General features: G+C 41.9%; 1 long non-coding RNA gene across 1 annotated transcript; it reads left to right on the top strand.

Moving 5' to 3' along the window:
• Positions 1 to 45217: 45217 nt before the first annotated feature.
• Positions 45218 to 49608, top strand: LOC124276365. Its single transcript, XR_006898529.1, has 3 exons — positions 45218 to 45347; positions 46681 to 46885; positions 47941 to 49608. It is a non-coding gene; the product is annotated as an uncharacterized LOC124276365 (long non-coding RNA).
• The last annotated feature ends 17824 nt before the right edge of the window (positions 49609 to 67432 follow it).

Genomic DNA, 67432 nt, shown 5'->3' with positions numbered 1-67432 from the left:
TGTCTGTTCATCAGAACAAGAGGGTTTAACTCTGTCTATTCATCGCAAAAAGAGGGTTTAAAACTGTCTGTTCATCCGCAACAAGAGGGTTAAAGCTGTCTATTCATCACAACAAGAGGGTTTAAAACTGTCTATTCATCACAACAAGAGGGTTTAAAACTGTCTATTCATCACAACAAGAGGGTTTAAAACAACAAGAGGGTTTAAAACTGTCTATTCATCACAACAAGAGGGTTTAAAACTGTCTGTTCATCGCAAAAAGAGGGTTAAAACTGTCTGTTCATCGCAAAAAGAGGGTTAAAACTGTCTGTTCATCACAACAAGAGGGTTTAACTGTCTATTCATCGCAAAAAGAGGCTTTAAAACTGTCTGTTCATCCGCAACAAGAGGGTTTAAAACTGTCTGTTCATCGCAAAAAGAGGGTTAAAACTGTCTGTTCATCGCAAAAAGAGGGTTTAAAACTGTTCATCGCAACGAGAGGGTTTAACACTATTCACTAGCTCACCGTTACAAGGATATATAATAATTTAATGGTCTATTCATCACAACAAGAGGGTTAAAACTGTCTGTTCATCGCAAAAAGAGGGTTAAAACTGTCTATTCATCGCAAAAAGAGGGTTAAAACTGTCTATTCATCGCAAAAAGAGGGTTAAAACTGTCTGTTCATCACAACAAGATGGTTTAAAACTGTTCATCGCAACGAGAGGGTTTAACACTATTCACTAGCTCACCGTTACAAGGATATATAATAATTTAATGGTCTTTTCATCGCAAGAAGAGGCTTTAAACTGTCTGTTTATCGCAAAAAAGAGGGTTAAAACTGTCTATTCATCGCAAAAGAGGGTTAAAACTGTCTGTTCATCACAACAAGATGGTTTAAAACTGTTCATCGCAACGAGAGGGTTTAACACTATTCACTAGCTCACCGTTACAAGGATATATAATAATTTAATGGTCTTTTCATCGCAAGAAGAGGCTTTAAAACTGTCTATTCATCGCAAAAAGAGGGTTAAACTGTCTATTCATCGCAAAAGAGGGTTAAACTGTCTGTTCATCACAACAAGAGGGTTTAAAACTGTTCATCGCAACGAGAGGGTTTAACACAATTCACTAGCTCACCGTTACAAGGATATATAATAATTTAATGGTCTATTCATCACAACAAGAGGGTTAAAACTGTCTGTTCATCGCAAAAGAGGGTTAAACTGTCTATTCATCGCAAAAAGAGGGTTAAAACTGTCTGTTCATCACAACAAGATGGTTTAAAACTGTTCATCGCAACGAGAAGGTTTTAACACTATTCACTAGCTCACCGTTACAAGGATATATAATAATTTAATGGTCTTTTTCATCGCAAGAAGAGGCTTTTAAACTGTCTGTTTATCGCAAGAAGAGGGTTTAAAACCGTTCGTCGCAACAAGAGGGTTTAAGACTATTTACTCACTAGCTCATCGTTACAAGGATATATCATAATTTTGGGTTCGACTGTTAAAATAAGAAGTGTGATGTTATTAAGAAGCAGTCAGGTCGACAACATATAGGAGCCCATCCAGCGTGTTGTTTAGTGTGTCGTGTGCAGATGGTTTGTGGAGATTTAGTGCCTGTGCACCTGCCTCAGTTACATCCTGTGAGGTATTTCTCTGAAGAATGGTCTGTGCCAGCAAGACTCTATTAGGAACTGCCACAGAACATCCTCAATGCTTAACGCTGTTTGTACAATCCATTACATCATTAGCAGGAACACATTTCGCACTGGGTACTTCGAGTCCGTATCCACGCGTTAAATTGGATCATAAACCTTCACCAAGTATCGAGTAGGATGACAAAAAATAACTGGTTTTGAGAAAACGATTGTTGGAGGTAATATTTCAAACAATAAATATCGCTTACAGAAGGACATTTATAACTTTCGCGCTATCTCCGCAATCAGAGGGCTCATTCATCATATCACGGCCTTCAACCGAGCTAAAGACGTCATGGAAAAAGAGGACCACGTTTCCAAAGTTATCCATTAAACTGGGGATAAACAACATGCAGCACTTAGCCGGCGTTTGATTTCAGATACAGAGCAGAGAGCATCCCCATAAATCAAAGAAATTACTACCAGACAAAGATTTGGGTTGAATGCGGTTCTCTCAGAGCACGCGTAAAAGCTAAACATTGGAGATGTGGCTGACGGAGAGATTTATCTGTTGCTAGGATACCCTATTTCCCTGGCAACCGTCCGATAGTGATGATAGTATACGGATGTGTGTTATATTTGATATCTGTATGTCACAGCCCCTTAGTATATCTGCAAGTCCGTGCATGTCGTGCGGCAGGTGGGATGTACAGATGTACAAGCTGGTTTGTGATGGAGACTGAGATAAACTCGACACGTGTTGATATCACACGCGATACGTTATCAATGTCTGATTCTGTAGCAATCTCCAGTACGTTCACGTGTACAGCTCCAGGCCGTTTCATGTAATTAGACGGCAAACAGTCAAATAGTTTCGGGAAAGTTCTACATCAGTCGTGGGGCTGGTGAGGGTAGCCTAGTGGTTAAAGCGTCCGCTCTTCACGCCGACGACCCGGGTTCGATTCCCACATGGGTACATTTAGTCTGTCTCACAGTCCCTGAACCACATTAATTTCCCTACTGCCAAGCCCTCTCTGCAGTGCTAAAGCCCTAAACGAAGCAAGTCTAGATTTCCCAGGTTCTCTGGTCTATCTAGGGCTCCTTTTCAATTTAAATGGGCTTGTTTGTTACTATCAAAATTATATATATTCAGAGACTAAGCCTTAGTCCAGGGTACATTGTGTGAAGCCCATTTCTGGTGTCCCCTGCCGTGATATTGCTGAAATATTGCTAAAGCGGCGTAAAACCATACTCACTCACACTACATCAATCGTGTCCAAATTCAGCGATCCGTTTATGAGCATTGTCACTTAATATTCATATAAAAGAGAATTCATTATCCTTCTTATTCAATCCTGCATGTGCTACCTCGTTGACATCCTCAACTCGATAACAAGACGGAAGACGAGGAACCCAATAGCATCCTTGTCGGAAACCTGTCTGATATCTGTACTATTTTCTGAAATCGGCTCTGTAGTCTGGTCTCAAATCGGGACTTCACTTCGGGCTTTCTTCCAACATTAAGTGAGTGAGTGAGTATGGTTTTACGTCGCCTTTAGCAATATTCCAGCAATATCACGGTGGGGGACGCCAGAAATGGGCTTCACACACTGATACATTACGCTGACATGCCCTGATAAATCTGATACATCTCAAAGCGGCGTTAAAAGTCCAAAACTCGGCACTGTCTTCTCCTCTGCAAGTGGTTTCACATGGCATCCCGGTTGTCTAGAACTCCGGAAAAATTCGTCCTAGTTCCCATGTCAACAGTAACAACTTAATGTTGTCAATGAAACTTTTGTTTAAAACAGTATTACCTATAATTCGACCAATTTTGAAATTGAAGTTTTTGAAAGGCATTTAAAAGTTGGACGAACATGAACACATGACATTTTTTAATTATTTGTTTTATTTTTGAAAAAAGTTTTTTGTTATCCATAAACGTGTCATGTATTCAATTTTGAGATTCTTTTTCTAATGGATTCTACGACATGAGCATCGGACTGTAGCCCATCCGTTGTAGCCTATTCCAGAGTATTGCCATGATATAAGATATTTTGGTGTGTGATAAATACTTTGGATCCATACCCAACTACTGCTTAAGTCGGATTTGTGGGTCGAGTTTAGAAAACCGTCCAATCATATTACTCTCGCGAGCGAGAGAAAAGTTGAGCGAATTTGTGACAATGATGACGTCACTTTCGAAACACAGCTACGGTAGCAAATCGACCCAGGTCATTGTCATAACAGAATAGAGCCAACTATAAAAGTGGATGATCGAGGGTGAAGCCAAGCTTAATGCGGTCGTTTAACGTGAGCCGCTGACATTTGCTATTCACCCAGACCTATTGAATGAAAAGTGTTCGTCTTGACCCGATTACCCATTAACAATAGGGATGCTTAGTGTGATTCCGTGCCGGTAGCCATTTACAGAGGTAACTCGAGGCACGTGACGTCACGTGACCAGCCCAGGCACCTGTCCGACAAACATCTGCCTTTTACTACAAAAGAAAATTAAAATGGACAGTATTTTCTAATCGTGCAGTGTCTGTGATGAATGTTTAGTGTGGATGTGCAATGGGATATGCCAGTAAGTTTCACAACAGTTATTAAAAGAGTTTAGTATATATCGATAGTATTAAACTTACGAGAATGTTTGGCACTGTTGAATTGGGCGAATATGCTTTACGATCTTTTTCATTGTACAGGATTAAGTGAGAGCAACAAGTGTCAATAGAAAGGTAAAGATATCGATGATAATCTGTTTGAAAAACTTTCCTCTGATAAAATGTATTTACATGACAAAGATGTTCATGTTATCAGACTTGTGAAACGCGTTTACTCGTTGACTATACGGAAACAAATGCTTCGAAATAATTGAACTGAAATAAAGGATCACCTCCAACAAAGTTCCTACAAAATTCATTTCCTTGAATAATTCGTGTTGTTGATCACCATTCAATAACACCAGTTAACCCTTCCCAACATCCCCGGTATTGTTCGAGCTGTTTTACAGTTTTATTGTTCTGCTCCGTGTGTAACAGGCGTCCCGACCAGGTGGTGAGTTCACCTGTTACCTGTGCTTCCGACCCCCAGTGCCCTTTGTCCGGGGTCGTCGTCCAGGCTAATCCGTGGTTAGTCGGGATCAGTGGACCCGACATGACGGGGTCGCATTGCTGACGTTCTGTGGGCAAGTGTAGTCTGTGTCCCAGGCCCAAGAGAATATATAGAGGTCATATCAAGTCTAGAATGTTTAGGCACTCTGAAATGAAAAAAAAGTTTGGGCCCCTTTTCGACTATTTTTCTTGTTGGTAATTATATATATGGTGGGGTAGGGACATGTATATTTCAGCAATCCAAATGTTAACGTGATAGCGAGAGTTTTACGCGGCTTTTAGCAATGTTTAATGGTTTTGTACCCGTGAAGATCCGGGTTAGAATTGATCCTCAGTAACCTATGCTTGTCTAGACTAACGCGTAGTCCCTGATATATAATTTTGATAGTAACAAAATAAACCCACTTTAAATTGAAAAGGAGCCTCATTGAGCTCGAGAGATTCATCCTGGGAAAATCTAGACTTTAGCTTCATTTAGAGCTTTAGCATTGCAGGGAGGAGCTTGGCATTAGGAAAAATAATGCTTGTCGTAAGATGCGACTAACGGGATCGGATGGTCAGGCTCACTGACTTGGTTGACACATTTCATCGTATCCCCCCATTGCGTAGATCGATGCTTATGTTATTGATCACTGGATTGTCTGGTCAGACTCAATTATATACAAACCACCGCCATATGTAGATGGAATATTACTGAGTGCAGCGTTAAACTGAACTCACTGTACCAATGTGGGGATCAAGAAGAGACCAAAATGGGCTTAACACATTGTGCACATGTGGGAATCGAACCCGGGTCTTCGGCGTGGCCAGCGAACGCTTTAACCACTGGGCTACCCCACCGCCGACGATAGACATGGTTTACTAAATATGTTCCACGTAGTGTTATGAAAGATTGCTAACTATATCTGAAAGTTTTCTGTGACGATTACAGAATATTTTTTCAGATCGACATAACTCCGCTCAGCTGTTTATGTGAGGTTGTACCAAGCAACCTGGGAAATGTATTTTGTATTGAAAATATCTGCCGACGACTGAAACGTATCGGACGATTATGTGAAATATCTTTTTAAATCGGGTAAATAAGAAAAACTTTAACACCGCCTCGTGAACGTTCAAACCTACCCTGACACGACATTATAACGACTGTCATTTATTCAACAATCCCAAAAGTTATATTGTGGCGGCGTCCATGGCTGACATGACACATCTGAACACGCAGAATAAGTTTCGATTGTGCCTGCTCTGTGTTACCCGTGTACCATACGGAAACTGCTTTTGTCTGCAAATGCAGGCTCCTCAAACGTAATAACCGCTCAATTTCTGTTGCAAGCTGCGAGAGGATTTAAGTTGAAGCGTGTGTGTGTCAGCGGAGTTCCCACGTCCAGGAAGCCGTCGAGAGGCTCTGAACTGGAGCGTATCATCATTATGTAAACCCACATCCAGGGCATCGGGTGTGACGGTCCTCCATGGTTGCATAAAAGTGCAGGTTCTGAATCCATGGTCACCGCTAATGTTGAGTCCTCTAGGATCCAGTAATGCTGAGTTGTGTTTTGATTAAAACACTTAACGTGCAGCGCAAATAGTGCGAACTTCCTGACATCCATACTTGATGTTAGGAGTGGGACGGGGTTTGGAACAAAGGGAGACAAGTACTGTTGTTTTTAATACAACCAGTCAAGAACAGTTCCACTTTCATCATTCTATCAAACGTACATTTTGCTTATGTACTGCCAAACAATTGGCTGAATCTTACTGCGCGTGGTGTTTTGCTTGTTCTCTGTTTGAGGCTGTAGACCTTGTACTGGACGAGTCATGTATGGTCGACGGCCAAGGGTGAAGTGAGGTTAGATTTACGACGCACTCAGCAATATTTCAACTATACGGCGGCGGTGTGTAAATAATCAAGTCTGGACCAGACAATCCAGTGATCAATACCATGAGCATCGATCTACGCAATTGGGATGCAACGATCGCTTAGGGACCATAGTTATTTAAAATATTCGATGGCTGTGCCTGTAAAGGTCTGATGAAAGTTACATCAAGTAACGTTCTAACCAGCCAACTTTATTATCAGTACAAGGGGAGCATTCGGGAACGCTGATTTATGTATTTAGAAAGGGGTGGTGGGGTAGCCTGAGTGGTTAAAGCGTTCGCTCGGTACGCCGAAAACCCGAGGTTCCAATCCCCACATAGGTACAATGTGTGAAGCTCATTTCTTGTAGTCCCCTGCCGTGATATTGCTAGAATATTGCTGAAAGCGGCGTAAATCCCAACTCACTCATCTCTATATAGAAAATGAACGTTAACCAGCAGTTCTGAAAGGGAAACGTGGCTATTTTTCACTCATCCAGGTCGTCTTAGTGCCATGGCAGCTGCACCCAGCAGGTTCCTGTTATGGTGGTACGTACAGATCATTTTGATCCCGCGGCCGTCCAGGGTTAAACCCACGTGAACTGTGGTGGTCTTGTCAGACCTTGATGGAGAGTGGTATTAATGAGATTGGCCTGGGCACAATAAAATGTTCGTATCTTGTCACAAGGAGTATTTTACATGTTTGCCTGGGAAAGATTATCTTTAGTTGCCATTGGTATCCACTGGGTCAATAATACACTATGCACAAAGAGGAACCGTTAGACGTCGAATTTCAATTAGATGCGTCCCATATTTCGTGAGATTCTTGTACCGTTGGCAAACGGGAAAACATTCCTGCTTGGCGTCGCACTAACGAAATACAAGAGGTTGTTATGCATAAAGTTTGTCAATATTATACTTGCAAGCTCCTTAACTGCAACTCTAATATAGTTGCGTCCTCTGTTCCCGCACCAGGATTCGATTACTCGAATGCCGGAAACTCTCTGAGAGTAAGCTCATGGTTTGTCCTCACTATTCCCGGCGTCAAGGGACGAGTAAATGTAAGGCTTGCGTCACGCTTCCATCCAACTAGATAACCGGCATGATGTCCTACAACTGAGGTAGCCTGTATAAAGTGGCGTAAACCAAACTCACTTAAAACCATGTAGCATACCTGTTACAACTGAGATCCATGGACATGTTGGCAAGGACAGAGCGTATATCGCCATCTTTGTTGGATTGTCGGTCTTGTGGTAAACACGCCCCCATGCACTTAAATGGCTCTATAGTAAACACCCTACAGTGTTCCCATGGGGATTATTTGATAAATGATACTCATATCTTTTTTGTAATAATCGTCTCAAGCAAAATACGCCCTGTCGTGGTGAGACGTTGCTATGATGTCGGTTTCGAGGCGAAAACCCCAGCTGAGTATCAAACTCGTTCTAACAACGAGCTATGACACTGTCTACTATTAAACTCGCTCCAACAACGAGGGTGTGATATCGTTTTTATCCGGGATCATACCAGCTCCAGCTCACTGTAACAGGTGGGTGTAACACTGTCTACTCACCTATTCATCGCAACGAGGGGGTTTAACACTGCCTATTCATCGCCACAAGAGGGTTTAAAACTGTCTATTCATCGCCACAAGAGGGTTTAACATTGTCTATTCATCGCAACGAAAGGGTTTAACTCTGTCTATTCATCGCAAAAGAGGCTTTAAAACTGTCTGTTCATCCGCAAACAAGAGGGTTAAAACTGTCTGTTCATCGCAAAAAGAGGTTAAAACTGTCTGTTCATCAGAACAAGAGGGTTTAACTCTGTCTGACTATTCATCGCAAAAAGAGGGTTTAAAACTGTCTGTTCATCCGCAACAAGAGGGTTAAAGCTGTCTATTCATCACAACAAGAGGGTTTAAAAACTGTCTATTCATCACAACAAGAGGGTTTAAAACTGTCTATTCATCACAACAAGAGGGTTTAAAACAACAAGAGGGTTTAAAACTGTCTATTCATCACAACAAGAGGGTTTAAAACTGTCTGTTCATCGCAAAAGAGGGTTAAAACTGTCTGTTCATCGCAAAGAGGGTTAAAACTGTCTGTTCATCACAACAAGAGGGTTTAACTGTCTATTCATCGCAAAAAAGAGGCTTTAAAACTGTCTGTTCATCCGCAACAAGAGGGTTTAAAACTGTCTGTTCATCGCAAAAGAGGGTTAAAACTGTCTGTTCATCGCAAAAAGAGGGTTTAAAACTGTTCATCGCAACGAGAGGGTTTAACACTATTCACTAGCTCACCGTTACAAGGATATATAATAATTTAATGGTCTATTCATCACAACAAGAGGGTTAAAACTGTCTGTTCATCGCAAAAAGAGGGTTAAAACTGTCTATTCATCGCAAAAAGAGGGTTAAAACTGTCTATTCATCGCAAAAAGAGGGTTAAAACTGTCTGTTCATCACAACAAGATGGTTTAAAACTGTTCATCGCAACGAGAGGGTTTAACACTATTCACTAGCTCACCGTTACAAGGATATATAATAATTTAATGGTCTTTTCATCGCAAGAAGAGGCTTTAAAACTGTCTGTTTATCGCAAAAAGAGGGTTAAAACTGTCTATTCATCGCAAAAAGAGGGTTAAAACTGTCTGTTCATCACAACAAGATGGTTTAAAACTGTTCATCGCAACGAGAGGGTTTAACACTATTCACTAGCTCACCGTTACAAGGATATATAATAATTTAATGGTCTTTTCATCGCAAGAAGAGGCTTTAAAACTGTCTATTCATCGCAAAAAGAGGGTTAAAACTGTCTATTCATCGCAAAAAGAGGGTTAAAACTGTCTGTTCATCACAACAAGAGGGTTTAAAACTGTTCATCGCAACGAGAGGGTTTAACACAATTCACTAGCTCACCGTTACAAGGATATATAATAATTTAATGGTCTATTCATCACAACAAGAGGGTTAAAACTGTCTGTTCATCGCAAAAAGAGGGTTAAAACTGTCTATTCATCGCAAAAAGAGGGTTAAAACTGTCTGTTCATCACAACAAGATGGTTTAAAACTGTTCATCGCAACGAGAAGGTTTAACACTATTCACTAGCTCACCGTTACAAGGATATATAATAATTTAATGGTCTTTTCATCGCAAGAAGAGGCTTTAAAACTGTCTGTTTATCGCAAGAAGAGGGTTTAAAACCGTTCGTCGCAACAAGAGGGTTTAAGACTATTTACTCACTAGCTCATCGTTACAAGGATATATCATAATTTTGGGTTCGACTGTTAAAATAAGAAGTGTGATGTTATTAAGAAGCAGTCAGGTCGACAACATATAGGAGCCCATCCAGCGTGTTGTTTAGTGTGTCGTGTGCAGATGGTTTGTGGAGATTTAGTGCCTGTGCACCTGCCTCAGTTACATCCTGTGAGGTATTTCTCTGAAGAATGGTCTGTGCCAGCAAGACTCTATTAGGAACTGCCACAGAAACATCCTCAATGCTTAACGCTGTTTGTACAATCCATTACATCATTAGCAGGAACACATTTCGCACTGGGTACTCGAGTCCGTATCCACGCGTTAAATTGGATCATAAACCTTCACCAAGTATCGAGTAGGATGACAAAAAATAACTGGTTTTGAGAAAACGATTGTTGGAGGTAATATTTCAAACAATAAATATCGCTTACAGAAGGACATTTATAACTTTCGCGCTATCTCCGCAATCAGAGGGCTCATTCATCATATCACGGCCTTCAACCGAGCTAAAGACGTCATGGAAAAAGAGGACCACGTTTCCAAAGTTATCCATTAAACTGGGGATAAACAACATGCAGCACTTAGCCGGCGTTTGATTTCAGATACAGAGCAGAGAGCATCCCCATAAATCAAAGAAATTACTACCAGACAAAGATTTGGGTTGAATGCGGTTCTCAGAGCACGCGTAAAAGCCTAAACATTGGAGATGTGGCTGACGGAGAGATTTATCTGTTGCTAGGATACCCTATTTCCCTGGCAACCGTCCGATAGTAGTGATAGTATACGGATGTGTGTTATATTTGATATCTGTATGTCACAGCCCCTTGTATATCTGCAAGTCCGTGCATGTGTCGTGCGGCAGGTGGGATGTACAGATGTACAAGCTGGTTGTGATGGAGACTGAGATAAACTCGACACGTGTTGATATCACACGCGATACGTTATCAATGTCTGATTCTGTAGCAATCTCCAGTACGTTCACGTGTACAGCTCCAGGCCGTTTCATGTAATTAGACGGCAAACAGTCAAATAGTTTCGGAAAGTTCTACATCAGTCGTGGGGCTGGTGAGGTAGCCTAGTGGTTAAAGCGTCCGCTCTTCACGCCGACGACCCGGGTTCGATTCCCCACATGGGTACATTTAGTCTGTCTCACAGTCCCTGAACCACATTAATTTCCCTACTGCCAAGCCCTCTCTGCAGTGCTAAAGCCCTAAACGAAGCAAGTCTAGATTTCCCCAGGTTCTCTGGTCTATCTAGGGCTCCTTTTCAATTTAAATGGGCTTGTTTGTTACTATCAAAATTATATATATTCAGAGACTAAGCCTTAGTCCAGGGTACATTGTGTGAAGCCCATTTCTGGTGTCCCCTGCCGTGATATTGCTGAAATATTGCTAAAAGCGGCGTAAAACCATACTCACTCACTACATCAATCGTGTCCAAATTCAGCGATCCGTTTATGAGCATTGTCACTTAATATTCATATAAAAGAGAATTCATTATCCTTCTTATTCAATCCTGCATGTGCTACCTCGTTGACATCCTCAACTCGATAACAAGACGGAAGACGAGGAACCCAATAGCATCCTTGTCGGAAACCTGTCTGATATCTGTACTATTTTCTGAAATCGGCTCTGTAGTCTGGTCTCAAATCGGGACTTCACTTCGGGCTTTCTTCCAACATTAAGTGAGTGAGTGAGTATGGTTTTACGTCGCCTTTAGCAATATTCCAGCAATATCACGGTGGGGGACGCCAGAAATGGGCTTCACACACTGATACATTACGCTGACATGCCCTGATAAATCTGATACATCTCAAAGCGGCGTTAAAAGTCCAAAACTCGGCACTGTCTTCTCCTCTGCAAGTGGTTTCACATGGCATCCCGGTTGTCTAGAACTCCGGAAAAATTCGTCCTAGTTCCCATGTCAACAGTAACAACTTAATGTTGTCAATGAAACTTTTGTTTAAAACAGTATTACCTATAATTCGACCAATTTTGAAATTGAAGTTTTTGAAAGGCATTTAAAAGTTGGACGAACATGAACACATGACATTTTTTAATTATTTGTTTTATTTTTGAAAAAAGTTTTTTGTTATCCATAAACGTGTCATGTATTCAATTTTGAGATTCTTTTTCTAATGGATTCTACGACATGAGCATCGGACTGTAGCCCATCCGTTGTAGCCTATTCCAGAGTATTGCCATGATATAAGATATTTTGGTGTGTGATAAATACTTTGGATCCATACCCAACTACTGCTTAAGTCGGATTTGTGGGTCGAGTTTAGAAAACCGTCCAATCATATTACTCTCGCGAGCGAGAGAAAAGTTGAGCGAATTTGTGACAATGATGACGTCACTTTCGAAACACAGCTACGGTAGCAAATCGACCCAGGTCATTGTCATAACAGAATAGAGCCAACTATAAAAGTGGATGATCGAGGGTGAAGCCAAGCTTAATGCGGTCGTTTAACGTGAGCCGCTGACATTTGCTATTCACCCAGACCTATTGAATGAAAAGTGTTCGTCTTGACCCGATTACCCATTAACAATAGGGATGCTTAGTGTGATTCCGTGCCGGTAGCCATTTACAGAGGTAACTCGAGGCACGTGACGTCACGTGACCAGCCCAGGCACCTGTCCGACAAACATCTGCCTTTTACTACAAAAGAAAATTAAAATGGACAGTATTTTCTAATCGTGCAGTGTCTGTGATGAATGTTTAGTGTGGATGTGCAATGGGATATGCCAGTAAGTTTCACAACAGTTATTAAAAGAGTTTAGTATATATCGATAGTATTAAACTTACGAGAATGTTTGGCACTGTTGAATTGGGCGAATAGCTTTACGATCTTTTCATTGTACAGGATTAAGTGAGAGCAACAAGTGTCAATAGAAGGTAAAGATATCGATGATAATCTGTTTGAAAAAACTTTCCTCTGATAAAAATGTATTTACATGACAAAGATGTTCATGTTATCAGACTTGTGAAACGCGTTTACTCGTTGACTATACGGAAACAAATGCTTCGAAATAATTGAACTGAAATAAAGGATCACCTCCAACAAAGTTCCCACAAATTCATTTCCTTGAATAATTCGTGTTGTTGATCACCATTCAATAACACCAGTTAACCCTTCCCAACATCCCCGGTATTGTTCGAGCTGTTTTTACAGTTTTATTGTTCTGCTCCGTGTGTAACAGGCGTCCCGACCAGGTGGTGAGTTCACCTGTTACCTGTGCTTCCGACCCCCAGTGCCCTTTGTCCGGGGTCGTCGTCCAGGCCAATCCGTGGTTAGTCGGGATCAGTGGACCCGACATGACGGGGTCGCATTGCTGACGTTCTGTGGGCAAGTGTAGTCTGTGTCCCAGGCCCAAGAGAATATATAGAGGTCATATCAAGTCTAGAATGTTTAGGCACTCTGAAATGAAAAAAAAGTTTGGGCCCCTTTTCGACTATTTTTCTTGTTGGTAATTATATTTCTAAATAGGAAAACCATATTTCAAGGGTTAAATGTCAACACACATGTGTGTTCTACACACCTGTACGTTCACAGTCACTGTATTACATACTTTTATGTTCACAGTCGCTGTATTACACACTTGTATGTTCACAGTCACTGTATTACACACCTGTATGTTCACAGTCGCTGTATTACACACCTGTATGTTCACAGTCACTGTATTACACACCTGTATGTTCACAGTCACTGTATTACACACCTGTATGTTCACAGTCACTGTATTACACACCTGTATGTTCACAGTCACTGTATTTACACACCTGTATGTTCACACTGTCACTGTATTATTACACACCTGTATGTTCACAGTCACTGTATTACACACCTGTATGTTCACAGTCACTGTATTACACACCTGTATGTTCATAGTCACTGTATTACAATCTCACTGTATTACACATGTTCACAGTCACCGTTCCATTATTACACACACCTTTATGTTCAGTCCTGTATTACACACCTGTTCACTTTTAATGCGAGTCCATTCTGTGTATTACACACCTGTATGTTCACAGTCACTGTATTACACACCTGTATGTTCACCACCGTATATGTTCACCTGTATGTTCACAGTCACTGTACACACACCTTTTATGTCACACACTGTGCGACACACCTTTATGTTCACAGTCGCTGTATTACACCTGTATGTCCACAGTCACCTGTATGTTCCCTTCCACAGTCCACCTGTATGTTCCAGTCACTGTGTCCATGTATCACTTACCTGTGTTCCATTGTGTGTTCCACAGTCCATTCCAGTGTCCCTATATGTTCCAGTCCACTATTCCTGTTCCTTTATGTTCACTATTCATTCCATTAGTTCCTTCCATGTTCCACAGTCCACTGTTTTTTATTTCCACCACTGTGTTCCATGTGTTCACAGTTGGCTGTGTGTTCCTTATCTTCATTCACTGTGTTGTGTCCGTTCACTGTTCAGTATTATTCCACTCCTTATGTTCATATTCGTTCACTGTATTCCATGTGTATGTTCAAAGTGTGTTTACACACCTGTGTGTTCACAGTCACTGTGTTATTCGTTTCCACAGTCCACTGTTCCTTCCACTTCCATTTATGGTCCACATGTGTTCATGGTCCACTGTGTTCATGTTCCTGTGTCCTGTGTTCAGTCCTTGTGTGTCGTTCACTGTGTGTCCTGGTCCTGTGTGTTCCACTGTGTGCCTGTGTGTTTCCTGGTCCACTGTGTGTGTTTCCTGGTCATGTGCCTGTGTTCCTGGTCCACTGTGTGTGTTCACAGTCCTGTGTGTGTCTCGGTCCACTGTGTGTTCACTGTGTCATTGGTCACTGTGTGTTCTGGGATCCACTGTGTGTTCGTGTCCACTGTGTGTTCCTGGTCACTGTGTGTTCCAGGTCACTGTGTGCCTGTGTTCCTGGTCTGTGTGCCTGTGTGTTCCTGGTGTGTTGTGTTCCTGTGTTCCTGTGTGTGTGGTGTGTGTTCCTGGTCCACTGTGTGTGATTCCTGTGTTCCTGTGTTCCTGGATTGTGTCTGGTTCCTGTGTGTTTCCTGTGTTCCTGTGTCGTGTTCCTGGTCCTGTGTTCCTGGTCCTGTGTGTGTTCCTGTGTGTGTGTCTGGTTCCTGATGTGTGTGTGTCATTCCTGTGTGTCCTGTGTGTTCTGGTGTTGTGTGTTCCTGTGTCTGTGTGTTCAGTCACTGTGTGTGTGTTCCTGTGATTCCTGTGTGTTCTGTCTTGTCTGTCCTGGGTCCTTCATGTGTCCTGTGTGTTCCTGGTCTGTGTTCCTGTGTCGTGTGTGTGTGTCGTGGTCCTGTGTGTGCCTGTGTGTTCCTGTGTGTTCCTGGTCCTGTGTGCCTGTGTCTTGGTCCTGTGTCCTGTGTTCCTGTGTGTTCCACTGTCGTGTGTGCCTGTGTCTGTGTGTGTGTCTGGTCATGTGTGTCCTGATCACTGTGTTCCTGGTCCTCATTCCTGTGTGTGTTCCTGGTCCTGTGTGTGTGTTCTGTGTCACGTGTCCTTGGTGTGTGTGTCCTGGGCCTGTGTTCACTGGTCCTGTGTCGGTCCTGTGTGTTCCTGTGTTCCTGTTCCTGGTCACCTGTCCTGTGTTCCTGTGTCCTGTGTGTGTCACTCCTGTGTGTGTCCTGTGTTCCTGGTCCTGTGTGTTCCGTGTCCTGTGTGTTCCTGATCACTGTGTGTGTGTTGGATCCTGTTGTGTGTATGTTCCACTGGTGTGTGTTCCACTGTGGTCCACCTGTGTGTTCCTGGTCCACTGTGTGTTCCTTCTGTCATTGTGTGTGTTCCTGGTCATGTGTGTGTTCACTGTGTGTTCTGGGGTCCTGTGTGTGTCATTGTGTTCACTGTGTCACGTTCGTGTGTGTGTGTTCCATGGTCCACTGTGTTCCACTATATTCCATGTCGTTCCACCATATGTCACCACTGTGTGCTGTTCCTGGTGTCCCGGTCTATGTGTGTTCTGGTCCATGTGTGTGTTCCTGTATGATTCGGGATTATTACCTAGTCCATGTGTGACACACTCTGTTCCTGGTCTATGTTCCGGTCCTTTGTTCCACTGTGTTCATGGTCCATGTGATTCTGGTCCTGTGTGTGTTCATGGTCACTGTGTTACACACCTGTACACACCTGTGTGTTCTGGTCCTGTGTGCCTATTACACACCTTTATGTCCACATTCACTGTATTACACACCTGTATGTTCACAGTCACTGTGTTACACACCTGTATGTTCACAGTCACTGTATTACACCTGTATGTTCACAGTCACTGTGTGTTACACACCTGTATGTTCACACAGTCATTTCCCTGTATTACACACCTGTATGTTCACAGTCACTGTATTACACACCTGTATGTTCACAGTCCTTTACTGTATTACACACCTGTATGTTCACAGTCACTGTATTACACACCTGTATGTTCACAGTCACTGTATTACACACCTGTATGTTCACAGCTCACCTGTATGTTCACAGTCACTTAGTATTACACCTGTATGTTCACAGTCACTGTATTACACACCTGTATGTTCACAGTCACTGTATTACACACCTGTATGTTCACAGTCACTGTATTACACACCTGTATGTTCACAGTCACTGTATTACACACCTGTATGTTCACAGTCACTGTATTACACACCTTTATGTTCACAGTCACTGTATTACACACCTGTATGTTCACAGTCACTGTATTACACACCTGTATGTTCACAGTCACTGTATTACACACCTGTATGTTCACAGTCACTGTATTACACCTGTACAGTCACTGTATCACAGTCACTGTATCACTACACACCTGTATGTTCACAGTCACTGTATTACACACCTTTATGTTCACAGTCACTGTATTACACACCTGTATGTTCATGTTCACAGTCACTGTATTACACACCTGTATGTTCACAGTCGCTGTATTACACACCTGTATGTTCACTGTAATTACACACCTGTATGTTCACAGTCACTGTATTACACACCTTTATGTTCACATTCGCTGTATTACACACCTGTATGTTCACAGTCACTGTATTACACACCTTTATGTTCACAGTCACTGTATTACACACCTTTATGTTCACAGTCACTGTATTACACACCTGTATGTTCACAGTCAGCTGTATTACACACCTGTATGTTCACAGTCACTGTATTACACACCTGTATGTTCACAGTCACTGTATTACACACCTGTATGTTCACAGTCGCTGTATTACACACCTGTATGTTCACAGTCACTGTATTACACACCTGTATGTTCACAGTCACTGTATTACACACCTGTATGTTCACAGTCACCTGTGTGTCACTGTGTATGTACACACCACACCTGTATGTTCACAGTCACGGTATTACACACCTGTATGTTCACAGTCACATTATTACACACCTGTATGTTCACAGTCACACTGTACGTTACACACCTGTATGTTCACAGTCACTGTATTACACCTGTATGTTCACAGTCACTGTATTACACACCTGTATGTTCACAGTCACTGTATTACACACCTGTATGTTCACAGTCACTGTATTACACACCTTTATGTTCACAGTCACTGTATTACACACCTGTATGTTCACAGTCACTGTATTACACACCTGTATGTTCACAGTCACTGTATTACACACCTGTATGTTCACAGTCACTGTATTACACACCTGTATGTTCACAGTCACAGTACAACACACCTGTATGTTCACAGTCACATTATTACACACCTGTATGTTCACAGTCACTGTACGACACACCTGTATGTTCACAGTCACTGTATTACACACCTGTATGTTCACAGTCACTGTATTACACACCTGTATGTTCACAGTCACTGTATTACACACCTGTATGTTCACAGTCGCTGTATTACACACCTGTATGTTCACAGTTCGCTGTATTACACACCTGTATGTTCACAGTCACTGTATTACACACCTGTATGTTCACAAATCACGTATTGCCACACCTGGTGGCTGTTCAGTCACGCTGTATTACACACCTGTATGTTCACAGTCATTCCTGTGTTACACACCTGTATGTTCACAGTCACTGTATTACACTGCCTCGTATGTGTTCACAGTCGCTGTATTACACACACCTGTATGTTCACAGTCGGCTGTATTACACACCTGTATGTTCACAGTCTGGTCCATGTGTGTTCCTGTATGTTCACAGTCCGCATTATTACGCCTGTATGTTCTGGTCCTGACATCCTGTATGTCACATTGTGCCTGTGTTCACAGTACAATGTACACCTGTATGTTCACCAGTCACTGTATTACACCTGTATGTTCATGCAGTGTGTGTGTTCCACCTGTATGTTCACAGTCACTCGTATTATACACCTGTTGATTCTGGTCGCTGTACACGACGCTGTCATCCTTCCAAGGAATCTGTTCACACACCTGTATGTTCACGTACACTGTCTCCATACAAACAGTATTGTTAAACACAGCGAAACCTATTCTGTACCAGAACTGCCGTGTGTCAGCTCATTCTGATGTTTATCTGTCTACACCTTCTGTCTTGTTCCTTATGTGTCTCTGTCCATCTGGATATCGTTGTAGCCACGTGTTTATTCTCTCGTCCTTCTGAGTGTAAACGGGTGTCTCATAAACAAGAATAATTAATTCATGTGTGGTTTAGACCGATGTAACAACAAGCCTGTGTGTCTGACATTTACCCACCAGTGTGTCCATTTGTTCCATGTTCAAGAGGCTGACTGTCTGGTCCTGTTCCTAGATCTCCACTGTCTTCAGTCTTTCCTGCTCTTGAGGGTGTGTTAAAGAGGCAGTTGTGTGTGTGTACCAGCTCCTCTGACACAGTCCTACTGTGCTGCTGTAGTAAGCTTCCTGTGTTCACCGGGAGCGGAAGTAGTTATAGTCCGGTTGGCTGGGTGTGTGTTTCCTCCTCTCCCCTTCCTCCACCCTCTCACTGTATCTGTATTCTGACTGGTGTTCTGATTATGGCTGGGTGTTCCTCTGTTGGTATGCTGAGCGTGACTGGCGTCTGATGGTATGCTATAGGCATTGACTGTTCCTGTGATTGTATCCTACAGACGTTGACTGTTTCCTCTGATTGTATCCTACAGACATTGACTGTTTCCTCTGATTGTATCCTACAGACATTGACTGTTTCCTCTGATTGTGTGCTGGTTGACTGTTTCCTCTCCTACAGACATTGACTGTTTCCTCTGATTGTATGCTACAGGCATTGACTGTTTCCTCTGATTGTATGCTACAGGCATTGACTGTTTCCTCTGATTGTATGCTACAGACATTGACTGTTTCCTCTGATTGTATGCTACAGGCATTGACTGTTTCCTCTGTGATAGTATGCTACAGGCATTGACTGTTTCCTCTGTGATAGTATGCTACAGGCATTGACTGTTTCCTCTGATTGTATGCTACAGACATTGACTGTTTCTTCTGATTGTATTCTACAGGCATTGACTGTTTCCTCTGTTACTGTAGGCTACATGCATTGACTGTTTCCTCTGTGACTGTATGCTACATAAATTGACTGTTTCCTCTGTGACTGTATGCTACAGACATTGACTGTTTCCTCTGATTGTATGCTACAGGCATTGACTGTTTCCTCTGTGACTGTATGCTACAGGCATTGACTGTTTCCTCTATTGCTGTATGCTACAGGCATTGACTGTTTCCTCTGATTGTATGCTGCAGGCATTGACTGTTTCCTCTACTGTTTCCTGTATTCTACAGGCATTGACTGTTTCCTCTGATTGACTGTTTCCTCTGATTGTATGCTACAGATTTTCCTCTTCTTGTACAGGCATTGACTGTTTCCTCTGATTGTATTCTACAGGCATTGACTGTTTCCTCTGATTGTATTCTACAGGCATTGACTGTTTCCTCTGATTGTATTCTACAGGCATTGACTGTTTCCTCTGATTGTATTCTACAGGCATTGACTGTTTCCTCTGATTGTATGCTGTTTCCTCTGATTATTGACAGGCATTGACTGTTTCCTCTGATTGTATTCAACAGGCATTGACTGTTTCCTCTGATTGTATTCTACAGGCATTGACTGTTTCCTCTGATTGTATTCTACAGGCATTGACTGTTTCCTCTGATTGTATTCTACAGGCATTGACTGTTTCCTCTGATTGTATTCTACAGGCATTGACTGTTTCCTCTGATTGTATTCTACAGGCATTGACTGTTTCCTCTGATTGTATTCTACAGGCATTGACTGTTTCCTCTGATTGTATTCTACAGACATTGACTGTTTCCTCTGATTGTATTCTACAGGCATTGACTGTTTCCTCTGATTGTATTCTACAGGCATTGACTGTTTCCTCTGATTGTATGCTACAGACATTGACTGTTTCCTCTGTGTTTTGTACGCATATTGTGTATATGAAGCACGTGTCTGGGAACACGTTATTCAAAGTACCCACTATCATGTATTCAAATGACAACATTTCTTGAACTGGTTATCGCGTAAAGCTGCTGATTGTAATGTGTGACTTCTTCTTCCAAAATGCATGCCAGTTGTGGCACCGTGCAGAAAAATGTCATATGTGTACATAAGTGTTGACATTATCAATTAAAATCATTTATCGACCAGGTGATTATCGACCGAGTCATTAAGACACGATATCCGTGTGAAACGCTCGGGGTTCAAACATGGGGACGAAACTGCCGCAGTACAGTGTCTGGGTGCACACGACCCTCCTTATTAGCCGGTGTTTAACTCAACCCTGCTCATCGCAGCAGCAACAAAGTGGATCCTTCCATGAAAAAAATACGTCAGGAAGAATAGAGTGTTTGCCTCCATCTCGCGCAATAACACAAGCATATTGATCAACAGTAAAGGAACATGACACTTTGAAGATTTCCACACCGCCATTCCACGAGAAGGTCTAATTGTTGTCTTCCATCCGCCTCGATGTAGGAGAATGCCACGGGGCATAAAAGGTGTCTTTTTCCGAAATCCAATTTGAGTTTGGATGACTTTTGGAAATAAAACGAGGTAATACAAGCAAGTTATTATGATGACTCTAGCCTCGGAACATAAAAGTTTGCAAAATAGTCTCCTTACATTTACTCACATCGACGGAGTGAGTTTCTTTCCTTTTAAAGTAATGGATGATCTCAATAATAGCTCTGATTCGTCTCCATTAACACTGACTTAGTACTGCATGCGTACGTCCACCCTATCTGGACATCAACGCACACTGACAAACTATTTTAAATAGCAATGCTTTTTGGTTGTACGTGGAATAATTGATTCCATCAAATAGATAATCGGATTTCTGTAAATATCGTAACATGAACTTATGTGTTCGTGAGATTATTACCAGATGTTGTTTAATGTTGCTGTTATGATAGTTCGTCTACATAAACAACGAACTACCTTGCCCATGTACTGTCTCAGGAATAAATAGATATTCCATTTGCTGCGAACTGCGAACTGTTTTTCTTTCTTTTGTAGTACAACGTATCCCGATGCTGTGTGCGTTTTATTGCGCTACACAACCATAAACACAGCCGCGTGTCCTGTGTTTAACTCTCACTTTCTAATGACTCCGGTATAAACGTAATGGAGTATTGTTGTTTTTGTGTAAACTGCGGAGAAACCAGCATCCTCTTACAAGCTCGCCATGTTTACAGCCGCGATGCAGTGAATCATGGTACCTTGCGATTACACGTGCTTGTGCAAGTTTCCAAATAATCCAGGCTAATTTCTCAATGATGACTCACACAAAAAAGTCCCCGTAATAATTGAAATTCATCCGCTAAGCGCAATAAAAGGCACTCCCGGTAAAACTATTACGTTAATACGAGTATTATTCCCCCGAGTGGCAGAACAAGCAATCAACTCGAAATACCCGTCATTTGGGGATCACGTGATCACTGGAGATAGTTTCGATAGAATACAAGACGCGTGCGTCCGCGCGTTCCATTTACAGGTCACATGAGTAACGCGATACTGACACGAGACTTGGTACCTGTACCCTGGAGCCACCTGGTACTTCCGGTTCTACACGAGACATGTGCGTTCTGCGCATGTTCGGGTGGCAGACGCGTAGCCTGTTCGTTCGAAGGGAGTGAGAGCGGAGACACACTCTTTGACAGTCATTAAAGTATCATCGCGTGCCTCCGTCTATCTCCGCAGATTACCCTCGGGGTGATTTATTTTATGTTTCTATGAATAAAACTTGGGTCACACAAGTCCTAAGCAAGTCATTGATAATGAATCAACCTTCAAAAGACTCATCTAACGTCGCCCGATTACGACAACGTGTAAGCCTATTTCTGGTGACATGATAACAATCCCGTCTTGGGTGAGTGAGCGTGTTTTCGTTTCAACAACCCTTTGAACTGTATTCAACAGGCCGAGGTGCTGAAGCTCTTAGCCGATTACCACTTTGATGAAAGCCACGGTGTAAGGCTAAGTAACCTAGAAACATAATCATGTCGGATCTGGGATTCGAACCAGTGATCATAGCTAAGCCAAGCCGATGGGACGCAACTCGCCGATTTGACGATTGGGTTATTCGTGCCACCAATCTCTCATTAGATTACCAAGTGGGAGGTTTTACCAAGGTGCAGGTATATAATGAAGCATGTTTTCGTCTTAGGAAATCGAACCCGATTATTCGGTGTGACATGTGAACACGCTAACCGCTAACTACCTCGCTGCTGTCTACAATGAACATAGACAGACTGAGAATCATTCTCCTTGGCCGATGTTCGTCCCTAACACATGCCAATCTCCTTGAACGTTACTTGTTTGCCAAGATAAAAACGATTCAGTAAACGTCTTGTCTGTGTGACGTTTCCACACTATTGAATATCCAGGCAACAAATTATTTTAGAAAGTAAGCTACTTTATGGATGATAGCTTGTTTTATTATATATGATGCGACGTTTCGGTATAGATTCTTATGGACTCTTATACCGTTGTCAAGCACTCTATACCGAAAGAAGTTGTCATACATAAAGTATCTTACTTTATATTACTCACCAACATCTAAAATGCCAGTCAAACACAACAAATATTGCCATTCTTTTAGTTCTTATACAATGGAGATTTTTATCCCCCTGGAGATACACGATATCCATGGCTAGGATTATAGTTCAGCTGGGCATGTTGTCTCCAGCTGAATGTATTGTTTGTTTGTTGTTTAACGCAGCAATCAGCAATATTCCAGCTATATAATAATATCCCCAAATAATCGTGTCTGGACCAGTCAATCCAATGCGTCGCTCTTCTCAGTTGGCTTACGATGAGATCCATCAACCAAATCACCAAGCTTCCCGATCCCGTTTGTTGCCCCTGACGACCATCATGAGCATACCATATCCAGTCTTCATGGGTGTCATCTTTACCGTCAATTACTCTATGAAATCCTGCATGAACTCCTGTGTAGTGAACGCCACATTTCAATATTACAAAGGTTTTTTTGTTATGATGTTCTTCTTTCAGGAAGCAGTTACCCTAACATCATCAATATTTTCCACCCATGTGTTCCCTTAATTGTTTTGATCGGTATACATCGGTCATATTTCTGATTAACCATAACTGCATCAATATTTCCAGGTATATTTTTCTGCAGATGTGTTTCTTTAATTATTTTGAGAAGTACCGATGGTGGTCACGTTAATGTGTTCTATGAACTTGCTTCCCGTCACCAAACTGATGTTTGTGTTTACTGGTGGTGTTTATTACACCCCAGATCCTCCTGTATATCACATTTCCATTCCATTTTAGATACATTTCCGGGTACCATTCGCTACGATGGTTGTGGATGATACGATGGTAAAGTTCCGTCCAATCAAATTGCACTGATATGCGAGAGCGTTTCCGTGGGAGGTTGCTGGCAAGAGATGGGGATGCAATAACAGGGTCTTACACGAGACACAATGCACTAATGCTGGTGTAAATGGTCCGGGAATGTTGCAAGGGTTTATTATTGCACATAATTCTATAGAAACTAGAAAGAAAGAGATGGCAATGTACAGATGTATTTATCTGCCATTATGGTCTCTGATCCCAAGTGTTCGATGTCCCCTACTTCCGGGTTACTGCTGACAGAATGATAGGGCGTGAGAGTGAGATAAATTGCACTCACAACGTACCACTAACACTACACACCTCGAGGTGTAAACACATCTAGCGCAGAGGAAATAACGCCATTCAGCATCTCCACCTGTATTCCCCAGCGTTTAGCGCAATGAGACCCTGGCCTCTCGTCACTGACTGGGCTGCTAATAACACAACGGTAGCGCTGATTGAGTCATTAGAAGATCTCGGTCTAATCCGCCGGTACTGCTGATGGTAGGCCTACTGTTGCTGTCGCAGCTCGAAAACAGATGGATGAAAGTTAATTAATGTGACATTGAACCCTTGCCAGGTTGTCAGATGGCCTGTTGGTTTGTGAGCTCGATTTTCAAGAAAAGCACTGTTGATTCCCCTTCACAAGCTATAGGCCACTGAGCTGTAAGTTGATAACGATTCAGTCGGACAATGCCGAGCTGTTTTGTCCATGATAACTAATCTGTCCATTGATAATAACTTGCCTCCGAACTTGTTTATCAGACATGGGGAAGTGTTGTCGCCCTTGTAATTTGATCGAGTCTATATTTCAAAATTTTGTTCTCAAGGACTACGTTTGGAATTAACACAGGTGAGGTGAGGTGAAATTGGGTTTAACGTCGTGCTTGATAATATTTCGCTCATATGACGACGTGCATGCGTGTGTACGTGTATGTGCGGCTGCTTGTACTAGCCCAGACTTAAGCAGGTTTTATAGTGCTAGCTCACTGAGATACCATGCCACAGTGAAGCATGAATACCCCACTCAGACACAGTATACTGACTCCGAGCCGACCAGTCCTTCTTGTACCCATTAATGCCGAGCGCCAGGCAGGGACCAACAAGTACCATATTTTAACGTCTTTTGGTATGACGCGGTCGGGGCGGAATTAACACAGAAGAAGACCACATATTTTGTGTGCCTATTTTTGCTATATTCATTTTAAAACGCAAAGGCAGAAGTTTTGTCCTCTGTCCCCGTGTGTTTTCCTCAGTGTGTAGTCGTATGAGATGATGCACATGGTGAAACCACATTGCATTACTTGGTGAGTACATTGTGGAATATGTGAAACGCGGATGAAGTGACCAAGGGCTCGTTGTCCATGTTCGACGTCCGTTGGATGATCATGTGATGAGTGAGTGAGTGAATCGGATTTAACGTTGCTTTGAGTAGTTTTTCCGCCCCATCCATCCTTCACGCCCCATCCATCCGTCTTCTACCCTGTCCCTCACGCCCCATCCATCCGTCTTCTACCCTGTCCCCAACGCCCCATCCATCCGTCTTCTACCCTGTCCCCAACGCCCCATCCATCCGTCTTCTATCCTGTCCCTCACGCCCCATCCATCCGTCTTCTACCCTGTCCCCAACGCCCCATCCATCCGTCTTCTACCCTGTCCCTCACGCCCCATCCATCCGTCTTCTTCCCTGTCCCTCACGCCCCATCCATCCGTCATTTACCCTGTCCCTCACGTCCCATCCATCCGTCTTCTACCCTGTCCCTCACGCCCCATCGATACTTCTACCCTGTCCCTCACGCCTCATCCATCCGTCATCTACCCTGTCCCTCACGTCCCATCCATCCGTCTTCTACCCTGTCCCCAACGCCCCATCCATCCGTCTTCTACCCTGTCCCCAACGCCCCATCCATCCGTCTTCTACCCTGTCCCTCACGCCCCATCCATCCGTCTTCTACCCTGTCCCCAACGCCCCATCCATCCGTCTTCTACCCTGTCCCTCACGCCCCATCCATCCGTCTTCTTCCCTGTCCCTCACGCCCCATCCATCCGTCATTTACCCTGTCCCTCACGTCCCATCCATCCGTCATCTACCCTGTCCCTCACGTCCCATCCATCCGTCTTCTACCCTGTCCCTCACGCCCCATCCATCCGTCTTCTACCCTGTCCCTCACGCCCCATCCATCCGTCTTCTACCCTGTCCCTCATTCATCCTTCTACCCTGTCCCTCACGTCCCATCCATCCGTCTTCTACCCTGTCCCCAACGCCCCATCCATCCGTCTTCTACCCTGTCCCTCACGTCCCATCCATCCGTCTTCTACCCTGTCCCTCACGCCTCATCCATCCGTCTTCTACCCTGTCCTTCACGCATCATCCATCCGTCTTCTACCCTGTACTTCACATCCCATCCGTCCGTCTTCTACTCTGTCCCTCACACCCCATCCATCCGCAACGATGCGACAGGAAAATGAATATCTATGACGTTCAATATGCAATAAGTAGTCCTTTAATAAGTTCTTGATCACTTAAAGGCCGCTACTACTGGAACCTTCCACAGCCCAGTAGCACGCCCCTCTACCAGCAATCGTTACATACACGTAACGAAGTGCACTGCTTTAATCACAATGGTAACGGCTGTTAGTAATCGTTATCAATAAAATGCACATTTACAGGAGGAGAGCGTGCAACAAAGAGTATGATTAATGTCGGGAGATTAATAGCGTGCATAGTTTGGCATTAGGCACAAGGTCCGGATTGCAAGCAAATATTAGCTGTTGCTTTGAGTACATGAGTGCACAAGACAATGTCCACGTGGATGCCTTCCGACAATGTAAGCCCGCAATAACTTTTTAATAATCAAAATTATATATACTCAGAGACTAAGCATTAGCCTAAGTGGGTTTGAGTCCCCATATATATATATTTATTCATACTGGTTGCTGAAGATAAAGTGGATGATCAGGCTCAATGACTTGGTTGCTGCATGTCATTGCGCCCCAATAACATATACCGGTGTCATGTCAGTCACTACTCCAGACTTGATTGTGTTCCGTTGTGAAACGTAATTTCCGACAAACAACTTAAACATGTTGACTTCAGAGCCATTTTAAGTTATATAAAAATAGTTTCGTTGACTGTCTATATGTAAATGCTTCAGAATCAATGTCGGAAACATGACAAATGCGGGAGGAGCACACCCTGGCTAGTACTCTCATCAAATAGCCAGGGGAAAACCTTGGGACGAAGAGTCACAAACAAAAATCTACGCGCTTACATTTAAGCTGGTCGAAATATGTACAGAAAGTGTCACCAAGTTGCAAACATAGTTGAAGGTATTAACTCTGTGACTGCATACTAGAAACTAGTATTTTGACGTTTTTAGTGATACATCTGGCTATACTTCCGATATGACCATAATTCAAAAGATATTTGTCGATACCTCGTCTGTCCTCGGGATATACATTTGTAGTACCCCCTGACATCATGCAAACTGACACGCGTATATACGAAGACGTTTCTAAACACCTTCACATATCTGTTTACATATACACGTCTCTGTCAAAAGAACGAATGCAAATGTTCCATATAAACAATGCTCGTGTACATTTGCTCGTGTAAAACAACCTAGACGAGAACAAGGACGAAGTTATCGAAAACATTTCTTTGTCAAACTTGGACTTTCACTTGATTCCTTGTCCATGTATTATTCATACATACATTTATACTCTCACTGTCTACATCACCTGACGAAATCGGAACTCGTGTTGATCCGGTTTAGAATGGGTCTTCAGTAACCCATGTTTGTCGTAAGAGGCGACTGACGGGATCGGGTGGACAGACTCGCTGACTTGGTTGACACATGTCATCGTATCCCAAGGGCGTACATTGATACACTGGATTGTCTGGTCCAAACTCGATTATTTACAGACCGCCTCCATATAGCTGGAATATTGCTGAGTGCGGCGTTAAACAACAAACCAACCAACTAAATTGGAATAGGCCTAACATCTTTTCAAGTTCAAATATTTAAATCCTTTTCCAGGCAGCTTCTTAAACCAGACTCTATACCACAGTTTAGCTTTGTCTCTGCATATGATTACGTCCAAATATGTGTCATAGTCTTAAAATCACTACAATGAATCTAAAATTATGATGATTATGGTTCAATAATAAGTTGCATATTTACATGAATATTTTATTTAACAATCAGTATAACATTTATATATTTCTTAAGATGAAGTATCCACGTAGCTGACCGTCACAAATCAGTTAACTCTGAATTATGCAAGATAGTCAAGCCGTCTCTGTTAGGGTTATGCCCCAGGCCGTAACATGCTGTGCATGGCCGGGCGCAACGTCATTGTAAGTAGCTTATGTCCGTTGCGTAGTGATATAAATGATTTTAAGTGGTCAGTGCACTCCATGACACAGAGCTAATTGCAATTGATACACCAGATTTTAGATTACAGCTACAATATTAGGTAACTCAGAAATTCCACAGAAGGCCTGAGTCCCTATATATACTGAGTCTAGTAGCAGACACTTCACTCTGCTACGAATAAAGACTTCAAGGGACTCAGCAGCCTTCTCTCTGTTTTAAGGTAAGATTGTATTATTGTACTAGTTTAAGTTGGGAAGTTATACCGTGTGATATGCGCTCTACTTATGTGTGCTACCTTTTCATAGCCTTAACCTCACGTTTATACAGTTCAGTATACCACAAGGCAACATGGATGCAAATAGTACGTTTATATATGTAGATATTAGCACAGTAGTCTAGTTGTACATTAACTGTTGATATGCCAAGTGATAGATAGTCATTAAAGCACTTAGTATGAGTACGTGTACATTGTGGTAAATACCCGCGGGTAACCTCATGTAAATACCGGCTCATGCGAATATTGGCTATGCTACGTCTTTCAGTCGGTTAAGCATTTACGGCATTGAAATAATACAGTATGTAAATTACAGGTATATGTAAATACATCAGTAACGCTAGAGTGCCGTAAATGTAAGTATTAACAGTTCATGTATGATATACGTTAGCTAGAATAAGATATAATAAATCCCTGTCTAGTATTGTACACAACTTACTTTGTAAATGTATTACCGTATTGGTTCTAATTATCAGTGACTCGCAAACCAATCATTTAAGTCGGCCAACTTTGCCTGGATAACAATACCACTGTTACGCTGCTAAGGTTTATTTAACTGTTAGTCATTTACCGTATCTACCATGTATATTTATTATTGTTTGCAATCTCTCTATAAGTATATAATTACCGACTCTGCTACGAATAAAGACTTCAAGGGACTCAGCAGCCTTCTCTCTGTTTTTAAGGTGATGGCCGAGTAGTCAGCTCTGCCAAGTTAATTCCCCCAAATATCTTGTCGTCAATGTGATGTAGCACCAGACAAACAAGCACCCCAGAAACACAAGCTACGTCAGTCAGTAACAAGCTACGTCAGTTGATGGAGATCAAAGATCCCGGTGCTGATGAAAGGCGTAACACCCGAAAACTACAGGTCAAGGCTGCGGTCTTCCAATCTTGAGTCCTTAGAAACACTGAGTCTGCCGGCAGAGTCACCATCGACACCAGCTCCAAATACAACATCATCGATGCCAACAGCTGGAATATCAACTTCATCTGCATCAACGTCAACATCAACGACAACAGCAACAACGTCAATATCAACCTCGACATCAACGTCAGAATTAACAGCATCAACAACAACAACATCATCATCAACAACAACAAGTTCAAGTGTTTTATTTACTTCCCCATCTACAAGTATGTCCATGTCACATATTCAGCTTCCAAAATACTCAGGTAAGCAGGATGCAATTAACTGGTGGTCAGATCTAGAGACCTGGGTGAAACTCCAAGGTACTGATCAAAACAGAGCTTGCTTATTTTTGAACTTTCTCTTAGAAGGACCAGCAAAACAGTGGCATCTATCCTTAAGTGAAGATATCAAATCAGACTGGAATAGTTTGAAACAAGCTTTCTATTCTAGATTTCAACCATCAGGACAATTTGATCTCTCCGTGCTAGCCATAAATCAGCAACCTGCTGAGTCAGTATCTGATTACATCAGTAGAGTGGAACAGGCAACTTCTAGGAAGTCTATACCAACAGATATCTTAGTTGCTATAGCTGTGAATGGACTGAACCCTTCCGTCAGACAATGGGTCTACAATAAAGAGCCCAAAACATTGGAACAAGTGCGTCATCAGAGTGAACTTGCGGCCAAGTCATACCTCAGTGTCCAGCAGCCAGATCAAGCTAGCCTCACAGACCAAGTCACTAAACTGTCAGCACTAGTGATGTCACTGATGGAGAACCAACCGAGACCCGTGGCAGCTGCAATGTCTACACAGCAGGAGACACTCCAAGATGACTGTCAGCAAGGAGTCAGGTACCAGTCACAACCTCGACGAGATGTCTACAGTTCCAGACAAGAACGTCTTCAGTCATCGTATCCTGGTCAACAGTCGGAGCACAGGCCACGTGACTTCAGAAGAGAGCACCACCGTCCATCCAGCAGGGACAGCAGAGAAAGATGCTCAGGATGTGGTGGGTATTGTTCTCAGCGTAATTATTGTCCCCATCGGCATACAATTTGCAATTTTTGCAGGAAGAAGGGTCATCATACATCTGTTTGCTATCAGGTTCTTCTGTCTAAGGTACATAACGCATAGGGACGCGTGCCTGATTCCAAGGATCCACTTAGAATCAGGCACCCATGTAAACTGCCCAAACCATCAAACTCCCCTTTCAATGGTAGTAAACCTACTACCCCAATCTCATCCAATCCTAGTCAACATGAAGTATCTCTTGTAGCCCCTTTATGCAAAAACACCATTCAGATTAAGGTTAAGCAAATGAAAACAACAGCATTGATAGACACTGGCGCTACAATCAGCTGTGTTCACATGAAATTTCTGAAGAAAATAGGACTCACTGAGTCTCACCTTCAGAAATCTCATCTGACAGAGATCATTGGTGTAGGAGGAGAACGTCACCCAGTGTTAGGTTTAGTCACACTACAACTTAAAATTGGTCATGCTTTATTTTCACAAGAATTTCATGTCTTCACTTCATTGCATCATGCCATCATTCTTGGTTTAGACTTTCTCCAGTCAAACCATGTCAAAATTGATCTCTCAAGCCGCTCAGTTCACCTGCATGATGGATTAATATCCGTAAGCTTGGTTGATGCCAATGCAGGGTTTGTGAGACCGCGAAAAACTGTTGAAATCCCTCCCCATTCTCAGGCTGATATTCCTGTTAAAATCTCCCGCTGTGAGAACAACAGAATATTGCTACTGGAACCATTTCCTGGCCTAGAGGCACTCCAACTTCAAGGAGCCAAATGTCTCATCCAAAGCGCCAAAGGTAGACCATGCATGAGGTTTCTCAATCCAACTGATAAACCTGTTTTGCTTCGTTGTCAACGAATAGTAGCCACAGCCTCCATCATTGACCAATCATGTATCCATACACTGGAATCTGAACCAAACAAGGGTCATCCTTCAGTCAACACTGCAGATCCTTCTAGCTCCTCAAATCTGAACTCCAAACTGTCTTTTGACCTGAGTGATTCAGATCTCACTGAGACCCAAAAGCAACAACTTGAGTGCTTCCTCTTGTCTCAAAGATCAGTTTTTGCACAAGACTGGTCAGAGCTAGGCAAAACACATCTGCATCAGCATAAGATTGAGACAGAGCATACACGTCCTGTTAGACTCCCCTTCTATCGTCAGTCATCTTTGGTTAGAAAAGAATGTGCCAAACAAATTAAGGAAATGTTAGATGCAGGAATAATAGAACCAAGTCACTCTGAATGGCATTCACCAGTAGTCATGGTCAAGAAATCTGACAACAGTTATCGATTTGCGGTCGATTATCGAAAGCTGAATGCAGCAACAAAACCAATTTTCTTCCCTCTTCCACGCTTAGAGGATGTCATAGATGCTATTGGTGAAAAACATGCTCAGCTGTTCTCTGTACTTGATTGTGCAAGTGGATTTTGGCAGATACCACTTCACCCTGAAACAAAACATAAGTCAGCCTTCATCACTCAAGATGGTATTTTTGAATTTAACCGTCTTCCTTTTGGCCTCAAAAATGCACCTGCCGCTTTTCAACAAACCATTTCTACCGCTCTCCAGTCCATGAATTGGAAGTATATTTTGATTTATGTAGATGATATCATTATCTACAGCAGAACCTATGAAGAGCATTTGCAACATCTCAAATGTGTTTTTGGCAAACTCAAGGAAGCAGGACTTACTTTAAAACCAAGCAAATGTAGGTTCGCAGCTAAGAGAGTATCATATTTAGGCCTTGTCTTCAGCAAAAAACGGAGTGGAAGTTGACAAATCAAAGGTAGAAGTTGTGAAAAGCATCCCTTCTCCTAAAAACGTCCATGATGTTAGACATTTTCTTGGTCTTGCAAGTTACTATCGCAAGTTTGTCCCATATTTCTCCCGCATAGCCTCTCCATTGTACAACTTGCTTCAAAAAGATGCCACATTCAACTGGACTGACGAATGTGAGCAGGCACTCAACAGACTGAAAGAATGCTTAACTACAGCCCCTGTCTTATCATACCCTGACCCTAACAGACCATTTATTCTCACAACTGATGCTTCCACCTCAGCTCTAGGGTACATCTTAGGACAACGAGATGCTTCCGGCCAAGAACATGTCATCTGTTATGGTGGTCGTGCCCTTCATGCTGCTGAGAAGAAATGGGGCATCACTCAGTTGGAATGTCTGGCTGTATTAGAAGGCATTAGAACTTTCAGGGTGTACCTCACATCTCAAAAGTTTAAAGTGTACACAGATCATCATGCTCTCAAATGGCTAAAGGACATCAAACAAGAAACAGGTCGTCTTGCCAGATGGTCTCTCATGCTCCAGGAATATGACTTCGAGATCGAACATAGAGCAGGTAAAGCTAACACAAATGCTGATGCTCTCTCTCGCATTCCATATCCTGCACAGATCACTGAACCTGTCACTGATGATTTCCCTGTCCCACCACGGCCTTCTATCAACTACACAACAGCCAATGTCCAGTACAATCATGTACCAATCCAGCGCTCACACGCCGAAGTGGGTGCAACAGCACCACAGAGAAACCCAATCCATCACAGCACTGATGGTCAGCCTACTTCTTCAGATAATGACTGTGGGATATCTCCTGAACGTTCATCTTCAGAAAACCCTAATCCAGCTGATCAGAAAGCTGTAGATTCTAATGCAACAGCATCACTCGATCTGTGTGTTGAATTCTGCTATCAAGATGAGATTCCAGCAGGACCAACAGTTCAAACTATTGGCACTGATATTCCTGAAAACGATCTCGCAGAGAGACAGCGCTGTTCTCCAGATCTTAAGCCAATCATTGACTATCTAGAGAATGGTGAGATTCCCTCTCATTACACTGATTCTCAAATTAAAGGCCTCCAGGGTCGCTCACAGGAGTATGATCTTTGCAACGGTATATTATATCATTTCTACATGCCAAAGCACAGAGGACACAAGAATGGTCGCCACCCAATGGTCACACAACTGGCAGTTCCTATTGCAGACAGGAAATCCCTACTTTATGCTTATCATGATTCAAAAGCAGGTGGATGCCACTTTGGTCGTGATGCTACCCGTCAGTCCATATTGACCAAGTACCATTGGCCAGGTTTGTACCAGGATGTTGAAACATACATCAAATCATGTGAAGAATGTCAAAAAAACCAAACGTCGGGTCCATTCTAAGCCAGCTCCAATGGTACCTATGCCTATTGAAGACAACTTTTCCAGGCTACATGTTGATATTCTTGGGCCTCTTCCTCAAACAAAGGATGGGCATAAGTATGTTCTTGTAGCTGTGGACTCATTCTCTAGGTGGATTGAAGCATTTCCATTGCACACCCAAGATGCCGTGGAAGTAGCAACGAAACTCTTTAATGAGGTCTTTACAAGGTATGGTGCTCCTCGAACTCTTATCACTGATAGAGGACGCCAGTTCACATCAAAGCTAGTCAATGCAATCTGTGAAATCTTTGAGGTGAAACACCACTTCACATCATCATACCACCCCCAGACAAATGGAATGGTTGAACGGCGTAACAGTACAATTGCACAAGCCTTAAAATCGTACTGTAAGCCTGACCAATCTAACTGGGCTGACATTCTTCCATGTGTTCTCATGGCAATGCGAAACAAACACACCATGCCAATCAACTGGTTTCTCACCACATCAAATGCTCTTTGGCAGAGAAATGTGTCTTCCATTTGACACTAAACTCACGCCAAAGCCAACACTTGGTAAAAGCGCAGAGACGCATCTTAAACAGCTCATTGATAATCTGAAGGTTGTCAAAGCTATTGCTCGAGACAACATGTTTGTGTAAGTCAACAGATAGATATGGAGCATCAAGAACTGAAATCATCAGAACCTTCATTCAGATTAAACCAGCAGGTGCTTCTCCACAGCCCTGTAGTCAAACAAGGACTTTCCCCAAGCTGTCCCAGTCATGGACAGGTCCTTATTATATCACGAACATTGGTCCAAACCACACGTTCAAAATCCATAGATGTTCAGACGACAAAGAACACAAATCTTTGGTCCATGCCAATCGCCTGAAACCCTATATCCTCAGAGGTAATGTTGCACGGCATGATGACTCATCAGGTTCTTCCACACCTACAATTACAGAATCATTACCAGATCCTCCTGCGCAAACTTTGCAAGGCAACTCTCCACTCGACTCAACAGGCTCCAGTGAAAAGCCTACTGCAGAAGCGGATGAAACTGGGCCATCAGAGCACTCTCACAAGCAAACAAATGGTCACCAACAAGATCAATTCTATGATGTTGAAAAACTCTTGAAGTACAAAGACATCAACGGCATACGCCATTTTCTTGTCAAATGGGATGGATATCCTACACCAACATGGGAACCACACCATAACATAGGACAAGGACTTATCAGAGACTTCCACGTGCACAAAACACAGACTGGACGCAGTCGTAAGCACAAAAGATCTCACAAATATTTTGTCTAATCTCTAATAATATAGGGACCCTCGACTTTGATAGTCCATGGCAGTTAGGTTCAGGGAAAATTGTTAGGCGTTGATAACAAACCTACAGGTCCTCCTGTGTTCATAAGTGCTAGAAGGATGATAGTTGCAAATGTCATCTCTTCAAACTCGTTGTCAACACTATCAACCCACTGAATCCTGGCTCCATGTTATCAGAATCAGTTATTTATTATCATTGATTACACTCATGAAATGTCATACATTCAATCAAAACGACATTGATACAATAAAATTGCCCAGATATGACACTATTACTGTTGTCATAGTCTTAAAATCACTACAATGAATCTAAAATTATGATGATTATAGTTCAATAATAAGCTGCATATTTACATGAATATTTTATTTAACAATCAGTATAACATTTATATATTTCTTAAGATGAAGTATCCACGTAGCTGACCGTCACGAATCAGTTAACTCTGAATTATGCAAGATAGTCAAGCTGTCTCTGTTAGGGTTATGCCCCAGGCCGTAACATGCTGTGCATGGCCGGGCGCAACGTCATTGTAAGTAGCTTATGTCCGTTGCGTAGTGATATAAATGATTTTAAGTGGTCAGTGCACTCCATGACACAGAGCTAATTGCAATTGATACACCAGATTTTAGATTACAGCTACAATATTAGGTAACTCAGAAATTCCACAGAAGGCCTGAGTCCCTATATATACTGAGTCTAGTAGCAGACACTTCACTCTGCTACGAATAAAGACTTCAAGGGACTCAGCAGCCTTCTCTCTGTTTTTAAGGTAAGATTGTATTATTGTACTAGTTTAAGTTGGGAAGTTATACCGTGTGATATGCGCTCTACTTATGTGTGCTACCTTTTTCATAGCCTTAACCTCACGTTTATACAGTTCAGTATACCACAAGGCAACATGGATGCAAATAGTACGTTTATATATGTAGATATTAGCACAGTAGTCTAGTTGTACATTAACTGTTGATATGCCAAGTGATAGATAGTCATTAAAGCACTTAGTATGAGTACGTGTACATTGTGGTAAATACCCGCGGGTAACCTCACGTAAATACCGGCTCATGCGAATATTGGCTATGCTACGTCTTTCAGTCGGTTAAGCATTTACGGCATTGAAATAATACAGTATGTAAATTACAGGTATATGTAAATACATCAGTAACGCTAGAGTGCCGTAAATGTAAGTATTAACAGTTCATGTATGATATACGTTAGCTAGAATAAGATATAATAAATCCCTGTCTAGTATTGTACACAACTTACTTTTTAAATGTATTACCGTATTGGTTCTAATTATCAGTGACTCGCAAACCAATCATTTAAGTCGGCCAACTTTGCCTGGATAACAATACCACTGTTACGCTGCTAAGGTTTATTTAACTGTTAGTCATTTACCGTATCTACCATGTATATTTATTATTGTTTGCAATCTCTCTATAAGTATATAATTACCGACTCTGCTACGAATAAAGACTTCAAGGGACTCAGCAGCCTTCTCTCTGTTTTAAGGTGATGGCCGAGTAGTCAGCTCTGCCAAGTTAATTCCCCCAAATATCTTGTCGTCAATGTGATGTAGCACCAGACAAACAAGCAACCCCAGAAACACAAGCTACGTCAGTCAGTAACAAGCTACGTCAGTTGATGGAGATCAAAGATCCCGGTGCTGATGAAAGGCGTAACACCCGAAAACTACAGGTCAAGGCTGCGGTCTTCCAATCTTGAGTCCTTAGAAACACTGAGTCTGCCGGCAGAGTCACCATCGACACCAGCTCCAAATACAACATCATCGATGCCAACAGCTGGAATATCAACTTCATCTGCATCAACGTCAACATCAACGACAACAGCAACAACGTCAATATCAACCTCGACATCAACGTCAGAATTAACAGCATCAACAACAACAACATCATCATCAACAACAACAAGTTCAAGTGTTTTATTTACTTCCCCATCTACAAGTATGTCCATGTCACATATTCAGCTTCCAAAATACTCAGGTAAGCAGGATGCAATTAACTGGTGGTCAGATCTAGAGACCTGGGTGAAACTCCAAGGTACTGATCAAAACAGAGCTTGCTTATTTTTGAACTTTCTCTTAGAAGGACCAGCAAAACAGTGGCATCTATCCTTAAGTGAAGATATCAAATCAGACTGGAATAGTTTGAAACAAGCTTTCTATTCTAGATTTCAACCATCAGGACAATTTGATCTCTCCGTGCTAGCCATAAATCAGCAACCTGCTGAGTCAGTATCTGATTACATCAGTAGAGTGGAACAGGCAACTTCTAGGAAGTCTATACCAACAGATATCTTAGTTGCTATAGCTGTGAATGGACTGAACCCTTCCGTCAGACAATGGGTCTACAATAAAGAGCCCAAAACATTGGAACAAGTGCGTCATCAGGGTGAACTTGCAGCCAAGTCATACCTCAGTGTCCAGCAGCCAGATCAAGCTAGCCTCACAGACCAAGTCACTAAACTGTCAGCACTAGTGATGTCACTGATGGAGAACCAACCGAGACCCGTGGCAGCTGCAATGTCTACACAGCAGGAGACACTCCAAGATGACTGTCAGCAAGGAGTCAGGTACCAGTCACAACCTCGACGAGATGTCTACAGTTCCAGACAAGAACGTCTTCAGTCATCGTATCCTGGTCAACAGTCGGAGCACAGGCCACGTGACTTCAGAAGAGAGCACCACCGTCCATCCAGCAGGGACAGCAGAGAAAGATGCTCAGGATGTGGTGGGTATTGTTCTCAGCGTAATTATTGTCCCCATCGGCATACAATTTGCAATTTTTGCAGGAAGAAGGGTCATCATACATCTGTTTGCTATCAGGTTCTTCTGTCTAAGGTACATAACGCATAGGGACGCGTGCCTGATTCCAAGGATCCACTTAGAATCAGGCACCCATGTAAACTGCCCAAACCATCAAACTCCCCTTTTCAATCGTAGTAAACCTACTACCCCAATCTCATCCAATCCTAGTCAACATGAAGTATCTCTTGTAGCCCCTCTATGCAAAAAACACCATTCAGATTAAGGTTAAGCAAATGAAAACAACAGCATTGATAGACACTGGCGCTACAATCAGCTGTGTTCACATGAAATTTCTGAAGAAAATAGGACTCACTGAGTCTCACCTTCAGAAATCTCATCTGACAGAGATCATTGGTGTAGGAGGAGAACGTCACCCAGTGTTAGGTTTAGTCACACTACAACTTAAAATTGGTCATGCTTTATTTTCACAAGAATTTCATGTCTTCACTTCATTGCATCATGCCATCATTCTTGGTTTAGACTTTCTCCAGTCAAACCATGTCAAAATTGATCTCTCAAGCCGCTCAGTTCACCTGCATGATGGATTAATATCCGTAAGCTTGGTTGATGCCAATGCAGGGTTTGTGAGACCGCGAAAAACTGTTGAAATTCCTCCCCATTCTCAGGCTGATATTCCTGTTAAAATCTCCCGCTGTGAGAACAACAGAATATTGCTACTGGAACCATTTCCTGGCCTAGAGGCACTCCAACTTCAAGGAGCCAAATGTCTCATCCAAAGCGCCAAAGGTAGACCATGCATGAGGTTTCTCAATCCAACTGATAAACCTGTTTTGCTTCGTTGTCAACGAATAGTAGCCACAGCCTCCATCATTGACCAATCATCTATCCATACACTGGAATCTGAACCAAACAAGGGTCATCCTTCAGTCAACACTGCAGATCCTTCTAGCTCCTCAAATCTGAACTCCAAACTGTCTTTTGACCTGAGTGATTCAGATCTCACTGAGACCCAAAAGCAACAACTTGAGTGCTTCCTCTTGTCTCAAAGATCAGTTTTGCACAAGACTGGTCAGAGCTAGGCAAAACACATCTGCATCAGCATAAGATTGAGACAGAGCATACACGTCCTGTTAGACTCCCCTTCTATCGTCAGTCATCTTTGGTTAGAAAAGAATGTGCCAAACAAATTAAGGAAATGTTAGATGCAGGAATAATAGAACCAAGTCACTCTGAATGGCATTCACCAGTAGTCATGGTCAAGAAATCTGACAACAGTTATCGATTTGCGGTCGATTATCGAAAGCTGAATGCAGCAACAAAACCAATTTTCTTCCCTCTTCCACGCTTAGAGGATGTCATAGATGCTATTGGTGAAAAACATGCTCAGCTGTTCTCTGTACTTGATTGTGCAAGTGGATTTTGGCAGATACCACTTCACCCTGAAACAAAACATAAGTCAGCCTTCATCACTCAAGATGGTATTTTTGAATTTAACCGTCTTCCTTTTGGCCTCAAAAATGCACCTGCCGCTTTTCAACAAACCATTTCTACCGCTCTCCAGTCCATGAATTGGAAGTATATTTTGATTTATGTAGATGATATCATTATCTACAGCAGAACCTATGAAGAGCATTTGCAACATCTCAAATGTGTTTTTTGGCAAACTCAAGGAAGCAGGACTCACTTTAAAACCAAGCAAATGTAGGTTCGCAGCTAAGAGAGTATCATATTTAGGCCATGTCTTCAGCAAAAACGGAGTGGAAGTCGACAAATCAAAGGTAGAAGTTGTGAAAAGCATCCCTTCTCCTAAAAACGTCCATGATGTTAGACATTTTCTTGGTCTTGCAAGTTACTATCGCAAGTTTGTCCCATATTTCTCCCGCATAGCCTCTCCATTGTACAACTTGCTTCAAAAAGATGCCACATTCAACTGGACTGACGAATGTGAGCATGCACTCAACAGACTGAAAGAATGCTTAACTACAGCCCCTGTCTTATCATACCCTGACCCTAACAGACCATTTATTCTCACAACTGATGCTTCCACCTCAGCTCTAGGGTACATCTTAGGACAACGAGATGCTTCCGGCCAAGAGCATGTCATCTGTTATGGTGGTCGTGCCCTTCATGCTGCTGAGAAGAAATGGGGCATCACTCAGTTGGAATGTCTGGCTGTATTAGAAGGCATTAGAACTTTCAGGGTGTACCTTACATCTCAAAAGTTTAAAGTGTACACAGATCATCATGCTCTCAAATGGCTAAAGGACATCAAACAAGAAACAGGTCGTCTTGCCAGATGGTCTCTCATGCTCCAGGAATATGACTTCGAGATCGAACATAGAGCAGGTAAAGCTAACACAAATGCTGATGCTCTCTCTCGCATTCCATATCCTGCACAGATCACTGAACCTGTCACTGATGATTTCCCTGTCCCACCACGGCCTTCTATCAACTACACAACAGCCAATGTCCAGTACAATCATGTACCAATCCAGCGCTCACATCGCCGAAGTGGGTGCAACAGCACCACAGAGAAACCCAATCCATCACAGCACTGATGGTCAGCCTACTTCTTCAGATAATGACTGTGGGATATCTCCTGAACGTTCATCTTCAGAAAACCCTAATCCAGCTGATCAGAAAGCTGTAGATTCTAATGCAACAGCATCACTCGATCTGTGTGTTGAATTCTGCTATCAAGATGAGATTCCAGCAGGACCAACAGTTCAAACTATTGGCACTGATATTCCTGAAAACGATCTCGCAGAGAGACAGCGCTGTTCTCCAGATCTTAAGCCAATCATTGACTATCTAGAGAATGGTGAGATTCCTCTCATTACACTGATTCTCAAATTAAAGGCCTCCAGGGTCGCTCACAGGAGTATGATCTTTGCAACGGTATATTATATCATTTCTACATGCCAAAGCACAGAGGACACAAGAATGGTCGCCACCCAATGGTCACACAACTGGCAGTTCCTATTGCAGACAGGAAATCCCTGCTTTATGCTTATCATGATTCAAAAGCAGGTGGATGCCACTTTGGTCGTGATGCTACCCGTCAGTCCATATTGACCAAGTACCATTGGCCAGGTTTGTACCAGGATGTTGAAACATACATCAAATCATGTGAAGAATGTCAAAAAACCAAACGTCGGGTCCATTCTAAGCCAGCTCCAATGGTACCTATGCCTATTGAAGACAACTTTTCCAGGCTACATGTTGATATTCTTGGGCCTCTTCCTCAAACAAAGGATGGGCATAAGTATGTTCTTGTAGCTGTGGACTCATTCTCTAGGTGGATTGAAGCATTTCCATTGCACACCCAAGATGCCGTGGAAGTAGCAACGAAACTCTTTAATGAGGTCTTTACAAGGTATGGTGCTCCTCGAACTCTTATCACTGATAGAGGACGCCAGTTCACATCAAAGCTAGTCAATGCAATCTGTGAAATCTTTGAGGTGAAACACCACTTCACATCATCATACCACCCCCAGACAAATGGAATGGTTGAACGGCGTAACAGTACAATTGCACAAGCCTTAAAATCGTACTGTAAGCCTGACCAATCTAACTGGGCTGACATTCTTCCATGTGTTCTCATGGCAATGCGAAACACACCATGCCAATCAACTGGTTTCTCACCACATCAAATGCTCTTTGGCAGAGAAATGTGTCTTCCATTTGACACTAAACTCACGCCAAAGCCAACACTTGGTAAAAGCGCAGAGACGCATCTTAAACAGCTCATTGATAATCTGAAGGTTGTCAAAGCTATTGCTCGAGACAACATGTTTGTAAGTCAACAGATAGATAAGGAGCATCAAGAACTGAAATCATCAGAACCTTCATTCAGATTAAGCCAGCAGGTGCTTCTCCACAGCCCTGTAGTCAAACAAGGACTTTCCCCCAAGCTGTCCCAGTCATGGACAGGTCCTTATTATATCACGAACATTGGTCCAAACCACACGTTCAAAATCCATAGATGTTCAGACGACAAAGAACACAAATCTTTGGTCCATGCCAATCGCCTGAAACCCTATATCCTCAGAGGTAATGTTGCACGGCATGATGACTCATCAGGTTCTTCCACACCTACAATTACAGAATCATTACCAGATCCTCCTGCGCAAACTTTGCAAGGCAACTCTCCACTCGACTCAACAGTCTCCAGTGAAAAGCCTACTGCAGAAGCGGATGAAACTGTGCCATCAGAGCACTCTCACAAGCAAACAAATGGTCACCAACAAGATCAATTCTATGATGTTGAAAAACTCTTGAAGTACAAAGACATCAACGGCATACGCCATTTTCTTGTCAAATGGGATGGATATCCTACACCAACATGGGAACCACACCATAACATAGGACAAGGACTTATCAGAGACTTCCACGTGCACAAAACACAGACTGGACGCAGTCGTAAGCACAAAAGATCTCACAAATATTTTGTCTAATCTCTAATAATATAGGGACCCTCGACTTTGATAGTCCATGGCAGTTAGGTTCAGGGAAAATTGTTAGGCGTTGATAACAAACCTACAGGTCCTCCTGTGTTCATAAGTGCTAGAAGGATGATAGTTGCAAATGTCATCTCTTCAAACTCGTTGTCAACACTATCAACCCACTGAATCCTGGCTCCATGTTATCAGAATCAGTTATTTATTATCATTGATTACACTCATGAAATGTCATACATTCAATCAAAACGACATTGATACAATAATATTGCCCAAATATGACACTATTTGGCCCCCTGTACACCTATTTGAACTTTTCAAAACCTTGATCTGATATTCTTCATCCCAGTGTTCCAAATGAATTTGCCCATCACAGGTTAATAACCTTTTCTACTTAGGGACTTTATACAATGGCCGAGTTCCTGCTGAGAACAATACTCTACCATACATGGTTTATTGTGACAGTTGTATTTTGTTCACCATATTATATACCTGTTTGCTTCTCAAAGCAGAACAATTTTTATCATGTCATATGTTGTTTTCTGTTTTACGATGTTTCATACTTGCTTATAATTAATACTGCCACATTTTCTATTTTGTCAATCATTGATTGATCAAATGTGCATTCTCAATGTATGTATAATGTTTGGTCCAACACGGACAAGCCTTTAGTAGCACTATTTCCATGTAACATCCATGTTTTGCTTTTGCGGTCAAAAGCTTCCCACAGCGGAGGGATATTGTCATAGTCTTAAAATCACTACAATGAATCTAAAATTATGATGATTATGGTTCAATAATAAGCTGCATATTTACATGAATATTTTATTTAACAATCAGTATAACATTTATATATTTCTTAAGATGAAGTATCCACGTAGCTGACCGTCACAAATCAGTTAACTCTGAATTATGCAAGATAGTCAAGCCGTCTCTGTTAGGGTTATGCCCCAGGCCGTAACATGCTGTGCATGGCCGGGCGCAACGTCATTGTAAGTAGCTTATGTCCGTTGCGTAGTGATATAAATGATTTTAAGTGGTCAGTGCACTCCATGACACAGAGCTAATTGCAATTGATACACCAGATTTTAGATTACAGCTACAATATTAGGTAACTCAGAAATTCCACAGAAGGCCTGAGTCCCTATATATACTGAGTCTAGTAGCAGACACTTCACTCTGCTACGAATAAAGACTTCAAGGGACTCAGCAGCCTTCTCTCTGTTTTTAAGGTAAGATTGTATTATTGTACTAGTTTAAGTTGGGAAGTTATACCGTGTGATATGCGCTCTACTTATGTGTGCTACCTTTTTCATAGCCTTAACCTCACGTTTATACAGTTCAGTATACCACAAGGCAACATGGATGCAAATAGTACGTTTATATATGTAGATATTAGCACAGTAGTCTAGTTGTACATTAACTGTTGATATGCCAAGTGATAGATAGTCATTAAAGCACTTAGTATGAGTACGTGTACATTGTGGTAAATACCCGCGGGTAACCTCATGTAAATACCGGCTCATGCGAATATTGGCTATGCTACGTCTTTCAGTCGGTTAAGCATTTACGGCATTGAAATAATACAGTATGTAAATTACAGGTATATGTAAATACATCAGTAACGCTAGAGTGCCGTAAATGTAAGTATTAACAGTTCATGTATGATATACGTTAGCTAGAATAAGATATAATAAATCCCTGTCTAGTATTGTACACAACTTACTTTGTAAATGTATTACCGTATTGGTTCTAATTATCAGTGACTCGCAAACCAATCATTTAAGTCGGCCAACTTTGCCTGGATAACAATACCACTGTTACGCTGCTAAGGTTTATTTAACTGTTAGTCATTTACCGTATCTACCATGTATATTTATTATTGTTTGCAATCTCTCTATAAGTATATAATTACCGACTCTGCTACGAATAAAGACTTCAAGGGACTCAGCAGCCTTCTCTCTGTTTTTAAGGTGATGGCCGAGTAGTCAGCTCTGCCAAGTTAATTCCCCCAAATATCTTGTCGTCAATGTGATGTAGCACCAGACAAACAAGCACCCTAGAAACACAAGCTACGTCAGTCAGTAACAAGCTACGTCATATGTACTATAGATAGTTATGCATGGCTACACTGAGCTTACCAGCCCCAAACGGTTCTTATCAAACCTTGTCATTTATCGAGTCAGTATGCTTACGTGTACTAGTACGTACGCTGGACTGTAATGGCCTCGTTGGTAACACGGAAGTTCAGATATGGTGAAGTCATTAAAACTTGTTGTTTCTTTCGATCTGACGTTTTGTATGTATTACAACTGTTGTAATCTCAGATGAATACAATATAATTAATTGAAATGTGGTTCACATTTGCTATAACGGGTTAATCCTTTTCATAATTCACATGCTGGAGAATTTCAGGACTAGCGTGCTCCAGTCTTGTCTATTTCAAGGTTATGTTGTAGTGAGACATACCTAATGCAATCTCTGTCCCATTAATATATAACATGATATAACATACACGGACGCCACTCACGTTACACCTATTCCACTAGAACATCGAGAAAGCTTCCTGTGTGTTTATGTTATAAGTATGTGGTTGTGTACAACACAAAAATTAACAACTGCTAAGCAACAACCAGAATTAAGTGCCTGAATCTAAGAGTGACGGTTCGAATCACAGAAGGGAAAAACACCTTAAAGTACTCGACAGAGAAAGTGTAATCCCTAATAAAACATATGTTACATTTGACCATTTTCTAAAGTGTATTGTGTGTATTGATAACATTACCAGAAGCCGACACAATAGGCATCCTATTTCCACAGCTGGTTTGGGAATAACACTGGTACCGTGAAATGGGAATTAAGTATACATGAGTTAGAAAATGTCGAAGATACCAACACCAAACATGACAGTTTTAACTTACACAGGCATGTCATCCTCTGTCATAAAGGCCATCATTCAGAGGGGTTCATCAAAGTAAACAAACATTTGACGGTATATTTTACAATAAAAACACACATCAAAAGTGCTTCCACAAAATAGAAAACGAGTTTAGTTAGTTCAGCATTATAAAGTCTCTTTGTGCAAACAGGTTCAGATTCGTAGCATCCAGTAAAACATGTATGTCGGTGTACATCAAAGCAAGGACGTCACGCAATGGCAGCGTCATGCGCAGTTAGGCTAAGATGACACACAGCTCCAAACAGCGTCGGAAAGGCATTCACTATGATAGGAGCCCGAACATGTTCAGGAGGAAATGCGGTAATTTCCGAAAGAATAAGTAATCTCTGGGGCGGGCGCTGTGGGATTGTGGCATCGACTCGTGGTGGTATTATAAAAGAAACTATTCTCCAGGTAATAAGACAATTGACTTTACACATATAAATACATAATCAATGTTGGTTAAGGGAATTTGTTTGGTTTTGTACTCCAAGGTGGATGACCTTCTGAGGATATATTGTACTTCTATGAAGATGTGTTGAGGAGGTTTACTTGTATTATATATTGTACTTCTATGAAGATGTGTTGAGGTTTACTTGTATTATATATTGTACTTCTATGAAGATGTGTTGAGGAGGTTTACTGGTATTATATATTGTACTTCCATGAAGATGTATTGAGGAGGTTTACTGGTATTATATATTGTACTTTTATGAAGATGTATTGGGGAGGTTTACTGGTATTATATATTGTACTTCTATGAAGATGTATTGAGGTGGTTTACTGATATTATATATTGTACTTCTATGAAGATGTGTTGAGGTTTACTGATATTATATATTGTACTTCTATGAATATGTATTGAGGAGATTTACTGGTATTATATATTGTACTTCTATGAAGATGCATTGGGGAGGTTTACTGGTATTATATATTGTACTTCTATGAAGATGTATTGAGAAGGTTTACTGGTGTTTGATTTTGTACTCCAAGGTGGATGTATTGAGGAGGTGAGGTGAGGTGAAATTGGGTTTAACGTCGTGGTTGAGAATATTTCGCTGATATGACGACGTGCATGCGGGTGTATGTGTATGTGCAGCTGCTTGTACTAGCCCAGACTGAAGCTGGTTTTATAGTGCTAGCCCACTGAGATACCATGCCGCAGTGAAGCATGAATACCCCACTCAGACACATTATTCTGACTCCGAGCCGACCAGTCCTTGTTGTACCGATTAATGCCGAGCGCCAGGCAGGGACCAATAAGTACCATATTTTAACGTCTTTTGGTATGACGCGGTCGGGGATCGAACCTGCGACCTTCCGCTCTCCGGAGATGTATTGAGGAGGTGTACTGCTATTTGATAATGAAGCGTCTAACCAACTCTGTGACCGTTATGTAAATTAACGCCTTGTCTCTGAATACATATAATTTCATAGTAACAAATAAACCCATTTAAATTGTAAAGGAGCCCCAGTCAGATAGAAAATTCAGAACCTGGTGGGGGGAGGGGGGGGGATCTAGAGCTTGCTTCATTTAGGGCTTTAGCATTGCAGGGAGGGCTATGCAGAAGGGAAAGTAATGTGGTTCAGGGGCTGTGGGACAGACTAACCATTATGGTACACACGCACATACACACACACACACACTTAAATACATACACACATATAAATCCTTGGAACATTCCCTTACGTCTACTCTACTGACGTGCACCAGACGGCCGCTAACGGACTGATGTCTCAATTACAGATCAGGGCCAGATAATCAATGCCACAAGCCGCTGTGTGGAAATGTATGAAGCACAACTAGACGATTACAGTGGAAGCGCTGTCCTCTTGTGGCCAGAAAGAATGTGACACGGCACTCGTCAGCTACCGGCATCATCGGCGCGCTGCAGTCAGAGGAGGCTGGAGGACTGCAATATGCCAGCTGTTTGGAGAAACACGTTCAGAGGGTGATTATCAGAACACGACATGATCATTTGGCAGGGTTCACCAAAGGCCTGTTTACATCCCATTAGATATATGCCGTGCTTTCCGTGTTGTTTAACGCGGCATTGGGCAATATTCCTGTTATACGACGGCGCTGGTCGAGTCAAGAGAAAATAAATCCGGTGATTGACGTCATGAGCACCTATATACGCAATGAGGATCCGATGGCGGGTTGATGACCCCAAAGAGTACGTGCATCTGCGTCTTATCGGTATCTCTGTTACGTATAAAGTGCCATCTTGATCTGTTCACCAGATTCAGAAAATACTTGCTGAAGTAAGGATAAAGATATAAGGTTGATTGTTTTCCCCCGGGGAGAAATGATTGTAATGAATGAATATCATCTTGTGTAATTGCAGGTTAAATAGAGAAAATTCCACATGGCTCCATGTCATGAACCCGTGAAGATCTGGGTTAAAATTGATTTAAGTAACCCATGCATGTCGTAAGAGGCGACTAACGGGATCGGGTGGACAGGCCCGCTGACTTAGTTGACACATGTCATCGTATCCCAATTGCGTATATCGTTGCTCATGATTTTGATCACTGGATTGTCTGGTCCAGTCTCGATTATTTACACATCGCCGCCATATAGCTGGAATAGTGCTGAGTGTGATGTTAAACAACAAACCAACCAACCTTGATATGTGATAGTGTTTCGGTCCCTGCTTTAAGCTATACTTCTTTTCACATCCATTAACATAAGTACCAATCTATGTAACAATATATTTCGCTCAATGCATCCATGAATATGATCATTATTTCGGACAATGTTCTTTGGATTACTTATTATTTTTTGTACAGGTACAATTGTAATCAGATCTTAGAAAGTACGATGTTAGTCTCCATTTAATTAATATTGCACCTTGAGAAGACAACGTGTCAATACTTCAATGTAAAAAGAAATCAATTAAATTCCCAGTTTCACAAGTCACACCCTTCTTTTGATCTCGGTTGCTGAAATGTCAAGTACGAACCATTAATTCATATCTAACATGATCCTTTCGCCCACTTGAAGGTACAGTCACGGCGGTGTGGGTAGCGGACGCCCACTAACCCTATCGGAATCCCCAATACGTGGGGCCCTCCAGCGGAAATCGATCGTTTCTTCACGTCACTGAACGTAATGAAGAGTAAACACATTCACAGCCCTGTGGACGATGTCGTACACATAGACGTCGGGGTCGATGTCCCTGGATTACGGCATAACTCTCTTCAGAACCATCGATCCTGGCTTTAGAACCGGAAGTCCTGCTAATGAAACAAAGATGGCGGTCAATTACCGGTAATCTGACAATTGGAGAAGACTGTGAAGATTTCGGTGTCAATGGAGGCGCGACAAGTATTGGACACGCCCGTTAAAATGATTCTCTGTTGCACTGAAACATAAAAAGTTAATTGACATCAAACATCCTTATAAAAAAAATTTCAAGGACGTTCTTTCATGTGCTGAGGGTGTTATTTACAAGGGAATATTGCTATTCTTGAACACAAATGTCATATTTCTTGTCGTGAAAGGGTATCCCACGACTTCACGCCATCAGTGGGATATGAAATATTATATCAGATTCGTACACACAAGGTCATTAAGACAATTGGTCTCCTTCAACAAGTCAACAAGCAGGTAGAAGTTAACGACACGGTTTATGATTTCGCCCGCCCTCCAATCAGGTGTTCGATCCTTCGACATTGTCTCTGTGTTATGCTAGCTAAGATTTCGATTACACAAATACATTACAGGTATCAAATATTCATAACACGTTTGAATGGCGATTCCACAGCTCAGACACATTGATCTAATATTGGCTTTCTCGGTAATTATCCTTTGTGGACAAATAATCTGCTGTGAGCCGACACGGTTGAATTGTGATCGCTGTGGAGGTGGCAATGACAGGAGCAGCCATGCATGGAAAGAACAAGTCAAGCTATTAGCAGCTCCTTTAGGGAGATTCCAACAAAGACCAAATGCTCTTTGTGAAAACAGCCGAAGCATATACAGCTCGATCTTTGCTAAGAATAACCTTGGCTTTTTTACGCTTATCTGCCCTGAAGGGCTCGGAAGAGGGTGAGATTAAGTTATGTTCATAACCACGCCCAGCTATTAATGCGTGAGTGCTTGAGTTGGTTTAACGCAGCTTTTTAAAGGGGCAGCTTAATCTGGGAAGAAATCCCGAAGTGGTGCGGGTCTTAGTTGTTATCACATTGGTCAAACTAACGAGTATTGTGCTGACAAACCTGGACATGTAATCTATGTTGTGAACCTGTAGTCATGCGTTTCTGGCACTTCTGAGGGACGCAGCTCTCCACGGCAACTTCCGGTCGCGCAGGAGACTGCCCCAGTCGTGTGTAAATAATGTTTAACGATACAGTCAGGGATATCCCATCGGATGTTGACAGATAATCCACTGAATGACATCATGAGCATCGATCTTCGAAACTAGGATACGATGACATGCGTCAACCAATCAGCAAGCCTGACCACTCGGTCGCGTCAGTCGCCTTGCCGAACTGGTATCTTCACGGGTTCTTGCGGAAGGGAATGGTTTATCGGATTGGTTCAATACTACTTTTGGTGTGAGTTTTTCGGACTGCAGTGGTAATTGCGTTCCTTTGTGTGTGTTATCGGTGTGTTTGGATTAACACTGTTGTCTTCCTGGGCTCACAATCGGTAAACTTTTTTACGAAATATCTGCGTTATTTGTCTTAATTTATCAGTTTTTAAGGTATGGTTTTAATTGTATGTTTTGAAGACGCGGGGAAAGTGCATAATCACAGTGCGCTCAACTAAGTGCCATGTCTTCCAACTTCTGCATAGGCCTATCAAAGACTTGCAGGAACTAAGTCGCCTGCTGCTGCTACTGCTACTGCTACTGCTACTACCACTGCGGCTGCTGGTACTACTACTGCTGCTGCTGTCACTAGTAACAGTGCTGAATTGTGTGATGAAATATATCATTTATCTAAACATTTTAGTGACTACGTCTAGTTAAGCTAATGAATATACTGATTTAGTTTGAGAGAATAACCGAAGGAGTCATTTAGGACGAGAGAGTGTGTCAAAAAAGTATATTTTTTTATCAAAATACTCTAATCATATCTCACGGCTGGTAAATAACCACGTCTGGATTGAAAACACCAGGGACCTTCACGTTAGTTTGGGCGTCAAATGATCTCGAGGTCACGGTGAACTCTCGCTGACTGCAACAGTTATCTTTCCTGCCCTACTTGAAAGATCGAAAAGTTTGAATTCGTCTAAACCGAACCGAAACAGTTTACTATCTGTGAAGAATGCAAATGACATAGATCCGCTCTGTATCTACGTATAATTTTTTCAGTTTCAGGGAGCAGTGGGATGTTTTGTCAAAAATAAACAAGCGCCTGTTTAATTGATTTTTAAAAAATAAGTCTAATATAGCAAGGGAAAATGTCCTCTACTTGCGTCCAAAGAATACTAGTATTTACTATGTTTATTCTTTTTAATTAACTTTTTAAAGTATATGTTAGAACAAATAATTCAGCTTAAAAAAAATAATTCGCAAAAACACCCCCTTCCCTCGAAAATGCTATGGTTGTCTCCCAAAGAGGATATAAATAACGAGTGGTATGATAGCTACTCCAGTCAGAAAGGTCGCAGTTGGTTAAATATCCGTGACTACAACCAAGTGTGTATGTGTTGATTGATCTACGGTATTAACATAGACAGCAGTAGATCCATCTACACTATCAGATACTTGGCGATATCAGTTCAGATCAGCCAGGTCGTGTTGTTAATCGCCCTCCTATGGAAGGTGTTATAAATACCCTGGCCCTCCACCGACACAATGGCATATTGAATGTAAACATTCCCAATGCCCTGGTAGGCCGAGACACAGGACAGGTTTCAACACGCCACTTATCAGGCTGAACATGTTCACAAGCCGCTCTAGTATGACACTAATATCATACCACTGTCTGTGTGTGTAGATCGACATGCGAGGATATATGTCGGGAGATACAGGCACCATTAGCACGGGGTCGTGACCTTTAGCCAGTTAATGTTCATGAACTTGAAAACAGGTGAGGGCACGGACGTCGGACCGAGTTCAATGAGCCAACTCGGATGAAGGTCTTACTAATGCGGCTCTTATACATCACCAAATGGTCTTGACCCAACGGTGCACCAAGTGATTAAATAACAAATCTCGTTTTTCTTAAGAGTGACGTTTTCATTGTTGAATTCGGGTTTATTTGAACGATTTTTCTTAGTTGCGACGGCTAGGACTTACCAGCTTGTTGCGTTGGAATGTAAGACTATTGAGAAAAGGAGGGGTGCACACTTCATTTACATCCGAGTTTCAATGGTCATTTAACAAATTTACAGCACAAAGAGGGGGGTGCGCACTCCCGCACCCCCCTCTGGATCCGCCTATGGACGTATCTGTGGGTCAGTCATTCAAAATAGTGAACTCTCATTAAACAGCAAAATCTGCCCCAGAATTGTCTGCGCCTGAATTGAGCGGTCAGGTAACCATGCCCTCCTGTCCGAGTAGGACAATACACAAGAAGTCCCACAGACTCTGCATTCTCCCTGGGTGGCGAGACTCCCAAGGGGAGCTGGGCGTGAAGCGTTCAGGGGGGTCACAAGGTTAATAGAGTTGAAGCTGACATAATGACGACCCGGATCCACCTGTAGTGAGTGAGTTACTGCAGTTTTACGGCGCTTTGAACAATACCTCGGCTATATAACAACAAGGGGAGCATCTGAAAATAGCATCACACGGAGTACCCATGTCTGCAGTCAAACCCGGGTCTTAGTCGGGACGAGCCAACGCTCTAACAACTTGCCTTCCCGACCGAATCCCGGTCCATGGTGAACATATATCAGATTTATCTTGGACAGATCTACACACGTGCTTACCACGAACAGCTGAGTTAAATCTTTTAACAATCTAACCTTAACACGTGCGACATTCCCAACGCTCAAATATAGATATAAAATATGTCTATAATAATTAATTACTACATCAATTATTCACATTGATATTGATTAGCATGAAATGATAACGCGACACAAAGGTACTACAGAATGAAAGGCATCACATACCACAAGTAATTACATCGTTAACATGTACGTGGGTTCTTACAGTCCTTGAACCATATTATTTTCCCCTCTGCTCAGCCCTGACTGTGATGCTAAAGTCCTAGTCTGTCTCGCAGTCCTTGAACCATATTATGTTCCCCTCTGCTAAGCCCTGACAGTGATGCTAAAGTCGTAAAAGAGGCAAGTCTAGACTTCCTATTGGTTCTGAATCTGCTCCACGGAGAGTCGCCTTTTTTAAAGATGTAATTTCAAAGACTTTGCCTCAGTCTACACGGTGCAGTGTAAGATAAGATAGATAAGATAAGATATTTATTGCATAGCATTCCATGAAAGAACATGGCAATATTCCATAACTACAAATATAAACACAGTAGGTACAGATACATTTCACATACTAATGATGAGCATTATAACTATTGCACAAATCATATGTAAATATGGTAATACACAGAATTCGTTTGTTTGTGAAAATTGTTAAGAATTGTTCATGTTTACAGAGTGTAGCAAATTCTTGATCGTGATTAAGGATTGTTTGTAGAAGTGATTCTCTTTCTTTGCTATACTTTGTACAGGATATTACATGGTGTTGCACATCTGAGACATACAGTACAACCAGAAATTATGGAGAATTTAAAGATTGTACAATGTTTTATATTTTTACTCATTACTCGCGTATTAAATGTGAATATTAGCAGAACATAACTCCAGATTCAAAGACAGGTGAACAGTTAGTATTTTGTCAAGTCACCATGGGCAGCAATGCAGGCTTCAATGCGGCGGGGCATACTACTGATCAAAGAAGTTAGAAAGTCGTGGTCCATGCTGTCCCAATATCGGACCACCTCTTCTTTCATTTTCAGCAATATTTGTCAGAATTTTCTTATTGACACTTTCCTGCATAAGTCCCCCAAAAATTTCTATTGGATTTAGGTCAGGGCTATAGCTTGGCCAATCTAATAATGTCATATTTTAGGTCCGCAACCAGGCCTGTGAATGCTTTGAACGATGTTTTGGGTCGTTGTCCTGCTGGAAAATCCAAACATTTCCATAGATCATGTGAGCAGATGGAAGTAAATATCCCTCGAGAATAGCTGTGTACCGCTCACTGTTCATATTCCCTTCAAATACACAGAGGGGCGTTGCCCCTAACACAGGTATGCCACCCCACACGTTAAATTTCGGACTGTACTTGGGCGCTGATACAAAGGTTTTTCAGTTTGTTTGGTCCAGAATTTCAGTGTATTAGGAAACAGCCACACAGAACTTTCATCTGAGAAAATCACATTGTCCAAGTTACAATTTCTGTGCTGTAAGCACCAGTTCAACCTTCGCTCCTTTTGTTCAGGTTTCATGATCGATGATATGGAATTCCTCGACTTTTCTGCCAACCCATCGCATACAGCTCAGTTCTAATTGTCTCCTTACAGACAGACACAGTTCAATCACATCCAGCCTTAAGTTTTCTAAACTCCTTCGTTCGTTTTTAGAAACAAGAATACCAAGCCGCCTCCTGTCACCGACACTCAATTTTCTGGGCCTACCTGCGCCTCCCTGTTGCTCAATGCCATATCCATTTGCAATATTTTTCAAAACACGATAAACAGTGGACAAAGGGATGCCTGTTCTACTTGAAATCACTTTAGCTGATCTGATGTTCTTGTTATAATACTCTAATATCAACTTCCTCTTCTCTAAATCATCCATACTGAGGATCACTGAAAATGTCGTCTGCTAGCAAGTAAACAAAGGAGGATAACTCTTCACAAAAAAATGAAAAAGGACTAACGGAGTTGTCTCTCTTGAATGAAACCAAGCACTTGATAGCTGGTCAAGGTTGTTTATACTAGAAATCCAATTAAACATATTCCTAAAATTCTCAATAATTTCTGGTCATACTATAACACATTTCACAGAGACGTTGTTCTAGTGCAGGTTTTGCATATCTACCAGCTTCAATTTTGAGTTTAGTTTTGAGAAATGTGATGTATGTGCTTTGTTTTTACAATGGAACAGATCATTCTAGATAATAGATAAGTGTAAACAACAGAAGTGATTGATAGATTGTTGTTTAACGCCGCACTCAGCAATATTCCAGCTATATGGCGGTGGTCTGTATATATTCGAGTCTGGACCAGACAATCCAGTGATCAACCTCATGAGCATCGATCAACGCTCTTGGGATACGATAACATACTAGTATGTCAACCAAGTCAGCGAGCATCACCACCCGTCCTGTTAGTCGCCTCTTACGACAAGCATGGGTTACTGAAGATCAGTTCTAACCAGGTTCTTCACGGGTACAACGGAAGTGGCCACGTGCAGTACCAAGTACAACTTGTTTTAAACGAGCGTATATTCCACACACATGCAGATCACGACTTCTCCCATTTACAAGTGTTACCTGTATTAACATGGAGAACATGGACAAAGTTTTGCACGTGTTTTATGACATTGTTGTTGTTGGAAATCGGAAATATTAGAGACTAACTGATCATGTTTCACAATCATAAACCTGCCAAGGGTCACATTGATAACGAGCATCGGACATAATCCAAGACACAACCAAGGCACAATACAATTATGTGTCTTTACGGCTGTTTGTATTCCACGTTGGTCAAATCACGGCGCGTGACATATACACATTGTGGGCATGCTCACATTTAGCATCAATGCTTCCGTCAAACTAAATGATATAATCTCAAGTTCACAATAACAACGTTATCGTAAGTTTCATCAGAAAATGCGATTACCTGTGGTAGCTAGAATAACTATATATTACGGACGACGTCACGACGGTCACAAATCACTCTGTGGCTGTCTAATAAACACACGTTTATTCACTCAGGTATATAACTTTATTATTTTCTACTTGGATAAACCTTTACCATTGCTATGCTATGTTTACTTTAATCTACTGTACATATCTTTACTATGTGTTACCCTTGGCAATACCTTCAGGTTTATGTGGAACGTGGTATTCTTTCATGCATTTCTGAGATATTCTGTGTTACTGTTTATGACAGTTTACTTCAATACCGATTAGCACAAAGCTAATATGAACTTTGAATATGTCGTTGTATACTGTATATCTTGTGTGACTGGCCACTCGGGTAACTTATTAGAGTGTGTCGGGTGTGCTCTATTCAATGATACATAAACTGCTGTATGAGTTTGTATACCTTAATATTTAACGTGACTAATGTATTTTTGTAATTCTTTTGTAGCATTGCTGTTGTTGATATATATATATATATATATATATTTATGTTCTCCTATTAATGATTGTAAGGTGGTATTATTGACTGATTATGTATTCATTCGGTGACTGTGTAATAAAGTCGTCGTTTATTCACTCAGGTCTTGTGTTATGTGTGGGTTGGTAGAAGTACCTCTTGCCAAGCATGATACTTCCCCAAACACTCGCGTTTTAAAACATGCTCCTGTGTATATACTTCTGTGTTTTTCCATGTGACATTAACAACGCTTCTAGGCATCCTGTTGTCACAGATGATGGAGTCACATTGATTTCATGAATGTTGAATTTCTCGCTTTTCTCTGAATTGGCAACGATACGATAATAAAATGCCTACATTTGAATAACGTATTTACTTCTATTTTAATTTTGTACAAGCAACGTCTATGATACCATTTATCAGGATTCTATCAGGAAGTCTACAACGTTACTTGTGAGTGCCTAAACGTCGGCGCAGTTGGATGGTTGGTTTGTTGTTTTACGCCGCACTCATCAATATTCCACGTATATGGCGGCGGTCTGTAAATAATCGAGTCTGGACCTCACAATCCAGTGATCAACAGCATGTGTATCGATCTATGCATGTGTCAACCAAGTCAGCGAGCCTGACCACCCGATCCTAGTCGCCCCTAACGACAAGCATAGATTACTGAAGATCAATTCTAACCCGGTTCAGACAGACCAACAGTGCTATTGCATAACTGCGCCATTTTGCACGTTAACACGTGTCTGACTGACTGACTGAGTTTAGTTTTACGCCGCTTTTAGCAATATTCCAGCAATATCAAGGCGGGGGGACACCAGAAATGGGCTTCACACATTGTGCCCATGTGAGGAATCGAACCCGGGTCTTCGGCGTGACGAGCGAACGCTTTAACCACTAGGCTACCCCACCGCCCCCGTTGTATGTAGGTTTAAAATAATATCTTCAGCTTTGTAATGGATTCTTGGAACGACGTCACAGAATATGGAACCATATTATATCACAATTTATTACCCATTGGGCCAGAAATAACCGAGGTCCTAAAAATCCAAACGGTTTTGCTGACATCATACGAATCTTGTGTGACGGATGGTTGGAATGACGTCACACGACTCAGCTGAAAAGTGTTGATATCATTGAATATGGTTTTCTGAGACGACATCCGTGATCAGTGCATTTCAAAACTCAAAAGGATTATAAAGACCTTATTACATTGGTATGTGTGGCACACTTATTTTACGAAACTCATATAAGAAATCATATATGTCTTTGTCTGCCGTTTAGACATTACTTGCAGTGGAAAGAGCTCGTATTTCTTTTATTCAGAATACGCCGATTTACCGTTCATATCAGAGCTGATGCAAATGTACGTTTCCAACAAAATAGAGTAAAAAGAAACAAAAAAGAGTAAAGAGAAGAAGTCGCATCCTTGCGATGATGAATGGACACCGAGAAAAGTGCACAGCGTGGTTAAACACTTGTTTTCTAGCTACAAACAATTTGATGTAAATACATGTTCTGTACATGAGATGACCACCCAAAGTGCCTGCCCTAGTTCAGTAATACATTATGTCCCAACAGGCAGCTGAAGACAATCAGATCAATGATGAGCACGTTGCCTGGCACATGATGTCTGGAGAAAGTCGGCTGTATGTGTCAAAATGCCCCGAAATAATATAAGAAAATACATCAGTGTGTCGTGGTGCTCCGTGTGTGTGACGTCGTGAGTTAGGCAGAGGGTGAAGCCTTCGCTTGTCACAATGAAACCCTGGTTCGGGTCTGTAAATACACAATTTATATATGCAGCCACATTTTTTACCTCTGACATAAAATTGAAGAAAAAGTATCTAAAACATTAAATGTAAAACACTTAAATGTATTTTACAGTGTATCTCGCTAATTCGTACCGACTGTTTTCGTAGAGAGTAATACATTTCCCGATTAACGATTATGGATATATATGGGTATTTGTATAGCGCTATAGTCCATCCAGGTTGCATGCTCAAAGCGCTTGTGGAAGTGTCAGACTCCAGTGCTGATATACTGTACAAACAGTAAAAAACGTCTCAACAGGACTGGAAGAGATCACTCAAGAGTAATATTTAGCAAAGAGGTGGGTTTTAACTGGGACTTAAAAAAGACAATACTTGGTGAATTCTTTATGGCAGGAGGGAGAGTGTTCCAAAGTATTGGGGCTGATCCACTGAAAGCCTTTTCACCAAAGAGTTTCAGGTTAGTTCTTGGAACAGACAAGAGATGTTGGTGGTGTGACCGGAGGTTTCAGGGAGGCTTGTGATCTAAGATTAGTTCACTGAGATATGCTGGAGCTAGGTCATGCTGACATCTATAAGCAAGACATAATGCTTTGAAATGGATCCTTGCCTCTACGGGCAACCAGTGAAGGTCTTTCAGAACTGGGGTGATGTGTGACCGTTTGGACGTCCTGGTGACAATTCTTGCTGCAGTATTTTGGATTTTGTGAAGGCGTGTAAGGAGCTCGTGGTTGATGCCATAGCGGAGACTGTTACAATAATCTAGTCTAGACTTGATTAAGGCCTGAATCAGGGTTCTGGTAGCATCAGTTGTTAGGAGATAGCGAATGTTCCCAATAGCACGTAAGTGGAAGTAGCAAGTTTTGCAAAGGTAGTCCACATGTGCATCCATAGTGAGACAGGAGTCAATAAATACACCAAGACTCTTCACACTAGCGGAAACCTTAATGTTAGAGTCAACAACAGTTATTTCATTGCAATCCAGTTTGCGAAGACGCTGTTTTGTGCCAATGAGTATGGCCTCAGTCTTTTCGTCATTCAGCTTTAAATCATTGTTTGACATCCATGCCTATACATGTTGCGTGCAGAGGGTTGTACGGGTAAGGGAATTCAATAGATGTTGGGTTTTGAAACTGTCCATCAATTGTGTGTCATCAGCATAGGTATGGTGATTCAATCCGTGTTGATCTATGATGTGCCCAAGACTGTTTGTGTATAACACAAACAACACAGGGCCAAGGACTGACCCTTGAGGGACTCCACAGTCCAAACTGACACTGTCAGAGACTTCATCATTTATGATGACTGCTTGTGTCCTGTTGTGAAGATAGAATGTGATCCATGACAGTGGTGTCTCGGCAATGTGGAGCTGGTCATGGAATCGACTGATGAGTTTGTCATGATTCACAGTGTCAAACGCAGCTGATAGATCAAGTAAGATCAGCGATGAAACATTGCCAGAGTCGACAGAGCACCTTAGGTCATTTACAATCCTTACGAGGGCTGTTTCCGTGCTATGCATTGGGCGATAGGCTGACTGATATTTCCCTAGGAGATCATTTGATGAGAGAAATGCCCTGAGTCTAATGTCTACGGCTCGTTCCAAAATTTTGGATAAGAACGACAAGTTCGACACTGGCCTGTAGTTGTTTAAAGCATTACAGTCCAGAGTGGGCTCTTTGAGTGAAGGTCTGACGACTTCAGCTGTGAAGACATCAGGGAAGATGCCTGTTTTTAAACTGATGTTGACAAGCATAGTGATGACAGGTAATAGAATATCCAGGTAATTCACAAGAATCCTAGTTGGAACTGGATCCAGTGTACATGATGTCATTGATGATGTCCAGGATCTCCTTCTGTGTGAAGGGAGCCAAACATGTTAAGGGGTAACAAGATGTCTCTGAAGCTGAGGTGCTTGTAGACGCATGCCAGTCACATCCTTGTCAATGTTGGCTCTCATTTTGTCTACTTTGCCAAGAAAGTAGTCAGAGAATGATTTTGCTAGGTCTGTGTCACTCTTGCCCGATGGTAACTTAGGTTCATTTATCTGACCAAGTAACTCCTTCATAAGCTTGTGACAAAATGATGGGTTGTTTACTTTAGTAGAGAGTTTTGTGACACAGAAGTGTGATTTTGCATTTCGAAGAGCTTTGGAACAAGAATTACGAGCATCAGTGAACAGTTGCCGATGAATCTAAAGGCGAGTCTTTCGCTACTTCCGCTCTGCTGCTCTCTTCTTCCGCTTGGCATCTCTGACACTGTCATCATACCATAAGAAGTCTGGTGTCACTGTGATTTCCCGCCTAGTCAGGGGGGCGTGCTTGTCCAGGAGAGTCCTTAGAGTGGATACGTATGATTCCGCCAGCTCATTTACATCCTCGAGGGTCCTGCATAGTAGATCTGTTTGTCTGAGATCATCTCTGAAATCTTCTGTGTTAATTGATTTCAGGTTTCTGCACAGTATTGTCCTGCGATGAACAGCTGGTCGGTTCATATTCCAAACCATTGTGATGACGAAATGGTCATGATAGGCGAAATATCTTCAACAGTGGCCTGCTCAATCAATGAGCTATCTTCAGGAATAACCACCCAGTCAAGGATGTGTCCTGATCTCTGAGTGGGTTCTTGTATGATCTGATTAAAGCTGTGAACTTTCAATAAGCTTCTCACTCTCTTTGAGTCAGACAGCTTTCCGATTTCGAAGTGAATGTTAAAGTCACCTAGTAGTACTGTGTTAGATCGTGTCAACGTTCCCAGAAGAATTGAGAAATCCTTGTGGAAGTCTGAGGCTAACAGTTTATTTGTTTTCGAAGGCGGAGGTCGATAAAGACATATAGCATGGACACATCTGTTTCCATCACTGATTTTTAGATTCAATGATTCAAAAGATATGAACTCATTGAGGGGTTTAAAAAATTCAATACACATGTTACTTCTATAGATGGCAGCTATTCCACCACCACTACGACTTTCCCTCGGGACGTGAACAATGTCATACCCTTGGGGTTTCAGTTCAGCAAGTTTACTTTCATCTCCAAGTTGTTTCAACCACGTGTCTGTGAGAAACGGGATATCTAGATGCTTGTCCAGAACTAAGTCTGCAATGCCGATTCATGGGAAAGAAAAATGGTTTATTTGTTGTTTAATCCTCAGCAATATTCCAGCTATATGACGACGGTCTGTAAATAATCGAGTCTGGACCTCACAATGCAGTGATCAACAGCATGTGTATCGATCTATGCATGTGTCAACCAAGTCTTTGGTTTATTTGTTGTTTAATCCTCAGCAATATTCCAGCTATGTGAGGACGGTCTGAGAAGAATGTAGTCCGGACAAGACAGATGATTGATATCATGAGCATGGATCTGCACTATTGGGATACGCTGACTGCCATCCCATTAGTCGCCTGTTATTACAAGCATGGGTTACTGTGGACTAATGCTTACCCGCATGTTCACGGAGACGCATGATGATGTTATTTATGTTATGTTGTTGTTTAACGCTGCACTCAGCAATATTCCAGCTATATGGCGGCGGTCTGTAAATAATCGAGCCTGAACCAGACAATCCAGTGATCAACATCATGAGCATCGATCTACGCAATTGGGTTACGCATGTGTCAACCAAGTCAGCCAGCCTGAGCACCCGATCCCGTTAGTCGAAACATTACGACAAACATGGGTTACTGAAGACCAATTCTAACCCTTATCTTCATGGGTAGCCTGTTACGACAAACATGGGTTACTGAAGACCAATGCTAACCCTTATCTTCATGGGTAGCCTGTTACGACAAACATGGGTTACTGAAGACCAATTCTAACCCTGATCTTCATGGGTAGCCTGTTACGACAAACATGGGTTACTGGGGACCATTGCTAGCTCTGATATTCACGGGCACGCATAATGATACTTTGAATGTGTTTCCCATCTCCCGACGATTACGGCTTTGAATGTGTTTCCCATCTCCCGACGATTACGGCTTTGAATGTGTTTCCCATCTCCCGACGATTACGGCTTTGAATGTGTTTCACCACTGAAAGCCGTAATTGTCGGGAAGATGGGGTTTCTGGATTCACGATGTCCGCATTACTGAGAATTAATAGTAATAGGTAACCAATCTCAGAGCGTTGACATTTTGCTGTAACTACAACGAACGATTTACATGTAATTATACGCCGAAGGTCTTGCAGATACAACGCGACATTGTCATGTCCAAGGTTGATCTCACTGAAGAATACTAGAAAATAAATCGTTAAGCTCCACAAGGGAATAACGGTTGTTACCAGATGAACGTTTTTTATTTGTGGTTTATGAATTAAACATTACAAGATTGAGCAAAATATTCACCTTAATCGATTTACAGAGCGTCTCTTGTGTTTGCAGGTCGTGAGTGCATAACCCGTCATGTTCATACTCTAGCCTCTCGGGCACGTGTCATGACTAAGACGATTTCTAATGTAATTCGCATTAAAGATCCGTTATCATTATGATTCAACTGCAATGAGAAAAAATCTAATAAATAAAACCGTTTGATGTGAGGCGACATTGGTACGAGCGAAATGAGTCATTGATGTTTGCGAGCGCAAATTGCATATAGGGTATTGTCCCTTCACCATGTAACATCGAACGTCTTTGTCTTTGATCTTCAGACGACAAGCGAACCCGTTCGGAACACCTCGGACCATTACGGCAGGCTGTTAATATTAGCGACGTGTTCCGAAGTAATGAAGGTCCCATTAGAGCTCTCTGATTGAAGTGTTCCTACCACCGCCTTCTCCGCGCGATTCTCAGTGACGTTGAGGTTTTGCGTCGTGACGGAGGCCAGCTAAACATCCCTCCCAGGATTACAGCGTTAAAAAGAAGCCATTCTTCAAAGAAAATTGCAACACATTTAATCAACCTTGCAGGCATTCTTAATCACTCCCTTTGATACTTGAAATATGATAACTAGAAGATACTTAGTTTATTTTAATTCAATCATGAGAAGAGATTTTTACTCGGAGTGTAATGTCTTTTTTAAACACCTCCACGAGGACGGCAGGACTGTTACACGACTGTAAGGCGATACCAATCGATAACTTCACATCATCTGTCACGATCATGACGTCAAGCGGTGGAGAGGGGAAAGTTGATATCTCCATTCTCATCACATTTGGACGCTAAGTTAAATCAATAAACTACAGAGAGATTCTCATCGCCCAATATTTGTCAATCTCTTAGGCCTGTTTCCCGACCACCACAGTTAACAATATAGATCAATGCCTAATGAACTGGCCATGCGCGGTACTCCTCACAGTCGCGATCATGCCAGTGTCAGTCTGAACAGACAGACTGTTCTCATTACGCAACATGGCGAAGAAGGAGTGTCGCCCATGAAACCTGATATACTGGAATAAGTAGTCCTGGCGGTGTAAAGCTAGAGCCCCTTGTGATCCCGACTATCTTGTAACACGTGACCTTCTAGTGTATCAGTGTACGTGTAAACAGTATACGTGAAGGTCAGACCTATTCCAACGTTAATCATTGATACGAGTATTCCATTGCTCGCCATAATGTCGGCGTCATGGGTTAGCGTTATCCCGCTATCACTCCTGGGGGAGGAAGAATGATTTATTAATATTTATGTATCAAAGCTATTTGATTAGTTCTGGGTAGTCACCTGGCTATTGTATTGTAATGGTCTTTTTATCATGCACATGTTTAAAGAATCTCAGTTCTGTGAGCTTTCCTTTCAGGTCTGACTCCCATTGAGTTACGATCCTTTGGGTAACAATAGAATGCGTCAAGGATATTGTTAACAATAGCAGGTAAACAGCTAACTAAGGGCATTATATCGAGTTATTCAGGAAAGTCCTCTGGGAAACACGCGAAGATTCTTCAGGAACAGCCAATTGCGCTTCACAGAAGAACATCGTTAATTAGACTGTCGATCTGTTTTCAAAGATCAGGATTAAATCTCAAAATAGCTCATCATCACAAGGGGAATTCAGGAAACGCAAATTTAATTTTGACCTTGCCGGTGCTTGCCAAAAGACACACGGGGCTTGGGAAAGCCACGTGACCCGTGTTGGCACAGCTGAATGAGATCACTTGATCTGGATGCTACAAGCAAGTCGCGTGTTTAACGGCGAAATACGACACTGCGTAGCGGAGCGCTGTGCGGATCTTTTCACGTCTTGCGTATGGTTAGCTGGCATTGAAACGTAAATCTTGTGAATACAGAGGGCATGTGAAGTCTCCACAGTGAGTCTACTCTGATCAATCAAGTTTACTCTAGTGTAAGGCTGTGATATCAATCCCTCGGCAGTTATGTGCCTGGTGTGATGATAGGGCTGAGCCTCTGAGGCTAGGACGTTCTCCGTCAGTAGACCGTTTATTCTCAGTAAAGATCACATTCCCTGATTCATTCTATGATTAAGGAATGCTTAAACAGTGTGGTCTTTGTTGCCATATCCTAGAATCATACTCTGACGAGTCGTGAGTGAGTGAATATATATATTGCTTAAAGGTAACATGCAACCAAAAAAGTTAAACATAATTAAAACACAATTATCACTTATTCATGACATATAATATACATTGCTGATTATGAAAAAACATATAAACAAAATTATAAACGTACAATCGCAAATCAAAAGTGCAATATTTTGTACTTGGGTTTACTTCCCTAGAAACGAAGTAGCCGGGATACCGAACCCAGTCAGAGCGGGTGGGTGTGCACTCAAGTGTAACGGCTGGTTCATTTGCAGATGCCTCACGGCTCATTGTGTGTGTATATATAGAGATGTTGGGTTTTGTAAATACTTGCTCATTTTTTTGTGTATAACATTTTGCAATCAACAGACATCATAACATGTCATGTGTACAAGTATCACACCTGCCTGTCTGTGTAATTACATAATGTGACAGAAACCGAGCTCGGGCCATAAATCAATGAGTTTTGTTCATGGTGAATAGCCTGATAGGTGTTAAGTTCAAATTGCATGTGGTCAGTGATCGAAGTTGTGTATTGAATATTGTCATTAGCAGACAGGCAGGCAGACACATAGGTGTCAATAAAACAGACATTGAGATTTGTCTGTGACAACGACATATCTATATCAAATTAGAAATTCTGTCAACGCTAAATAATAACATTGCTTTTAAGTATCGAACTGAGAAAGTGACTCGGTAAGAAGAACGTGTGGTGAAATAGACAAATGAAATTATATAAACAGTTAAATCGGTAATCTACTGTCATAACATATAAAAAGCTCGCGCCTTTGAAATATCAGCAAAACATTAGAAAAATAGCTCACACCAAAGCCTTCACCGAGTATTCACCGGACCACCCGCTTCCAAGCTGCGCGAACCTATTTCACTGCGCATGTGCTTTGAGCGCAGCCAAGCTGTTGAAACCTCTTTTCCCCCAAGCGTTGGGGGAAAATTAGTGAATCGTTTGAACTCCGATTTCGCGCGGTTTGTTTCATCGCGTTATTTTTCAACTTTATAAGTTGAATTTGCATTTTTGATTATTTGTTTCGGTAAGTCCATACCGAAAGGTATCAGAATCTGCAAAGTTGTGTTTTACGTTGCGGCAATCTGACGTAAGATACACCCTTTTGAGGTCTATTAGTTTATGGTATATATTATTCAACTGTACTAACAACACCTACTAGCACGAGTCTCGGGAAAGAAATGCGCAACCTGGCCCAGGGGTGACAATAACAATACTCAAGTCAAGAAATAACGTATACCATGACGTCTTCGAATGGTATTTAGAAGGTATTCACTTAACAGGTAATATCTTTGGATGTCAAATTCGTTATTGCAAGAAGCACATTGTTTAATTCTCACTCCCCCATCGCCTCATGAATCCGGAAATATTGTCAGGTTAGGATTATTCTTTAGCAACCAATGTCTGTCAGAAGAGACGACTAACGAGATCGGCTGGTCAGGCTGTCATGTCATCGTATATAGATGTTCATGCTGTTGATCACTTGAGTGTCTAGATGAGACTCGATTATCTACAGACATACGGCTGGAATATTGCTGAATGCGGTGTTAAACAACAAACAAACAAATAAATATTGCCTGTTACCGTATACCATGTCCAGTTAACCAACCACATGAGCTTTTATTTGTTGTAACATGCAGAAGTTGGGATTTGTCCAAAACCATCCCAAGGATATAAGGATTTCTTCTATTTGTTTATTGAATACATAATTTGTATGAAAAACTAATAAACAAAAACATGTTCCTACTAACACACAAACAAACAACCAGTGTGGTACTCTCTGTTGTCGGTCATAGTCTACCCAGTGTGCCCTGATGATGGTGAACAAACCGCCACCAAGGGCAGGTAACTTTTGTTCAACGGCCCGGGGCAGATGCAAAGCTCGATTTGGGGATGTAAATAGCGCCAGTGACCTATGACGCGTCAAAGAAACTAAATACCTGTCACAGAGATCACAGGTAACAATGATTGCCCGCCCTGACAGGTAGAAACGACACTGACAAGTCCTCGTACGTCAGTTCTGCGCATGCTCAGTCAAGGTGTCGCCGTTTAAGGATCATTTTCAGAAGAAGAAAAACAGAAGGGCAACACAAGTACCATTGATCTTGGATATTTTTCAAGCATAAGATGATAAGATTTATTTAACTGCCTGTATAATATAATAGTAAAAGTCTGAATTACATCTGTAATAAATCACAGGTGTTACAGAATCAGTGATACAAAATTCAATTACACATGTTGTTCATATTGGCTTGTTAAACTGTCACATTCCCAGCAAGAGATCTCATTTATTTGATAATGATTATTTGGAGAAAAAAAACATGTTCCAAATGACACGCAAATATTCACACCAGGGTTCCACTGACTACTGTGTACAAAAACTCCGTGTATTCAATATAATATGGTTAACATGCATTCCTCCAGCAAATATTTGACACATACAAATAAAGTAGTTCGTATTCATTCCACATTCATCTAGGAAGGACTGTCTCGCTTGATTCGGCTTACCAAGCACGTATTAACCTTCTCTTCCCTGATACGTGTTTGCTTTCAATATGAGAATTCATCCAAGCGTGTCGGAAATTGCCCATTGTAAACAAAGCCAGACTGCATTTCAGAGCCTCGATATGAGAACAATGCTGATTTACTATTCTGGTCAACAACAGTAAAACAGGTCATGCTTCAGGGCCCGTGCTTGTCACCTGTCTGGCTATAAATATCACAAGTGCCTCGAGTGAGATACACAAATATTGTCAGCTCAAAGTTGTAACGAGGTCCTACTGACTCTCACCTGCATGATGTGAAGATGGTCGTCGAGGCCGATAACGTCAATCGTGTATTTGAAGACAAATACTCATGCGATCTATATGTTTCTGGGTAGCTCGTTAGGTAGTACAGCAGTTGGTGTTTCTCCCGTAGCGGGTTTGATTCTCACTGGTTATGGGGTCTATTTCACAGACGTCAGGTTCAGTGTAACTGTTCTTGAGGAAGAATAGGTTATAATTATGAGTGAGTGATTGAGTTTTCGCCGCTTTTAGCAATATTCCAGCAATATCACGGCGGGGGACACCAGCAAAATTGGGTTTCAAACATTGCATTCATGTGGGGAATATAACCCGGGTCTTCAGGGTCACGAGCTAACGCTTTAACCACTTGGCTACCCCACCACCCTTTATAATTATGATTTACTGCACATGTTTTAGTAAGTACCATGGAGCGGGAGACGTAAGTTTGATAACCAATCCATTTCAGTCTGAATAAAATATGATTAAATCAAAAAACAGGTCACCAGTATCTCATGATTAAGGTAAAAAGCCGACTGGAAAGAACATTTCGTGGCCAGACTTGTTGATTGGTTCGCTGCGTGTCGTTGTACTCCAATGGCGTGGCACGTCTACAGGCCGCTGTTATGTAGTAACTGTTGTATTATGTAGTAACTGTTGTATTATGTAATAACTGTTGTATTATGTAGTAACTGTTGTATTATGGCTGATTGCGGCCTTAAACAACACTCACTTCCGTCGCCTTGGTGCAGACATGATTTCACTGCTATAATGCCAAAATACACTTACAGAAAGGTCCACAGGAACTAACTTTATACTGAAATGTCACAAAAGATTTGACAGCATTAACTATATTACACTCCCTGTTGATCAGACACCGCACTCGTTAACACAGACCACGGTGTATGTTTCAATGCGCATTGGGCCAGATATTTCACCTTATCAGTTATTAAAGAGCATAGAACTGCTTAGATGAGATCTAAACCTGAAAAGGTAAATACACTTATTCTATAATATAACAAATCACCTTAGAAAGGGCTCATCCTCGACACAATGACACTTCAAATTATAAGAAAGAGTGCTACTAAAATTCGTGATATGATCACTGTTACCCATGTTTGACGATAATCAAGCACGTGTCAT

The sequence above is a fragment of the Haliotis rubra genome, unplaced genomic scaffold (assembly GCF_003918875.1).
Source record: "Haliotis rubra isolate DU_JTF1 unplaced genomic scaffold, ASM391887v1 Scf105, whole genome shotgun sequence".
Classification (NCBI taxonomy): Eukaryota; Metazoa; Mollusca; class Gastropoda; order Lepetellida; family Haliotidae; genus Haliotis; species Haliotis rubra.
The sequence above is the reverse complement of the archived record's forward strand: the minus strand, read 5'-3'. Positions and strand labels throughout refer to the sequence as shown.